This window comes from Aythya ferina (genome assembly GCF_964211825.1).
Source record: "Aythya ferina genome assembly, chromosome: 2".
NCBI lineage: Eukaryota > Metazoa > Chordata > Aves > Anseriformes > Anatidae > Aythya > Aythya ferina.
This window is the reverse complement of record NC_140297.1, coordinates 16,578,738-16,650,472: the sequence shown is the minus strand read 5'-3', so window position 1 is coordinate 16,650,472 and position 71,735 is coordinate 16,578,738. Positions and strand designations below refer to the sequence as shown.

At 45.8% G+C, this 71,735-nt stretch overlaps 3 long non-coding RNA genes across 3 annotated transcripts; 1 reads left to right on the top strand and 2 right to left on the bottom strand.

Annotated features, from left to right (window-relative positions):
• Positions 1-1,342: 1,342 nt before the first annotated feature.
• Positions 1,343-5,241, bottom strand: LOC311431642. Its single transcript, XR_014689558.1, has 3 exons — positions 5,114-5,241; positions 4,868-4,949; positions 1,343-1,613 (listed from the first exon to the last, which is right to left on the bottom strand). It is a non-coding gene; the product is annotated as an uncharacterized lncRNA (long non-coding RNA).
• A 23,680-nt stretch (positions 5,242-28,921) lies between these two features.
• LOC311431482 lies at positions 28,922-34,185 on the top strand. Its single transcript, XR_014689481.1, has 3 exons — positions 28,922-29,018; positions 29,335-29,400; positions 33,887-34,185. It is a non-coding gene; the product is annotated as an uncharacterized lncRNA (long non-coding RNA).
• Positions 34,186-51,246: 17,061 nt separating this feature from the next.
• On the bottom strand, positions 51,247-67,114 carry LOC311432762. The gene is made up of 3 exons (XR_014690298.1): positions 67,000-67,114; positions 53,773-53,927; positions 51,247-52,965 (listed from the first exon to the last, which is right to left on the bottom strand). It is a non-coding gene; the product is annotated as an uncharacterized lncRNA (long non-coding RNA).
• Between the last annotated feature and the right edge of the window lie 4,621 nt (positions 67,115-71,735).

Below are 71,735 nucleotides of genomic sequence, written 5' to 3'. Positions count from 1 at the left end.
ACCCTAATGACTGCCCTCCAGAGCATCCCATTGTAGCCTCTTCCTTCCTCCTGCTCCTGTAGGTGGGCATGACACAGGGGTCACTGGACAGAGGAGGACAGGAGGTCACTGGACAGAGGAAGAGGTCTGATTCAGTGGCCTGTCACTGTACCGAGGTAACAGGGCTCTCATGTCTCTATTCCTTGTCCTTCTTGTGTGGTGAGATTGGAAAACAAGCAACCTGGAGATAAAATTCAGGGGTTCAGTGGGTTTGCTGCAGCATGAGCTTCAATCCAGCCACCTCAATTCTCCCTGCATTGTGCTTCAGGCACCTCGGCACTGTCTCTGAGGACCTCCCCCTGCATTCCTTGCCCAAAGCCTCTCCTTACTGACTTTAAGTCAGTCCTGTGTGTTTTCATGCACTCCTGCCCCAAGATGGTGATAATCTTGCCCATGCATTTGCACATCCCACGGTCTGAGAAGAACTGGTAAATATACACAAGTCAGTTTAGGACTGTGGGATCTCGACTTCCAAAGGAGTTTGCCTGCTGGTAGCCGAGCCCCCGAGATGCTCATTAGGAAGGTATGACGATGACTCAGGCAAACCCAAGTGCTCTGATTACTTGTTGTACCAGCTTATGTTTCTGTGCTGTGGCTTTCCAAGCTGCCTGACTGGACAGGTACGAGCTCACACCAGCTTCTTTTGAAGATTTAATTTGCAGCCTAGAAGTACAGCTACACCCAGGGCCACAACTGGATTTACAAAGCCTGGGAAAAGGCTGTAGAAATGGTACTTTTCTCTCCTCCCACACCCTCCTGCAGGGCTCAGGGCTGCAGTTTAGCACAGGCAAGTGTGAATTTGGTTGGTCTAAAGAGCCTGAGTGATGAAAGCTCTGGTTGGGAAGCTGCAGCTCCAGCTGGGTTAGGGCGTGCTAAGAACAAGAAGGGGGATCTTTAGCACTGACTCTGTCAACAGGCTCATGCATTCAAATAACCATTTCTAATCCTCTTTCCAACCTTTCCTGCCAACCACGGGAGACGTCTCCCTCACTCCCCTTGGCCCACCCCCTCTCCGCAGCTGGCATTCACCATCAGGAGAAGGCAGGAAGGGATGTGGAGCAAAATCTACATGCTTTTATGGCCAGCTGCTGCCGGGACAAGTCTCTTCTTTCTGCCATCTCTGCTGCTCAGAGGAGCAGCGGGATGCCTCTGGTGCAAGACTGACACAATAGGCTCTTCCCCCGTGACAAGCTGTCTTTTTCTGTAATGTGGCCAGCTTTCTGCTGGAGAAATCTGCTTAGGATCTTACAGATTTGGCTGTTAGTCAATGTGATGCAACTGGGAAATGGACATGGAACTATTCTTTAAGTGTTTTCAGTAAGTTTTTATTGCAAACATTAGGATTGTTTCAGTGATGCTAACACAACATTCAGGACTTTTGGAATCTCTTCATTATCTTCAGCATCTTCTGTATTCTTGGCATGGCAACAGCTCAGTGGTGATGCTTTCCCATGATGTCATACTGAAGAGCCAAACTGCAGCTCTTCCAAAACCCACTGCCACATCTTTCTTCTTTTCTGGTGTGGAGCAGCATTTTTGAAACTTGACTCAACACTCACTTACGGCTGATGCTCCTGTAAAGAAATTTTCTAAACCAAAGCCAAGAGCATATTCAGGAAGGCTTCCTTGTAGACAGTTGATTTGAATGAAGTGCTGAAAGCCAAAATCTAGGAACTCATAAAGTAAAATGCAAAATCCCATGGACTGAAATAAATTAAATTGGGACCAAAGAGCCATTACAACCACCTGACAGCCTTCTGCTTACCGTAGCCAGGTTTGCATCAGGCAGCTTTTTAGCTTGCCTTTCTATCTCAACATGCAACACATCTGAAGGACTCATACATTCAACAACACAGTCTTGTGTTTAGATTCAACAAGTGCAGCAATATAAGCCTTGTGATATCACTTGTTTAATGCTTAGCTTTAAACGTTACTTTGAAGGAAGATCTTTTGTCTCTGTTCTTAGGAAGCAGGGATGAAACTGATCATTAACAAAATAGGTTTCGAGACTTCTGTTAGGCAAGAATTTAGGGGGCTGGAACTAGTAAATCTGGTCAGTGAAAAGGCATGATAAATATTGCTCCATGACTACAGAGGAATCTTAAATTTCAGGTGTAGTGTGCAGATAAGGCTCCTTGGCAGGGCTGCAAGATACTCCTTTGCCTTCTGGAAAACAAATGTATTATTAACTGCAGATCTAAAGGAGAAGGAAGAGACGGGAGAGGAGGAGGAGGAGGAAGGGAAGGAAGAGGAAGAGGAGAAGGGAAAAGAGGTGGAGAAGGAAGAAGAGGAGGAAGAGGAGAAAGTGGCTGTGGTGGTGATGGTGAAGAAAGGAACCATCAAAGAGCAAAAGTCTTTAGCCAGCAAGGGAGATGCATTTCCCATGCACTACAGGAGCTGCTATATTCTGGCATCCTCTCCTAATATTGGCCAGAAGAGTTTTGGTAAAGCTGAGAAGGCAGATTTCCAGGTCCCATTGCAGGAGACATGAAACAAATCCCCCAGGCAGATTTCCACTGGCAAGCTAGCAGGATGCAGCACAGAAATAAATAAATAAAGCTCTATGTAAAACATGCTGGGAGGAATATTGTGGCTTGGCATGCAGACACCTCTGGCTAGAGGAGCCAATGCTTGTCAAGAGAAAACACCAGGGAAGGAGAAACTCCTTACCCAGCCTGCTATTAGGAGCCAGTTATCATGATGGGAAGGGTCCAATATGGGTAGAACAGGCCAGATAATCTTCCTAAAAGCTTTAGCAAAAAAAAGCTCAACCAGTTACACAGCTTTTGCACCTGGACCAAGTTCCAGAAAAGTCTTCAATGTTTTGCATCTATCAACAGCGAAGCTTGAAGAGACCAAGATCTGGGCTTGAAATCTCTCCCCCAAAGTCGGGAATAGTTTGATCCAAAATTTTGGAGTTGGCTGTCTCTATTTAAAAGAGAGAAACACCTACCATGTGCTGAAGTACACATCTTGCTGTGATCTCAGTCCCATAGTTAGGCACGTAATATGGAAATGCTTCTCCCTGTGAGATTCTCTCTAGGTGGCACCCTGCTGACTTGTATAGGGCATATATTAAATGTTGTTGTTGTTTCATAAGATAGTAAGGAGAAATACCAACAGGCAGAAAAGACTCAGGGAAGATCTTATTGATGTTTTTAAATACCTGATAGGAGTAGTAAGACTGAACCAGACTTCTCTCAGTGGTGCCCACTGACAGGACAAGAGGTAATGGGTATAAATTGAAATAATGAAAATTCCATTTAATATAAAAAAACATTTTTTGACTATGATGGTGGTCAAACAGTGGCATAGGCTGCCCAGAAAAGTGTAGTCTTCATCCTTGGAGATCTTCAAAACCCAGCTGGACACAGTGCCAGGCAAACCTTCTCTAGCTGACCCTGCTTTGTGCAAGGGTTTGGGCTGGGCAGTCTCCAGAGTTACCTTTCAGCCTCCACCATACTGTGATTCTGTGGTTTTGGCAGAGCTCACCCTGCCTCACCAAGCTCGCCCTGCAGCCCTCTCCTCCTCTCCCTCCCCAGCTGAGCGTGCTGGAGGCAGATCCTGCCCTTGGACCAGGAGAAACCCCAGGCAGCAGTGCCATCTGCTGGGTCTGGGGCAGCAGCGATGATGGGGAGCTCTGGCAGTGCCTTCAGGAGGCAAGCAGGGCATTTCAGCTCGCAGCAGCGTTTCTCCTCTCTTCCCCAGGCAAGGCGGGCATGCTGCTTTGCCGAAGGTTGTGTCAGGCAAAGGCTGGCTGGTTTTACACAACGTTATTGTCACTAGGATGAGTAATAGAAAGGGGATCCCTGCAAGGAAAGCATGCTTTACACATGGAAGCTTGGCTTTGCTGTCTGAACCTCATCTTTACCCCATTGTGCTACAGCCCTGTGGCACTCCAAAAGTCACCACGGGAGCTCTCCTTCTCCCAGCTGGGAGGTGCTAGCTGGGGATGATAGAGCTGGGAGCACCCTACAGTGCCATGCCTGTGAAAGCCCATCCAAACCCCGGTTTTTAGGCTCACAAACAATTTAAATAACTGACACTTTCAGAGCTGTTGTGTTTCAAAAGCAGGATCTTTATAATGCAGGGCCCCTTCTGATGTGGCACCCTCGGGAATATCACATTCCCCTTCTTTCCTCCTCGTCATTGCACCCCAGGGCCACGCACCAGCACGGTGAGGAAAAGGGTGGATCACCAGTGCCACGGCGTGGGGAGGAAACCTTCCAAGGGTGCTGCCCAGAGGCAGGGGAAGCTCACACGTGAAATCTCTGCCAATCACCAGTTATCTGCAAGTTTTGACCAACTTGTGCGCTGCCTGAACTGGCAGATCAGCCCCTTCTGGTTTTAAAACTGCATTATGCAAGGAGTAAGTTGGGATCCAGGGGTGGTATTCAGGATAAGCTTTTGATCCTGAGCCTTGCTGCATCCCCTGCCAGCACACACAGCTCTGCACTTGGAGGCAGATGCATTGCAAACAGCCACCAGAGCAGCAAGGAGCAGGAAGGGTCTGGAGAGGTCCCCGTGACACTCTGTGCAGCCATATGAGACAGTTCCCATTGTAACCAGTGATATTCATGTACCGAGGTCCTGGGCAGCCTTTCTGTCGCTCTGTGAGGCAAGTGACCCTCTGAAGCTCTGGAAATCCCTCAGACCTGGCAACTAAAGACAACATCACAGGAACACGAGACCATATTTTCCAACAGTGTTTCTGATGAGCAAGCTCCTAGAGTACTTCACAGCGTGAGTCATCTCTCCAAGGAGATTTAGGCAGGTTATAGATGGGATTTAGGGGGAAATTTTCTTAATTTCCTTTTGTGAGGCTCACCTCTCTGGAGACTCCATCCAAAGGTAAAGGGTGACCAACTGGCTCTGAGAGGAGTGAAGTTGCGTCAGGATGGAGAGCAGCACTGCTAAGGTGGAGAATCGTGACTATTAAACTTGCAGGTGTCAGATCTCAAGGAAGTATTAAACAGTGATGAAAACTAGACAGTTGTTTAGACCAATCTGTAGTACTTGGTTTGGCAAGCCCACCTCGGACACATGGTTTAATAGCTAACAAAACCTCACTTACTGAGAATGTGGACATGTTGGTCCATTTGGCCCCAGATTTTGCAACTTTCTCCACTCACAGGCTGTGATTTTACTGTCTGCAGTTCTTTGGCAGCAGGTCCAGGCCCCAGACTGCTGGCTGCTCATGTGCTTGAAGACATTTTTTTTTTATTAATAAAAAATAAAAAATAAATAAATAAATAATAAAATAAAATAAAATAAAATAAAATAAAATAAAATAAAATAAAATAAAATAAAATAAAATAAAATAAAATAAAATAAAATAAAATAAAATAAAATAAAATAAAATAAAAAACAACAATGCATTCATCCTGACAAAGAAGGGGTGATCACAAGAAGAATCATGCATCTCCCCAAGGCAGCAGTGCTCACACAGAAAAATCACCAACTGTGTGCAAAGGAGAAGCTAAATTTCCAGATCAATAAATGAGTAATTTCCCAATCATTATATGAATAATAGGACCCATTTAGAAATTATGTTTAACTAGAACATTTCAACAAGGTATTAAAGCAACACAACTTTGGGCAAATGTGGACTAGGAGTAAATAAGCAGTGTCTGGATTAATAGCTAAAATAACAGGAAAGTTCTGCCATATACTACAGAAATGTGTCTATTTAGTGAATATCTTAAGTACTGAACTACCGTGCACACCTTCCTACCATTTTTGGAGCCAAGATTTTTCATCTCTTGACACATCTAATTTTCAACAAAAACGTCCATTCTTCGCTCACTGCTTTTATTATTTTATGGGAACTAGAGCTGTGAAATTACAGTTCCCGTTCTTAATGAAATGCAATAGTCTACTCTCAGATGAACAGTTTGAGCTGGTTTGTGCTGATGTAATCTCGGCCGAATCCTGTGTTTATAGAAGCTTAGTGACATGCCAGTTTGTATCGGACATTGAAATAGGAGCTTCCTCCTGTTCTCAGTTTCAGTACCTTACCTTCGAGTCAATTAGTGGTGGGGGTGGGCACCGGTTTGGAACATACACCAAAAAGACCCTGAGACAGCAAAGCATATGGTTAAGCTTGTGCTCACTTTCCCGAGAGATGAAAATATGTAGGAAGGTGTTTCACCAGACTGGACCCCCAAATAGACAAACTCTTCAAGAGATGAGGTAAAGCACAGACAAATGAGGGAAGGGGAATGGGAATTCTACCCTTCTTTTTAATAGGGTTTACATGATTTGGATATGATCCAAATGGATAGGATCTGGGGGGATGGCAATTAGAGCTGGCATGAGGGCTGGGTGTCACCACCAGCCCACCCTGAGCTAGGGTGCAGCAGCACAAAGCCACGCACTACACCTCTCATTGCAGCCTGCATGCAATGCAGCACTGGATGCACAGCTGCTGAGGCAAGGGAAAGCGAGCTTGAAGGAAGGCACCCAGCACCACAACCCTGTGGCTGGCCTCATTCTGCTCTGCGAGCCAGCAGCTGTCATTTGAGTGCTGCTTCTTCACCTCCCACAGCCCTCTGTGAGAAGAGAATGGGGCTGTGCACGGAGCAGGGACCTCTGCTCCCATCCGAGGGGCTGGCAACGGGAGGTAATGCTCAGCAGAGTTCAACACTTTCACCCCACCTCTATATTCTCACTTGGAATTGTCTTTTTAATTTGTTTGGTTGGCTGTTGTGTCAGTTTGTTGGTCTGTTTGTTTTCCCAAGGGCTATTTTCCCTTTCCAGAAAGCACCTTACTTCGAGGGGAACCCACCCTTCCTTGAACAACAACAACTAAATGCATGTAACCCATAGAATAAACGCCTTGGCCCTGAATAGGCATGTTATTTGCTGAAGAAAGCATTGATGAATTTTGTTTTCCATCTTCCATCCTGCTCTGAAAAATACCCATGTTCATGGCATTACTGGACATTTTTCCCACCTCTCCTCTTAAAGGGCAGAAAGAGATTTTGGGGCAGGAAATCTTCAGAGCCAGGGTTTCTAGGGGAGCTCCACCATTATAGGAAGATGCAATAGGCTTGTATGAAAATGTCTCAGCTCAAAATCCCTGCACTTTCCCACTGTATCACAGAACACCAGCCGATTAGAAGAGCTTCCACATGATGCAGAAAAAACTTCAGGACCTGGCATCCATTCCTGGCCATGGTACAGTGGAAAGAATGTTAATGACAAAAAGGGAACACATAAGCATGAAAATAAATTCCCTATTACAGCCATTTGTGCAATGTGTCCTAAAGAAACACTCCATGCTTAAAAACGTTTAAAGAAGGTAAAAAGGGATTTGGAACAGAGTTAACATCCTTAACAGATTAGTTTAATATGTTGTCAAAAATATAAATAAAAAGCGTTACTTTATAAAGCAGTGGATTTGCTTGCTGGCTTTGCATATGCTGCTAAACACAGTCCCTTTGGTGAGTGTTTCCTGACAGTCATACAACTTCCTGGCAATGCTTTTTGTTGTTGTTTTTCCTTTTAAATAAATCAACAGTCGAGCTACTGTCCCCGTCATGTGGGACAAAGCTGAATGCTCAGAGTCCATCCCTGTGCTGTTTACACAAATGACTTCAGAGGAAATGTTCTCACGTTGGCATCGGTGGGACCACAAAGGTTCATTGAGATCAGCCTGAAAAGGGGACACGGTGGAGCCTCCTCCAGCTGTCCCCCTGGCACCATTAGGAAGAGAGCTTCCGAGCTGCCTGCAAAGACCTAGAAGATGGATTTAAGGCAGACCTGAGTTTTCCTAATCTGTCCCCACATGCTGTGTTAATGCAATACCTGAAAAGTCCCCCTGGGAAGCCCCGGTGACTGAAATCTTTAAACCAGACTGCCCAGCCCAGATGGTATTTGTGCACTTTGGCTGCGTTACTTCTGCCACACAAATTGGTTTCAGGAAGGCAACTGGGAACAAGTGGGAAGCTTGCTGGAATGGGCTGGAGCACAGACCATGTGCTGACTTCAAACACAAAGCTAAACAAGGCAAGTACTGGGCTCAGCACGTAGTATTTCTAAGTAGCTCTGGCTTTACCCCACCTTGTATGTACTGAACCTGCTGTTCCCACACATATCCAGATGTTTAACCTTATTACGCAAGTCATCCCTATGGAAAAGCATAGCCCTGTTGAGTCCTAACACCAATATGCAATGCATTAAGCTGCAAAAGGTATAAATCAGGGATGAATTAACCCCCTTCTTCCTCTCCTCTTCTCAGGGTCTCATGAATATACTAAATTTAATCTTCTTTTCCCCACTCAGACTTCAAGCCAGAGACCATGACTGCAGATACGACTGCTGCAGGTAACAGCAACTGATCTACCTCGGTGTTGCTCTCTGAGAAAGCCATAGCATTTACTTCATGGCACTGAAGGTAGCCAGGGTGCTGCTTTTTCTATTCCATCATGACTTTGTGCCTCTTGGGTCCTGAGCCTGTGCAAGGAACCATCTCCAGGGTCTAGCTACCATCACTGTGGCCGTGGAGACACCTTAACCTTTTCTTCATATCATTTATGTCCTCTGCGTAGCACTGTGATGCTGATCAGTAGCTGTGAAAGCTTTGTGCTCCTGGAAAGATGGAGTATGTTATGACCAAGTTAGCTGACACGGCCACAAGGACTGTGCACTTGGAATTTCTTTGCCTTTCTTTTTTAAGTTTCCATGATCAAACTGCTTTGTTTTCTCCCAATGCACCTCCACTGTTTTCAGATTCAGACTGTTTGACACAACTCCAGGTTAGAGAAGCTACCTGCATCTGAATGCAGGTTCTTTTAAACTCGTGTGTGCAGCACAGAGAGCCTGTGCCACCAACTTCCTTGGAGTATACCCTAAGGAGAAGTGACAGCTGCAAGTGTGTGGCTACAGCAGAAGAGACTTGCTCATGAGCCCAAACGTTCCTGATCCTTGGAAGCTGCAATGTGTCTGGAAATACTGCTGATGCTATTTTAACCTTGCAGAGTTCATTGCAGTGCCAGGACCTGGAAGGAGGTTAACATCACTTTCCTCACTCAACCTCTGGGATCCGTGAACAAACCGCAGAAGGTGGCCCAGCGCGTGCACTTTGAGAGTGTACAGGCTTGAGGTTCAAAGGTTTCCTTTGAACTTCCAGCCATTACACTAAAGGACAACAGGCTGGAACAACCACACAGCCAGAGAGATGGATTTTCATTCAGTCTCAAACGCTGTGGCACAGCACACCAAGGTGAGCTCATCAGTCATGCTCATCTCGCCAAAATGCAGCTTCCCAATAAAGCAGATTTTTTTCTTGAAGTACCCGAACTACTCAGATTTTCCTTTGAAGAATCAAGTTTGGGAGCTAGGAGTCAGGCTGGCCCAGTGCCTGCACAAGTCACAGTGCTCCTACTACGCTCTGCAGGTGGCTCTGGGGTAGTAGTGAGGTTTTGCAAAGCCAAGACCCCGCTCAGCTTACATTATACCTCCCACAGTATCTCCCCATACTGCAGTTGAAATTCCCATCCTTAAGAAGAGCTAATTGATTTGGCAGAGGATTAGAACATGAGGCAGGATACCTACATCTTGTGTTTCCTATGAGACTTACTATCATGGTCAGCAGAGAATAAGCAGGTTGACATGGCAGCCAGTGAAGAGACTCCCTTCAGCATTCAACATCTTTTTGATGTTCTGATTTAATATCATCCTTCAAACAAGCATATTTTGCAGAATCTACAGCTCATAAATCACCGTTATGAGAATTGTTATTTAGTAGACCTTCTAGAGAGCCAAATGCCCAGGAAGATGCCTGGTACGTGCTCATTTGCAGGCAATTGTGAACAATTTTGTCTTCTACAGAGCTGAAACACCCCAAATGCTGCAGGCTGGCAGCAAGTCATAGATGGCTGAGAAATTCAATTTCAATAACACAGATGTCAGACCTGAACTTCTGCTGCCTTATACTTTCAGTGATATTTTCACTCAGGAAAAAAATAGAGGCCAGCTCTACCATCTGGAAAACCCTACGTGTCCTGACAGGAATAATGCAGATGAGAAAATAGTTGGTTACCACAAGAAATTGGGGAGTAACACCAGTGAGTCCAGCATGTTTCTTAAGAGACCTGGTCTCTTACTGATGAGCTCGGTAGCATATTGAAGAGTGGCTTAAATGGAAACATGGAAGAACCAGTGACCTCCTGCACGGGTACACGTGAAGAAGTGACAATGTGGGTTGCTGCCACATGTTGGTCCATCTTGGCTTGTGATATGGGGTGCATCAGTAGCATTTTATTTTGTTTTTGTTGCAGCACCTAGGTGAAGAGAAAGCAAATAAACTGGCAGACATCTCATTTTAAGATCAGAAATTAAAAGGGCTCCCTGGTCTTCAGAATAGAGAACTCTGGTGTATTTACTTGTAAGATTTTTTTTTTTTCTTTTTCCTTTTTTTTTTTTTTTTTTCCAGATGAAACGGTGAATGAGACTTTCTTTGACAAAGTGCTTATGAAACAAATTTGTGTTCTGCACTTCTTTTCATAGAACTCATTTTAGTGGAAGGTCATGTTTTTCCTTCCTCTCTCTCTATCTTAGAAAGAAATTCCAAGGTTGGTTGTTTTATTTCCTGGGTAAAGTGGTGTTGCAGGGGAGAGATTAGAGAAAATCACAACAATCTTGGAAGAAGTCTTTCTGTGTATCTGGTGCCTATACATGGAGTGAACCAGATGCTGTCAGACTTTCCCAATTAGGACTGTGACATGGGTGAAATAAGCAATTCTTCTTTCTCACAGATAGCTGTAGCCCCAGTTCATTAATCAGCCATCACTCAGACAGACTCCAGCAAGGAATGCTGATAGCATCGCAGCCGGAGCAAGCAGGCTGCAGCAGGGAGAGCGATGCTGACAACACCCCGTGCCGCAGCTCCCACCACGGGGGCTACCAGCATCAAACCCTGCCATGTCTCAGCACTTTTCCATATCCTAAAGGTGAACTGCAGGCAATCTCAGATCTGGCTCTGAGCTTTTAAACAAAGAGACCTTTAATGTCTCAACAGGACAGAGCCAGGAGCCCCTCCAACCTATATGAAAGGCTGTCATAATTAAAACCAAACAGAAACTGTCTGAATTCCTTATTAAGGACACTTGCTAGAACAACTTTAACCCCTGAGTAGCCTCGAAACCTTGTAATATTTATAGATGTTGATAGGAGAATATATCCAAAGAATCTTCTGGTTAGTTCCAAGAAGCTGCATTCACAGGTGGTGTAAACTGAGGGTGTAAAGCTTTTCAGTAAAGCATGTTAGTGATGCTGACTAGATCACATCCTTGACAGTTTTGCAAAAAAAATGAGCTTGAATTCACACGTGAGTCTTTTCATGTGTAAGCCTGGTCCAACAGCAGTGTATCTCCATGTGTTTCAGTGGCTCTGTGCTCAGCATTGAGGAGGACAACAAGGCTCATATAAGGACAGGAGCTAAAAGGGCTGGGACTGTAAGCAGGAGGCTCACCAATGCTTGTAAAGAAAGCTGCAAGCAGAAATCACTAGAAATAGGTGAAAGACTGGCCTGTCCAGCTCAACCACCCCCAGGCAGACCTGGCTGATGTCTGATAAAACACCCCCACAGAAAGTCAGAGTTCGAGTTCACTGTCACAAAACTGCACCCACATCGGGGAACCTGGGGGGATTAGAAATCTCTTCACAGCCATAGATCAGGGCACGACAGATGGGGAAAAAAAAATAAAAATAAAAATCATCAGAATTGGACAAAATCCAGAAATATTTATTTTCATCTCTGTATTGGGAAAAAAAAATAATGTATGAAAATATTCTACCACCTCTCATGTGGTATTATCAGATTTGATGCAGTTAACTCATGTGGTATTCATGGATAAGCATGGATAAACATTCAGTCTCTACAATTACTAAATTCCCTTACAAATAGGAACAAAAATTACATCAAACATCATTTTCTGTGTTGCCAAACCACAAACAAATTCAAATACCCTTCTAAACTAATAGCATTTCCAGTATCCTCTTGAGTGTGAAATTTAGGCATCACGAATAATCACAACAAAGAACATTCGGTATATTTCTTAGGCAGGCATGAAGATTGTTAAAGAAACTACAAAACTGGGTCTGTGACTGTTCAAGAAATACATGATCTGTTAATCAAGTAAGAACATTAGGGTGTCATTACTTCAAGACAATTTATATCATAACTCTTTTTTTTTTTCTCTGCATTTTCAATATTAGGAATAGTATACTTGGAAAATAAAGAAGAACCATGTCTGTGTGTGTACATGCATGTCTGTGTATGTGTGTGTATATATATATATATGCAGATATTCCCAGCTTGCTATGTTAAGCTTTTTAGCTGCACAACTTTCATCAACTCTAATATGAATTGACCAGCTATAACCAGCTGTGTATGGAGAAAACACCCTTCAGATATAAAAGAAAAATGTCTTCTTTACCTCACCCCAACAAAAATTGCATGAGTCCAGACAAACCATAGTGCTTCTATCAAAATAATAATAACAATAACAACGACAATAACAATAAATTAATGTTGTTCTTAAGAGGTGCAGTGGATGGAATATACCTCTGTGACTGGAAGAAAGTCTGACACAGCACTTACAGAAACTAAAGTTCAAGGCAAAGCCAAGGCATGGTTGTCAACATAAATCATTTCCCACTAGCACGGTTCGGTGCCATTGACATTATTAGTGATTGAAACCCAAATGCCACCCAAAAATATTTGTAGTGCAGGAAGGAGACTTATTGCTAGCTAGGCCCAGGAGGACTTTCCTCTCGCTGAGGGGAGCTGCCATGACAGCCTCATGGCCGCCAGTGCTGGCCCTCCCACTGCCCCACAGCCACTGTGCAGGTGTCTGGGAGCCCCTGTCCAGGACGAGCCGGACTCAGTCCCAACAGAAATCATCCATCACTCTTTCATCAATAATCCCAATTATTCTGCTTGTTTAATACTCCCAGCTAGAGAGCCCTTGGGGCTCACGTTCCTGCTCCTTGTGACACCATGCTCAGAGATGCTGGTACCAGGAGATTAAAGTAGCGAGAAGTGAGAGGAAGAACAGGCTTATGTGAGAAGAGACTTGGATCATAACATCTGACACCTGGAAGTGAGCTTTCACCTCCAGGTTTTCTTCGGAGAACATAACCAGAGTCCTCAGGACCTCTGTGTCTGACCCATTCCTCTGTCTGGAGACAGAGACAGGGCAGTGCACCGAAACTCTGCAACTTCCGAAAAACTGTAGGGCCAAGATGTCTCCAGCAAGCTGAGGTGGCCCTTGAGGACACGGACAGCCCGCTCCTGCTCCCTTCCAGCCGGCCATCCTCTGGTGGGAAGTCTTTGCGCCGATTGCGGTCCTTGTTCACATCCAAGGGTCTCAGGGAGACAGACACGACGGCTCCCGTCGATACCCCGAGGGACAAGGTCTGCTCCACAGGGCCTGCACACAGCCACTGTTGAGCAGAATGGGAAAAATATTCCCATAGCGTGTGGAGGACTGCTCGGAGGGGCCACGGAGATACATTTCATCATAATACATAAATTAAGGGAAGAGTTTAGAGTTCATAAATAGTCTAATTAACCTAAATCCTTTATTTTGCTTCAGCTGTAAGGAGCTCTGGATTCTTAGCTAGTTTTTCTTGCCAAACAAAATCTCTCTTGCTGCTTCATTACTGACCCAGCAAAGTTAAGTGGTGTCGTTTTTATTGAAAAAACATGGTAAAGTGTGTCACAAACCGAGAAGCACAAATGTAATTTGCTACTGCTCTGCTTCAAGCACTATGAGGGAACACAAACAAGTTTAGCTAAAAAACGAAGACCGCCAAAAGCTATGTTTCTGTTCTGTATTGGCTGGGTTCTGGACATGAAAGAGGGGCAATACGGTATTTTGAAAAAAAGCTTTTGAATTTAAATGAAAATCTGCGCGCTGTGCAGCATTTAGTTAGTACTTTCCTGAGTCTGTTGTTGTTGTGCCGGCTCTATCGTGGGGCCGATCTTTTCTTTTTGTTTATATTTTCCTAATGCAAATTGCGACTTCTACCCTGGGAACATGACAAAGTCTTTCTTCACAAATGCAAAGAAGACAGGAAGCTCATGGTTCCCACAAAGCCCCTTTGACTGTTACTAGATGTGATAATTTTGTTAGCAGGATCCCAGACATCGGAGCATGGATCAGTGAGTGAGACTAACAAGCCGCAGGGGTTCTTGTCCAGCCATGGAAAGAGTCTCATCTGAGCAGGGTCCAGTCTGCTCCCCATCATCCCAGGTCAAGCTCTGCAGCTTTCCCTCTGTCAGTGTGCACTTCACAGAAGCAGATCCCAGATCCCAGCCTGTGCCTTTGTTTCACCACTGGCAGCTCCAAAACAGGGCTCCTGAACATTTCTCTTAGGCTGGTCCCAGGAGAAGCACCAGCTTGTGCAGCCAGCTCTCAGTCCCACTGATCCATGCTGTGCCTGCCGTGTGGTGCAGACACCCTGAGCTGGACCGCAGCCAGCCTGGAGGCCGGCAGGAAGCTTGCCAGCAGCAGCAACCTCTGCAGAGCAAACCATGGGAGTATTTGGCCAGCTTCTTGGGCGGGTTTTGCATCTGTCAGGGTTTTGTGCCCTCATATCCACTCTTCTCATATGCCCTGAGCTGCCTGGTATTGAGCACACAGGTGTTTACCTACTCTGCACAGCAATCGTGGTAGCCACCGCAGTTTGACAAAACCTTCCCAAAGAGCATGTTTCTCTGTGATGCTATCACAGTCCATTTCCTGGTATCTCTAAGACATGAACCACTCTCTTAAATAAGGCCTTCAGTCCCAAGATTTGTGTAACTGTATGCCCTCAGCATATTAACTCGCGGCTCCCCATGTCTTGTTACTGCTATGTCAAGCTGTACTACAGAACAGCAAGTCAAAGCTGTGCTACGGCTCACCACCTGGTGCTGGAAGAAAGCACGTTCAGATAAGATATGCCCTGCTGTAATGAAGCATTGCTGAGATTTATGGTTAGTATGTGGGGGCCTGAGCCCTTGTATACCAAGGGAAGAAAAACAGATCCAAGGCAAAGTAGTCAGGGCTGGATGTAACTGTGATATGGGGGCTGCCCAATGGCTCGGCTTTTCTTCTGGCACATAACTGTGTGTTTGCACAAAAACAGCCAGAATGACCTTCTCCATGGCCACCTTCTGAGAGAGAAGCCTATGCATTCACAGGCAGCAGTTTTACCAAGTTGGTCAAAAAAAGTACAAGTTGGTCAAAAGGTCAGACATTTTCTTTAGGAAAAATTCTCCTCAGTCGATGCAGATTGGGCCAAAATATATGTAAAGTTTCATTTACAGTTTGCAGTAAGTTAATGGGCTCATCATTTGCCTGTACTCTTTTTTGACAGTTAGAGGACCTCAGATTTCAGTGTTTGCCTTTGCTTCATGCCTTGGTGTCACCACAGGTGGACATGCGTTAAGTTGCTCCAGCAACACATTAAAACCATGGAGGGTTTTTTAAAAGCCTAATCATTAGCCACAGGAAATAGAAAGGTTGGTGGAATGGGACCTAATTAATTATGTCTATCATACATGGAAGAAGTAAAATGAAAATGTGAATTGCAGAAATGAACAATAAAGTCAACGTTTGTTCAGGATTAGAAATAGGCAGTTGGGACCTAATTATACAATGCAATTTCTGAGTAAGCAGATCCTGCAGGAATAAATGCTGTACAAAAATAAATCTGCTGCATAGAAAGTAATATATTAGTTAGAACAAGGATTTGGACTCCTAACAAAAAGGTATTTCCAGACTAATACCAGTGTTGGCTGTCATTCAAAGCCTACCCCTTGAAAAGAAAATAATAATAGATTAATAACGTGAAGCGTTATTGAACAGATGATGCTTATAGGACTGGGAACAAGGAAATGTCAAATGTCTCCTCTCCTGCAGGAGGGCTCCTGTGCATGGAATGGGACACCAGAAAGCAGATTCCCCGTTAGGCTCAGGACCTGCTGTCCCCTCCTTGTCCCCATCTGTGCTGCAAGGAGTGAGGGTGCCACACTTGTGGCAGAGGAGCATTGGCACCTCCCTCTGTACAGCAACTGTACCCGGACTTTGGAGGCTGAGGTTGGAGGTGCCCAAACCTCTCAGTGCTCCCCAGCACTCAGCCTGAGTCCAGCACAGAGCACCACAGTCCCCATCCAGCTGGGGCTTCCTCCTGCCCCTGGAAACCCTCCGTGCATGGGAGACACTTCCACAATGGCATTTTGTGAACTGAGCTTCCAGCATGTTTTCTGCATGGAGAAAACACACGGAGGACACCCCAGTTGCCTTTTACGAGTTTAAATCCAGTCTTTCTGTACTTCCATGCCTGCAGATGAAGAAAGAAAGAGGGATATCTTTTGTCAGTTCATTCCCAGGCTCTTAAGTCATGGGGTTAAGGCTGCAGTACTAGGCAGCCGTCATTTCTGCAGCAGCAAAGATGAAAGTCAGACAAAATAATCCAAAGAAGTGCTTAACTGTGACTATTAAGTCCCAAAGGATTTATCAGAGTTTACTTTCCTCTGACTTCTAGGAGAGACTTCGGCTGAAGTCCATTAAGCAAATTAAAAAGCAGAAAGAAAATAAACAGAGATTAATGGAGATAGGAATTTTATGAAGGAAAGGAAACAGACAGTCCTTGTGACAAAGCTCCTGGGCTGCTATTCAGGTTTTAAGGCCCCCAGACCTTATAAATGGAGGAGATTATTCTCTTCACGTTACCCTGCTGGTAGTCGTAAAAGAGAGTTAATAGAATTTTTTTTCCCCCACTGAGAAGTCCTGTAGAAGCTGGAGCAATAATATAATCCATAATGTTTCAGTTCGGTGCGTGACATGCAGCTATTTGTTCCTTTGTTTCCAAGCAAGGAATCAGGCTGTAAATCTTGTAGCGACACAGATACTGTACTGGTTCCGTGGCATTTTATCTCCTGCTGAAACTGAAACCCACCCGAGCAGCTTCCCACACAATTAGGGACTTGCATGTCAGAACAACCAGGCAGGATTTCTGTATTTACTACTTCGGCATTGTGATTAATATTTAATCCGGAGAAGATATCGCAGGCATGTTTGAAACCTCATTTTGTTTGTTAAAAAGTACTTTGAAAACCAAGAAGATGAGAAAATTATGCCATTACGGAGCCCTGTTATTTATTATCTTTAGATAGTTTAAATTACAACAAATGCTCCCATAAGGGGGAGATTCCTTCTGCTGCTTGTCTTCTGAGTGGCTTTCTACTTTTCATTGGGTCTTCTGGTGTACGTGGCCGAAAACAAAGAGATGCCAGAAGGGTAAGACAAGGGCAAACAAACCCCACAGCCAGGTCCTGGATCAGCCCTGGTCCGGGGGCACAGTTAGTGCTCACTGACCTAGCTGCAGACACCGACACCCCAGGAGCAAGCACTGACCCCTTTGGGGTGTAAGAAATACCTCTTTGGGGTCCTTGCCTCAAATCTGAGAGAAATGGTTGTGCTAGTACTTCTTTTAACTGCCTTAACTAGAAAACCCTCTCACTGCTTTTCTTTACAGCACCTCACATGGTACAAATACGTAATTTGTTGCTTGCCACTGCTCATTGCTCGATTTCTGTGACAATTCTTGGTCTGCCACTTAATCATGGCTTGATAATTCCTGGTTTGCCACTTAATTCCCTGTAAAAGTGAAAATCATTCTGAACGCAGTTTTACTTGAATTTTTTTCAAGGGATCACACCCTTGCCCAGCTTGGAGGCATTAGAAACAGTTCTGCTATTATTCTCAGCGAGGAGGTGATATTCCTCTGTCTGTACAAATATCCTGCAATGTGAGCTTAAAATATTAAAAAATACTCCTGCCTGCAGACTCACTTGCATGAACTTCCACATGAAACAGATAATGGGCCCCAAAGGGCTAGCCCTGGAAAGCAGAGCCATGGCTGCAGCGCTCCCTGGCTGTGCTGGCAGCACCTCCAGGGCTCTCTGTCTGAGTCCCCACGTCCCCAGATCCCCAGGTCCCCTGGCATGAGGCAGGGACCATAGGGCTTTGTCCCTGGGTGATGGTTCGTGGGCACAGGGCTGTGGGGCTCTGGAAGGAGAAGCAATCGCAGAGGGACACCCTGCTGAGATGCCCGTCCTAGGCCTGGTGCTGAGCCCCCCTGCTGATCTCTCTAGATACACATGGGCTGTTTATTTATTGATTTTATTACCAAGCAGCCCCACTACTTTTCTTGCCTCAATAAGACGGTTGTGTGTGCTAGAAAGACTCTGCCTTCAGACTGCTGTAGGAAAAAGACGGTATGCAGGGAGGAGGAAAGGAAGGATGAGAGAGAAATAACCCCACGGAAAGGATTTTAGTTCTGTTTGTTAAAGACCAGTTTTGAAACCTTTCCTCGGGCAACCTCCCTGGACATGTAGGATGTGAGTCAGTGTACGTGCTGGTGACAATGTAAAAGGCTGATGTGCAACCTGGGGTAAGGGTTACTGGGTTTGGCCACGGCTTCCTAACAGAAACGAGGCTTCTGCTCAGAGGCTGAGGGGTAAGAGGCTGGGATGTCTGAGCAGCTAAAGCACGCGACCCTTCCCTTGGTGGCTCTCACTTCTCAGCTGTCCAGTTCCCACACAACACCTGACCCTTCAACACTAAAACAAAAATCTGCAGCGTGGTGGTGCCTAAAGCTCTGTGTTTTCCATGTCTGCACCAATAAAACCTGCTTGTGGCCCGGGCTGTCCAGCGGTGCTGCTGCCTACGTGCACACCTCGGCAGCGCTGGGAGCAGCCTGGGGTCACCAGAGGCAGCCCGGGATGTCTAGCTGTGCTTTGCTGCATGCTTAGGTCTTGCTTTTACCTTTCCCCTGGGGCCCCCAGCACAGTGGGGGCAGCAGCCCTGCAGGAATGGGGCAGAGCACCTTCCCCCCTAGCTGTGGAATAAATATTTGGGGAAGCAATTGCATGAAACTCTGTAAGTGCCAGGCAGATCCAGGCCTGGGCTGAGGGTCTGCAGCCAGTGGGAAGCTCCCAGGCAGATCTCCAAAGGGTTTTGCTGTGTCTGAACGGGAGATAATCCTTCCATGTGAGAAAACCCAAGGACAATCCCCATGGAAGGCCTAGGAGGCTTGGGCTGGACCTCCTGTTCCTGTTTAGACCAAAAAAAATCCTCTTCCAGATAGGCAGAAAAGCTTCTTAGCAACACTTTTCCCCTCTAGAACAGGTGGGAAGGGATCAAAATCCTTTTAGTTGGATCTGCTCCCATTTCTTCCCCATCCTTCCGTCTTTTTGTGCAGCTTCACTCTCTGCAAAGCATCTTACAGGAGGGGCTGCAGAGAGAGGAGCAGGGGGAAAATTATTAGGAAAGAACCTCAGGTGAAAAACAAATGGTGCGTGCTGCTTTCAAATGTGCTTCAGGGACCTCCTCCCCTCACTTTTTGGCATCTCTTATTGCCAGGTGCTAAAGCTGGAAGTGTTATATCCTGGTGAACCTAGGTGACTGTCCTTGCCTAGTGCAGCCCTGAGCCATCCACGGGACTCTGGGGTGCTGTAACACAGGATGTCTGTGGGGGCAGAGCAACAAGCAGGCTGAGGAAGCAGGAGTGGGGGTAGAAGACAATTCCAACAACCATATAAATATGCGGTCGTCTGAAGTCCCGAGGCATTTTGTGCAAAAATAGCGGTGTTAACCACGGGATCCTGTGTGCCTTCCAACTTGAGGGACAAGATTCTGCCTTCAAGCCCCCCCCCCCTGCCATTTCAGCCAGGCTCATTAGCCTTTTTTTTGCTTCCTGTGGCGGGCTGCTGCTATGCCCGGCTCACCACAAGAGCAGCAGCATTTCAGAGCAGAGGTGAGGTCAGGAATTCGTGCAGCACCCGCAGCGCACAGGCTCGGGGTCCCACGCAGTGAGCGTTGCTGTTGTTCTCTCTGCCGCCCACTCAACACCCTTGTGATGTTCCAGTGGAAACGGGGACAGAAAGTGGCAGGTCCTTGGTGGCATGAGGGGACAGTGATGGCTCCACTCCTAGATGGGAGACACCCAGCCAGGGCTGTGGGTCCTCTCCCAGGGCTGGCAGCTGGGAAGGACCCTACAGAAAACAGAGATCGCTGGCGTTGGATATGGATGATAGCAGTGAAGTGCCTAGAGTCTCCTTCATTTTCCTGTCTTCACAGAGGGCTGGCATTGCGAGGGAAGAGGCCTGAGTGGGAGGAAGGATGTGAGCTGTAAGAAAGTCCCTCTGCTGCGGCAGACTGGGGCTGCCTCTCCTCTCCTGAAGCTCCCTCCTTGCTGCCGGGCACTTCTCAGTCAGTATTTACAAGCTCAGTGCATTCCACAAAGCATAAAATAGCTTTAGCAAATACAGAGTGGTCTTTAAAACAAGCAAACAAACAAACTTGGCTTAACATTTCCACATATGATTTGGGATCCAGCCTCAAAATATTTGCCCCAGGCATTTTAGTGCGTGCTTGGGTGAAACTGCAACTGGAAAGGGAATGGGGCAGGAGGTGAGGGTAGACAGCACTACCCTTGGCACAGCTGATTTCTCTGGAGTTTTCAAAGGAGGCAGAAATGGAAGGCCTCATACAAGGATGCAAACATGCAAGCTTTCAAGCAGACAGCACCTCTTATTTATATTTCTGCTAACAGTGCATCAAAACACAGTCCGGAATCTTACCAGATAAGACTTTTATTAGCTTAAAATGCTGCACATCTTCCACAGTGCTCACACACATCCAGGCTGCAAAGTGAAGGAGTGTAAGAAAAGCACCAAGCTCATCCTCAAGCCACTACAAAGAAAAAGGAAGTCAACTTTAACCTAAAGCACAGGCAGCTTCAGCTCCCTCTCAAATGTTTTGAAACCCTTGGCTGCTCATGGCTGTGGGGGTGAAAGAAGGGACAAGCAAGCTCTGGCTGTTGTTTTCTTTGAACACTTGGGAAAGTACAGAAATACAATGGAGTATGTTTTTATTATTTTGTGGCTGCTGTTCTTGTGTTTAAAAGGAGAGAAGAGGAAAAAACAGAGCAACCTATTTGTTGTAAGTAGTGGGGTTGGAATCAAAATCCCTAGAGGTATTTGAAAGACATGTAGAAGTGGTGCTCAGGGACATGGTTTAGTGGTAGAGTTGGCACTGCTAGGTTAACAGGTGGACTTGATGCTCAGAGAGGTCTTTTCCAACCTAAACAATTCTATAATTCTGTAACTCTAAGTTCTAGCACTGCCAAGCTCTGAAATCCAAGCCTTGGTATAGAGATGTAAGCCAGAGGCAGACACTCTGAACGTGTGATGCTCACCACTTCACCAAAAAACTTTCATTCAAATCAAAAGGCTGGAGCCTGACAGAAATACACTTTGGTATTTGAGAGATCCTAATCATTCCTGTTCTAAGGAGAATCTGGGGCAATCTGTACAGTATCAGCGGTTAAGGCCAACATTTTAATTTCTGACTTAGCTTCACCTTCTCTTTGTGTTCCAGCGGTGGCAGCTATCTCAGATATCTGAATGTTAGTGCAGGAGTCCAGGAGCAGATGCAGAAACGCAGGGCAACTGTGGTCACTTCTTGGTGCAATCAGTCACAGCTCTGTCAAACCACATGTCACGAAAACTCTGGTATCTTCCTCGGCAAGATACGTGGGTGACTCATTGCAGGACCTTGAGCACTCAGAGCAGCTGCCTTGCATAAGACGTGATTGATAGCCTGCCTCTCTCCTACTTAAGGCAAAAATTTAGGTGTCCAACTTCACTTTTCCTTGGAAACAGAGTAAGAAACTTTCTTTCAACCATATCCATTTGAAATCCCAAGAAAGGCAGAGTATATTTTCCTTGTTTTCTCAGTGAAAGCAAATTTTCCATTTATTACTGGGAGGCAGTGCTTGCAGGGGAAATTTGGTAATCTTTATGAAGAACCAGCATCCACCAAACTGCAGCCCCCTGGTGACACGAGGGCTGCAGGTAATCTGGCACACGGTCACGTCTGAGCACGTAACTGCTTAGGGGCCTTGCCAGCACACATGGACAGCAGGGATCATGAGATCATCTGCAGGCATATTTTAGAGGAACGAGAAAACTCCTTCCAAGACAGAACCAAATTCATTAAAGGGCCTGATCCTGCTTCCCCATGAATTTAAAGGAAATTTTACCACTCATTTTAATAGTGACAGGATTGACCTTGTAGAGTGTGTCATCAAGCAGCTCCAGATTGCTCTAGAGCATTTCAACACTTCCATTATACACCCCATCTCTCAGACTTGGACTTAAATAGTCACTTGGCAGAACTCTCAGCCTTCAAGTAAATTAAGGGATTTGTTTTTAACACTTTTTTCCCCCACTCACAATGAAAAAGAGAGTGAGGGAGAGAGAAGTAAAGAGCTTCTCAGTGTTTTTAAGTTGCTGGTGCTATGTAAAAATGTGTGCTGTCTTCACGCTAGCCTACCTTAAAAAAATCACTTCATTTGTTCTAAAGAAAATTTAAAAAGCAAAATAAATGAATTAATTGCTATTGCAATCACAATTTTCAGCTGCAAAGGGAGGTAAATGATATCAGGGGATCAGCCAGCAGTCAGGGAGCCACTGCTAGAACAAGGACAGTCACTTGGCCAACGTGTGGCTTCAGGGACATCAGGACACAGCTCACAGCCCCAGGCTCTCTGCAGCCAGAGCTGCTGGGTGATCCACGTGCATGCTTGGGGATGGAGCAAAGCGACTGGGGATTTTGGGGCAAACGTCACAGACCACCCCAAAATGCAGCTCTGTGTCCAGCCAGCCATCCCTACGGCTTTGCTGTTATCTTCTGGAAAGTTATCTGAGACTGAGCTATCTGTGTAGCTACTACAGGGACACGTAGGTGTTTAGTGTGAGGTTCAGGAGGTCAGCTCTGCAATCCCCAGCCCCATAAAGTCAGATGAACAAAGCCCAGGGTGCCAGATTGGGATGCAGTCTGAATGTAGGAGACACCCCAGAGCACCACTGTATCCATGCCAAAGGTACCACTGCAAACCAACTTTCTGTTTACTTTGCTGCTGGCCAAATACCACTGCCTTCTTCCAACCTGAGTACACGGCCAGATTCTTGGATCCTATAGTTATTCAGAGAAGAAACTGAAGATGAACTTAGCTATTTCCTCAATGGACCCCCCTTTCTTTGCAGAACTATACAGCGTGTACCAGGCACAGGATGACTTACGCAAGCAGGGACAATTATTTGCTCCCAATTCAGAAGGAAATTTCCTCTGGTGCCCTCTCAAAGCACTCCTCCTGTCACTGCCACTCTGTGTGGTCTGGCTCACTGGCTGCTGGCCTGTGTCTCCTCCAAATCTGCTCCTGGGCTTCCTGAGCCCCTCTTACACACACAACATGCACACAAAGTCCCGAAACCCAGTGCTGCTGGTCCCCTGCAAGTGCAGGACGGGTGGCAGGTACATGCTGTCAGCCGCAGGACGGTGCCTGGCCAGGCCGTGCTCCCTGCCCGCCGCCTGGCTGGTGTCCTGCTGTTTGAGCTACTGATCCCAGGGCTTACATAAAGAAACACAATTGTTTTTACACAGATCCTGAGGGAGAGGCTGGCAGTTTCAGCGTAATTTAATCTAAACCAGGATAATACAGTAAATATTGCTGTGTTTGCATAAGAAAGATGTAGTGTGAGTAAAGTAGCAGCTTCTGAGGGAAGAAGCACTTGTGTAACTCACGGGGATGGAAAATATTGGAAAGGTACAAAGTTTTGTAGTTTGGCCACCTTCACAGGAAGAAAAAAAAAATATCACAGAGACGGGGGAATCTGTTTAATCCTTTCTAACAGTTTAATCCCCAAAGCCTTACCCATATCCCTGGCCTGTGCTCCTGTGTGAGTGATGTTAAACAGGAGAACCTGGCCCTGTGCTCTCAGCTAAGCGTGGAGTCAGCGCAGTATAAAATCAGTAGCAGATCATCACCGCTATCTCCAGGAGATATCTCTGGGACTGAGGAGCTCAGTCTGGTGGCCTGATCAAAAAGATCAAGGAATGATGTGATTACAAAGCATAAGTACCTCCATGGGCAGAAATCCTGGGCACGGCTGAGCTCTTTAATCTAGGGGAGAAAAGCATAACAAGAACCGATGGCTGGGACTTAACTCCAGGCAACTTCAACTGAGAAACGAGTTATGAACTTTTAATCAGTGAAAGGAGATTAACGACCAGAATTAAAGAGCAGGAGAAATGGTGGCTTCTCTGGCTCTTGATATCTCCTGACAGAGACCAGATGCCTTTCAGGGTCTGCGATGGTGGCAGGCAGCTCCCAGGGCTCTGCCAGGGGGGAAATCCTACAGATGGGTGTCAGCAAGGGCAACTTCCTCACACTCTGGCTGGACCAGGCTCAGGTTTTACCCTGCTCCAGATTGGTTTGCCATCCCTCTCTGGATGAGACAGCTTGCTGCCACCAGTGCTGGTCCACAGCTTGCTGCTGCAGCCCCAATACCCTGCCCTCCATGGGGCAGGGTCTAGTGCCACCCCACAGGGACCTGCCACCTTGCCCCTTGCTGCTCTCCATATCCCCTCTACCCAACATCCATATGGAGAGGGAGAGCCAGACAATTTTGCTAACGTTAATGGGGTCCCAAGGTCTCCTCAGGGGAGCAGGGCAGAGGCCATCCTGGACCTTTAACAGCTTGAAGGGGGGAGTGGTAATGGCCCCAAGGTTCAGAATTTTTGTCTAACTTGCATGGCGGGGGGAAGTATCCTTCATGCTTTAGATCTCAGACATTGTAATTGAATTTCCAAGGTTATTAGATAATGGGTTGAGTGTGTTTTTACTACAACAGCCTTGAAATTGAACCTGCTCTTTTTTTTTTTTCTTTTTTTTTTCCTGAGTATCAGTGCCTTGTTGAAAATTTAGACTACAAATGCTAAGGGGTGTGCCACCGTGTGGCTCTCAAAGGATATTATTTGAAATTCACATTTAGCCCTCAGTGATAAAAGATGATCCAAAGGACTCTTCTGCCCTGCCTGATGTCTGGGAATCCTTTAACAGTTTCTGAGGCACCCTGTGTGTTTGCTTATGCCCCTCCTGCAGCAGCAGTAGGCAGGGGCTGCTGTTCCTTGAGGGACATCCCCGTCTGCTTGGCACCTGCCCCATTCTCCTGCCACAGGTCCTGGTTCCTGCTCGGTTGCACCAAGTCCTGGCTCCCTCCAGCCAAGATCTTCTAGGCCAGTGCAACCGGGGCTGCAGCAAACAATCTCAGGGAAATTACTTCAGATTTATGCCAGATTCATTTCTCCCTCAAGGTTGCAGGACACTTTCTGTCCTGAAATCTTTCTTTCCACTCACTGATCTTTTTTTTTTTTTTTTTTTTTTTAACAGTTCTGGGCTGATCTCATCCCTGTTGGTCTCTGCTAGAGGAGTAATCTTCATGGAAACTTTGAACAAAATCCCTTCAGCCTCTTTTGAATTGTGGGGGAGTGCTAAAATACTTTTGTAATTGTTAAAAGGATAATCAGTTATTTTGGCAATGCCGTGAGAAAATAGATGATGTTGAAGGGTTAGAAGTAAGATAATCCTTTTGGGGGTCTTGTACTTTGCATGGCTGAAGGAATTAAAATATAACTATATGAGCTCTACCATGGTCTGGGATCTGCTTGAAGTTTTAGTTAAAAAAATAAAATAATTAAACTCATAGGCAACCCTGCTGGATAGTTTTAATGGTTTTTACATAAGACAGAAGCCCTGCAGTGGCTATTTGGATCATTTTCATGAAGGAGTTGGTAAAAGGAATAACAATTAAACAAATTTCTCCTTTAAAAAAATCCAAATCAGCAAAATACTCTAAAACCCAAGTCTCCGTCTTACTCCCTTTGTTGCTTAACATTAGACTACGAGAAAATCCATGTGGAAAAAAATAAAAAGATTTTATGTGTGAGGTTGTCAGCAAGACTGTCTGATTTTCTGCACTGATCTGTATAGTCTGTACTGGTACTGAAAGTTAATCAGGCCCCTTTGAAAACATTCTGCCCTTGTGCTAGCCAAATAATAGTCCCAAGGAAGATAAACCCAGTCCCGTTCACCCACAGACGATTTTGCTCTTTAGAACTGCAAAAGTGTAGCGTAGGCAAACAGGAAAAGAATCAGAATGTTTGCACCATGATTGAACTCCGCACTTAAAATAACAAAGAAAGCAAAGTGCAAAATGTGATGCTGTTGCAGCATATGTCATAGCAAGAGAGTTCATGGCAGCCCCAGTTTTATTGGTGAAATGCATCATGGCTAATTGTTTGTTGGAAGCTCTATTATCTAGAGCTTAAAATGTGCTGGTGATGCCTTCATGTCAGCATTTTCTGGCTATTAGCAATTTCGTTGTGCTGTTTAAAGTTGGCAATATTTTGTATTTAAGTTCCACTACTATGAGTTTTGCTTGTGTTTTACCAAAGAGCATTATAACACAGACCCTCAGGGGAAATTCCATTCCCCTTATTAAAAAATTGTGGCTATTTTATTTTCCTTATCTCTGCCATCCATTTCCTTTTGTTTCTCAATGCATTGCTGCAAATCACAAAGACATTTCCTTGTCTGCTTTACTTTGGACCCCTTTAATGAAAGCTCCTACATAATCAAAGTCACAGTATTCATTTGATGAAGTGAACTGGTTTTGCTGAAGGGTCACAGTTGGAGATTTAGTATTTCAGAAAAGCAAAAGATCTAAAGGCAGGAGAAATGGACAGTTTTTACAAGATATCAGATAAACATGCAGTAACAGAATGAAATTCAGCTCTTACAAAGCAGAACAGCTCAGTGTGATCTGTCTTAACTACAACCAGGTGATCGGAGCCAGCCTCCCTGCAGAAAAGTGAGCCTTGCTTCCTTTGCCTCATTAGTCTGTTTTCTGTGGCATGATGTCATGGCCAGGAGGTACTTTGTACTCACCGACACGGGGCTACAAGAAGCACTGTAACATAAGAGAGAGGAAAACATGAGAGCAAAAACTTTTCCCTAGTCACTTGCTTGTAGATACCACTCGGGCAGTAGAAGATCAGACTTTCTGACCCTGAGAAATCATGGTCATTGCCCTTTTGCTCTCATCAGAAATGAAAAGATTGAATAGCCAAAGTTCCTCAAGAAACATAATGTTCTGGTAAATGTCTCTGTAAAATACATGTATATATACATATATATATAGATATATTTGACATTGCAATACAAAATATTTTGACATTCTTCAGCTGCAAATCTGTGTTTGGATGTGTCCCCTTGCATCCTTGCTGCTGCTGCTGGGACCATCCATTCAGGTTCCTCATGTCCCCAGCTCCTGTCTGAGGGCCAGGCTCCTTGCCAGAGCACATGTCCCCCTGTGAGCCGTGACCAAGTGGCTGCTAGAACGCACCAGTGTCCCCTCAGAGGAGCTGCTTGTGCCTTGGAAAAGAGCTTCCAGGAAGGGGCCTCAAAACACACATCTCATTGCAGGTTCATCAAGATGAAAAGTCTTACCATGATCAAGCTAGATATGAAATGTTTCATTTTATTTCCCATGTAAAATCAACAGAAAAGGACTTTCCAGAACCACCTTTTTGGTTCTAGGATCTAGGCTGTTGTAAGGGGGCACAGCCTAGGGCACCTGGTCTCAAGAGAAGGGAGTTCAGGGAGTAGGAAATAAGCAGTGCAGCTGCTGGTGTCAGGCTTAGACATTTTCATGAAGACTGTGGTGAATTAATTAGGCAGAATTAAGGATTCACAGTAGGATTCAGCTCACCTTAAAGTAGATACTTCTTGCCTGCTGAACTGAAAAATACACAGAGCTCCTTGAACTCAATTTAGTGTTTGAACACTGACACCTAGACCCATTAGAGGTAACGAGAGTTTCTCCATGTAGCCTCCAGCTGTAGCTCTGGGACCATGCAGATCTTCATAGGTCCGTCGTGATACATCCCAGTTAGATACCTCCCCAATGTCCCAGAGCATCTCCTATGGCACTAGCTGGTCTTTCTTAAACAATTGACTCAAACTCTGTTGGACACATTGACTGGGATTCTGTTAACTATAATTAGAGTTGAAATACCTGGTGTTCAGATGCACACTTACAATTTAATGCCTGCATGAGAGTGACTTAAGCCTATACTGAATGCCAGGATGACTGTATCAGGAAAAATGTCTATATCATCAGTGATCCCAACCACTGCAAGAGTGCACAGAAACAGAGGCTTCCTGGATGACTTGAACCCAACACTGCCATACTACCTAAAGCAAAGAACAGCTTGCAGATTTTTGCTTATTTTTTGTCCTACAAACTACATCTGATTCTACTGTTCTTTTCTCACAAATTAACCATACAAGGGTTGTAGTTACGGTTTGAACCACGTGGAATTCCTGCTGGCTTAATCAGTCCCCTGTTCACCATGCCACATCCTTCAAAATGCACATACAGGTTTGTGAGAGAGATACATCTAACATGAAATGAATTAAAAGCAGAAGCCAAGTTCTCAAAAAATAGGTGGTTCCTTTGAAACATACCTTTATGTCTTCATCATTCTTGCCATAATTTCCAAAGTTTGAACTTCTCAAAATTTGCCATGACTAACTTATATTTACAGTAATCAGTGTATAAGTCACGAAACTGCAATTTTCTCCTCCAAGACAGATGTAAGCAGTGAATGAGCTGCTAACATCTCATTACACGCAACGATGTCATTATGTGGAAAATAACACAACGGGGATGCCCGAAGCAAGATTTTTAGCCACTGAGATCTGAGAACTTGGTCATAAAATACTGACTCAAATTGAAGTAGTCAGGATGAAATTCAGCGCCTTAATACCAGCAGTTCATACCCTACTATGTTGTATGGGCTTGTCATTCTCCTTGTTTCTTTAACATAGTTAAATTATGTTGAGGTAATGGGAGTGGCATGTTTGGGAGCTTCAGACCTATTTTAATTCAATTGTAACATTGGCAAACTCTTACATTTTTACAGATCCTCCAGTAACAGGCTACAATACCCCATAGGAGTGTGCTAAACCTTGAAGCACCTGATGGAGATGAAAATATATTCAGAGAGGTATGTATTGAAAGGGCTTGGTCTTTTCTGGAACGGCTCCAGCTTTGGCACACACTGAGGTTCTTCCTTGATAAACCTATGATACTGGAAATTTTGCTAATCTTAGGCAGAAATATGAGCAAAATTAGATACACTTCATCAGCTGGAGTGTCCTTCTGCTTTTTAGATGAAGAAATGAAAAGTAACAATGTTAGATGTACCCAAGGCTATCTATTATGTAACAATGCAAGGATGTGAGCCCAGGTTTCCATGGAAAAGCACTCCAGTTGCGGGAACATCTGTCTTCTCTCTATTATTTTATCTGTGCTATCCATAGGCTTCATGTGAGGCAGAAGATGTGGATGTCTGTGGTGCCTGAGGGGGCAGCTGAGGAGCAGCTTGGGTGAGTAAAATCCACAACCCAATTAAAATCCCATGGGGTATAACACAAACCTCTCATCTCTAAGCTGCTCCTTATTCTTAGGCTGTCTGGCTTTCTCCAGGAAGAGCTACTGTAGTCCTCGGACTGAGGCCAGCACTAGAGTTGTTCCAGCAGCCACTGCTGAAACAAAATAAAGCACAGCACCAAGGGAACAAGGGCGCCAGACTTGCTGCAATACAACCCCTGGGGTGGGTAGGGCTTGGGACACTGCTCCGTGCTGTGTGGTAGCAGAGGTCTGTGTAGCTGTGGGGAAGGATGTCTTCTGCTTTCTGGGGAAGCCTCTCTGAGCAGGCACTGCTGCTCCTGAAGGGTGGCTGTTCCCTGTCCCAACAGTGAGGACCGCCACAGCAGCCTGCAGCCCTCCTGGGACTTCTGCCAGTGAGCAGAAGAGGAATATTTACCGCTCCTCGTTATGAAGGGTTCAGGCAGGGGATGAGTGGAGAATATATGGCCCCTTCAAGCTTATTCCCACTGCTGTTTGGGCAGAAAGACACTGGACAGGCTGGGAGCTTCCCTTCCCTCATGGCCTGGCAGGACTGGGGTTCAGGGGCACATGGCCGGCCTTCAGAAAGGTCCCACCACCTTGCCCAAGGTGTTGGCCTGCAGCCATGGAGGCCACCACACAGCCCTGGCTCTGCATGGCTTGCTGCCCTCATCCCACCACAAGGGTGCAAAGGCCCACAGACGGCTAAAGTGCAGCCCCATTTTCCACCAGTTTTGAGGGCAGGAGACAGGCAGGCCTGCAGCCCCCTCCCCACACACCGCTCCCTCACGCCTCCACAAAAATCATTGCTGCTGAGGGAGAGAAATCACCGAGATCTCTCGCCACTGAGGAAAGCGCACGTACGAAAAGAAGCCTAAATTCACAGAGTAATCAGAATTACTTTTCAAAACAGTATCCGGTTACCAGCTAAAACAAACAGCATGGCCGCCGCCCAGGGAGCTGCCAGGCGGCGCAGAGGGGCAGATCGCAGAAGATTAAATAGTCGGCTGAAGGAAAAAAAAAAAAAAAAAAAAAAAAAGAGAGAGAGAGAAGGAAAAGGGCTCTTTCTACAAAAGGCTGCCTCAGCTGGAAATTAAAGGTAGCAAAGCGAGAAAAGGAGGATTATCCCTCTCCCTTGTCCCCCCGTGTGGCAATTAATCTCGGGGGGAGAAGGGGAAGAAGCGCTGGCCGGGGCTGCGTGAGATGCAGCCGCCATCCCGGCTGGCCTGCACTTTTGAACTGTGCCATTGAGTCAGGCCCTGCGGACCCACGGGGAGATGGAAACAGGATGACTGGACCTTTGAAGTTGCCAGGGTGTAATAGCGCGAGGAGACGAGAGAGCCTGGGCTCACAGTAACCCACTGTCTCTCATCAGCAGCAGCACATTAATTTGCCGTGTGAGGATCATGCGAAAGAAGCGACGGGGCGGCTTGTCAGGGAAAAAAAAGCACCAGGGAGGAGGCCCCAGAGAGGAAGGGGAGGGTGGGAAGGGGAGTTTGGAGAAAATTGCTCAAAATTACAGTATTCAGCTTTTGCTGACAGTATATCAAAGCCCAACTTCTGTCTTTATGATATTTAAATCCCTGCCGCTTCCCCAGCAAAACAGCGTTGGTACAATAGAAACATTATGTGCTGGCGTGGGGCGGGGGGGTGCTGCTGAAACAGGACTGGTTTCGGGTCAGGGTTGTGATGTGGACTTCGAGGGCCTGATGGCTCCACCACAGAGATGAACAAAGTGCCTGTTTGCAGCGACAATGTCCCGAGGAGGCACTTTGAATTTGTCTCATGTTACACAGCTTGAAACACACACTCACCACTGCCCCCAAGGATGTGGCTCAGTTGTTGCACAGGCGAGGAGCGCTGAGGATGCAACAGTAGTAAAATTAAACTGGAAGATAAATCATAACTGACAGCGCAGTAAGAGGATTAAAGATCCTGCCAAGGATTTATGCCTTCTTCCAGTTACAGTGCTCTGGTCTCCCTTGTGGGATCTGCAGCTTCTTTATTGATGGTGCCAAGTGCACCTTTAACATTGCCACCTTCTTTGTGAACAGGAGGGGACACCAACCTGTCTCAGGGTAGAGCCCTGGGAGATGACATCAGGGAGTCAGGATGCCAGAAGTACATGAGGTGCAGGACATGGGAACACCTGGGAGAGGGCAGTTCTCTTGAAAGGTTTGCATCCCATGGGAGACCCCATCTGACAGCCCAAAGCAGGTTTCACATGCAGCTGTGTATGGAAGAGGCAGTATTGGCGCTCCTTGCTGGCTGTGTAATAGCCAAGTCCCACGAAAACCCCAAGTCAAGCAACTTGTCAGAGATATGCCTACAAATGGCAGAGCCGATGGGCTGAAGGAAAGGCAGTTCCTCCTGACATGGTCTTGATCAGGTTAAAGCCACCTGCATGAAGCTCAGTCCAACAGGAAGGAACGAGTTAGCAAACATTAGCTGGTCAAAAAAGTTACCTTCAAAGAAGCATGCAAACATCAATGCAGCTTTGCAAGACCCTGCATTGCAGACCTCTCCCCTCTCTCCGGATGAGTAGAAGAGAAGCAGCGCTCTCTGGGCTGCCCTCAGGAGAGCAGAAGTGAGTCCCTGTTGGAGAATAGCTTGCACGGCATCAGCTGCCACCCCCCAGCAAAGGGTTGAGCCCATGAAACCATCTATTACCTTTAAGGGACCATTTGCTGAGTAGCAACATCAAAGGCCATTGTGTTCATAAACCCAGCCTGGTTCTGTATTAGAGGAAAAACAGATCTGGCATCTGAGCTTTGTGTAGACTGACTTGCTTTTCCACCTCCAGGCTGCTCCTTCCTGTCCCTGCTCTCCTAGGTCGGTGACACCTTTCTTTCCCAGGATGTGGGTAACGGAGTAGGGAATGATGAGGAATTAGGCTGGAAGCCAAAAGCACTGCCCAGTCAGAAATGTAGAAGACTCCTGGAGGAAATTAAAAGTTGCTTTCAATAGGAAAGCCAGTGGGGTTACACTGGGGTTGCAAATGGTGATCTGAGGAACCATAAGGAAATATAAAAATATCCCAGCAAGACCACAGAAGGAGACCTTGCCCTCTCACCAACTTTCATCATCCCCTATATCTTCGAGGGAGCTGTATTTCCATGAATGTCTTCCTTGGAAGAATAATCTTTTGCTTCTGAATCATCTCTGGAACCAGCAGAAGGCAGAAAAATGAGCTCCATTTTCTGTCACAACGGAGTGTGGGGAGTGCTCTTCAAGACTACCGAAAAGGAGCAAGGTATTTCCAGGAGCCTTTCATTACAACCCAGCCAACAGCTCATAGCTGGAGTATTGTCTAGTGAGGCTAACAGCCCAGGGAGGTATCAGCTCGGGGCCTCACTTGGGATAGCTTTTGGAAAAACTATGGCTTTGTCTGGGGAAGCTCAGTAATGAGACACTAAGCCACTTGGAGCAAATCTCGAAGTCTTTACTAGAGGAAGGAAGATTTTCATCCAACAACGTTGCTTTCTCTGTTCAAACCAGGAAAAATCAACACAGAGATAAGGGCAAATCTAATCCTCATGCAGGAGGAGCAGAAAAGGGGCTTTTGTTTTGCATGGGTACAGGGCAGCAGCCCATCTTTGGCAGTGAGACCTCCTGCTTGTACTCCTCTAGTACCCTGTGCTCCTGCAGCACATATGTGGACACCAAGGGAGAGAGGTAGGTACAGACCCAGCAAGCACTGACACAGGCTCTGAGTGCTCCCCTGGCATTCAGTAATTCATAACACAGGCACCTCTGAGTATGATATGGTGTTCTTTTATTATTAGCAGCAGTAGTAGCCATTGCTAGGTTTTTCTTCTCTAAATTTGCCTTTTTAACCCCTTGCAATCTTTCAGCACACAGAGCTTCTCATGGCAAGGGGACTCTCAGTTTTCATTACGCTTTTTGGTTTGTCTGAGAAGATAAGACTGGTGCACAAATGGTAACATGTCCTAAGATGAGAAACGTCAAGTCTATTTTGCCATCGCTACAAGCTCTGCAGAACCTAGGATTCACACCTCACAATGGATCCTCTGCCTTCCACACTTGGTTTCCCTATGGCAAGATTTTAAAATTTATTTAGGGGATTTTGTAAACCAAATTACTTCACAGGAAAAGGACAGAAGGTGGACGAGATGCTAAATTTTGCACTTGCATGTGGGCATGTACAATGGATTTGAGACAGCTTTTACCTTTGCAGTTTTCCTGCGCCCCAAGGATAGAACAGTAGGGATTGGGCTGCATATTTATACACCCTAAAGCCAGCTGGAAAAGAGGGTGTGCAGAAAAGGGGGGTGGGAGTGTCAAATATTTACTCCTCGGTTTCTTTCTGTACAGAGGGAGGAGAGGAGATCTTCCACAAAGCTGTTGTGCAGCTCAGAGTGCATGTAAGTACACACTGAGCTTGTTGGCTGGGAATTGCCCTAGAAGATCTAAGTATTGTTATGTGGTTTCTTCCCTTTCCAGGCATCTTTGTTCCCCAATTTCTGGCCAGGAACAGAACCTGGAGTGCCCAAGCACTGCGGTGAAGCCAGCTGTCATGACATTTCCAACCCAACCAGAAGTGCAGGAAATCTCCCAAGAAAGCTTGTTTTTATAGGCTCCCAGAAGGCTTGCATATGTCAGATATGCTTATCCAGACCAAACCCAGCCTTCCTGAAATTCATTCCTCACTAACATTAATGCTTTTTTCCATGTCAATTTGAGTGGTGTGAGATTTTTGGCAATAAGGGAGTAGTAAAGATTTGTTTACAGCTGTTTTGGAATGGATGCTGGTTTGTTTATTGTAATCGATGCCAAAGAAATATTTCATAACAAGTAATATATTCCAACTTACTCATTTTTTTTCAGTGATTTTAATTTACTGTAGGGCTTTCATCTCAACAATGTGTTGCTTAGCTGTGTCCAGCCACATAAAGCAAATGGAAGAGAGAAAAAAAAGAAGACATTTCATAAGATGCTACCCCATTCTTCAGAATTTCAGAGGTAAAATCTCAGGCTGATGCCTATCCGTTCAAAAACAAGGGAGGAGTGTTAAACTGTCATATTTCTTCTTATTTTTTCTTTTTTTCTTCATTTATCACAGTTGTGTAGTGGTGAATCAATCACCTTTAAATGGTGATTCAATCTAAACTTTCTGTCAATTCTATCATGTCCTTAAATTAACATTTTTTTTTTCATGTCCCCAGTGCATATATAAACTACAAGAAACCTGAAGTGAGTTTTCGATGACCATTTACGTATAGTCAGGTTCAAATATTTTCTCTATTAAATTCAAGCAAGCAAACTTTGATTATCCAAATGTGGAAAGAAAAAAAAAAAAAAAAGAAAAAAAAAGAAAAAAGAAAGAAATTTAAAAGGCTTTCAATGCCTGACATTAATTTTCTTTAATATGTAAATATTAGCCAAGTATTTTTTGTAGGACTGTCTGGTGTAGGAGGTTAAATAAGTATTTAGCCCCCAGGTAAGATTCCTTGTGTAATGAAAAATAAAGCCACATGGTGCCCACTGCTAAAAAAAAGGCACAATTTCTCCTTGAAAATAAGTCTGTTGTGCATTCCTTTTTATGTGAAGATTTCTAGCATCAGCAAAGTTTATGTTCTCAGTTAAATACGAATAATTAGAAGCTCTGCTGAGAGCTGCAGAACTCATCTCAGAAATGCAACTTTCTAGGCCCCACTGTCATTATCTGATCTAGAATGCAAGATATGTCCTGCATCAGAAGATACAATCTACATTTCCCAGTGTGTTAATAACTTGACCCCCTCCAAAGGTCCTGCTGTGTGTATTGAAGCTGCCTATTAATTCCCCTGTGGACTGCTGGTTTTGGCATTTAATCTCCAGGAGGAATTTAAGAAGGTCAAAGTCCCCTTCTTAGAGGAATGCCATACAAGTAATAAAACAAAGTACGTTTGCCCCCTCAAAGAGCTAGAAGTCTGGGAGCTGTGTTGACAAGAGACCTTTGGACTATTTATACCACTAATAGGAAGGGGGGAAAGCAGAGACATTGTTACTGTAGTTTGATAAGTATGGGAAGATAGTTAATATGCATGGAATTTCACACACACACACACACACGTGACATTTGAGTCATATTAAATATAGTGTAGAGTCCAAGGTCTCTTTTCACACCACTGTAATAATCCTATTGACTGTTTTGGTCTCTGCATGGTGGCTAGAATTCACACTATGGCAGTTCTCTTGGAGTAAATAAGGTTAGGAAGTAATAAACACTCGGCAAACTTCTCATAGATGGGTCTGCTCATGGTTGTAGGACATCAGCATGAAATGTCACCAAACACAAAGACCAAATAGAAAAATCCCTTAAAGTTGTACTTGGCAACACGTGCACAGTCCTGAATCCCAGCATCAAGCAGACCTTCCTCTGTTTTCAGAGAGCTTCCAAGACAGCAGAATTAGAGCCTCTCCACTGCTCGGAGAAAATAAAATAAAATATAAAATAAAATAAAACATAATAAAACATAATAAAACAAAACAAAACAAAACAAAACAAAACAAAACAAAACAAAACAAAACAAAATAAAATAAAATAAAATAAAATAAAATAAAATAAAATAAAATAAAATAAAATAAAAATGTAATTTACTTAGTTTCTAATACAGAGGCTCCTTGTTTTGACCCCCACCAGGCACTGTGTGCTGTTATGTCACAACAGCCATGGATTTATGGCCCAAACTTCATCAGTCATTTCAAAGCATGCATCTGCTCTGGTGACTATGGGCACAGCTGAGGTTACTCGGTGTGCAGACAGGTTCTTCTTGCTTGTAGAGCACCCACCAACCATTCTTTGCGGAACAGGGCCTACGATGGCTTGCCTAAGTTACGTGGTGTTACCTCAGGTGTCTCATTATGTTACTGGACTTCCTAGCTCAGATTTCCAAGAAAAAAAGAGTAAATATGATAGGGGTGTTTGTTTATTTTTTTGTCTACTCATGTGTCTCTTCAAGCCTGCTGGCCAATTTCGATTAATCTTTGCCACTAGAAGATTCAAGAGAACACGTTCTTGCACACTGATTTAAAATGCACGAGGTACAGAGAGCCTAGAAATCTCTCCTCAGAGTAAAATCTGCTACATAACCTCAACTCTATTCAACTCCAGGAAATATAAGGAAAGGCAATACCAAAAATGAAATTTCAGTTGGTTCTGCAGCTTGTGAAGCTAATTCTATAAACACTGGAGGCTGGAGAGAGATGTAATGAGCAGTCTGGTGAAAGTCTGCAAACCCTTCTCAAAAAAACGTTCATGGCATTTCCCCATTATCCTGGAAAGAAAACACCTTTTCATCCCAATATTCATGGGAAACTGGTTGTCAGGCTGTGAATACCACAAATACAAATAATCTGCTGTACATACAAAACCCCCATGCATGGTCACGAGTGGATGCGGCGGTCTGAGCTGGACTGTGCTCCCAGGGGTCATGGGTGATGTCCCCAAACCTGGTGGGATACAGCTTTTTCACCCTGAAATCTCCAAGCAGCAGCGGACACGCCTGGGCTCTGTCTCTGCTCAGCGCCCTTCACAGTCCAGGTGTGGGCAGATAATGGCTTGGACTTCCCTTTTACTGCTGCTTTTATTTTATCTGTGCTGAGATACCATCAGCGACAAGGCAAGTGTTGGGAGATTTCTTTGACAGTCCTCTCAGACATCTGATTACAAAGGCCCTAACTTATCCAACGCCTCTCTTAGCTGATTACTTCAAAGGCACTGACTCTCCCTTCTCTTCTGCTGCCTGAACAGTCTCTTTCCAGGGCTCTGTTTCTGGCCTTTTTTTTCCCCCCACAAAGTGTATCAGTGCCATTGCCTGCCCAGGGCTGGATTTGAAGAGGAATCTGAGCTTCTGGACTGATAACCCTAAACTTGGGGACAAGCCGATGGAATTTGAGGTTTTATGAACCTTTTGAATGATTTTTGTGTGTTCACAGGGTTCAAAAATTAGCTCGAGTTCATGAACCTTTCCCCTCCACCTCCTCCTGTCATTTGAAACTAGGGTTTTTTTTCCAAGAGCGATTCGTTCCATTAAAAGAGTATTTTCCTAACTAAATGGGAGTTCTGTGCTACTGCTTGTCCAGACAGGAGATGTTATGAATCATGAGATGGAAGAACAACTTTGGAAGGAAGAGCCCATCGCCATGATTAGAAACCATGGATAAAATCCTGGCCCAATGGAGCCAGCAGAGTAATATTACTGACCTCTATGAGAAAAGGCTTTCACTTCTTTTTTTTTTCCATTGGAGTTTTTCTTCTCTCCTCCTCATCACGGGATCTGTGTTTGTTTTCCTCCAGCCCACTCAAGGGCTTTTTTTTTTTTCTTTTCTTTTTTTCTTCTGTCTTTTTAACAGCCCTTAGATTTATTTTATCCACAACTGTTTCTTAGACTGCTTCCCTTCAGTACAAATCTGGCTCCTGAAGCATCAGAGTTGAACTTTAAGCCGGCTGAGAATGAGACAAAATAAATTTGCCCCTGGAAACTTCATTCTTTCCACAGTTTTCTGTGGCTTTCACCACCATGCCAGCAGAAAAATAGATGCCTTACATATATTTTTAAAGGAGCTCAATTTGCAGGGTAAGTTTCTCACAGCCAGAACAAGCCGGCACAGCTACAAAGTGCAGTGCACGAGGAGGACAGGAGGGCAGCATTAAGGATATACATATATATATTTCATATTGAGCCAGCTCTGTATGTCAGTGAGAAACAGATCAGCACAAACCATGGGGGAAATTGCCCAGGGCCAGCAGGGGCCCTGAGGTTGGCACCGTGGGCATTGTCCCCAGTGCCTGAAGCTCTGCTAATGTCAGAGTTGTGATGTGGATCTAACCAAGTGCAGGATTTCTCTCTTCTCTCTCTCAGTTGAGAGTCGAACCTCTTTATCTTTCAGCAGAGCTGAGAAACCCTGGCCTCAGTGCTTAGCTACACCACCAAAGCACATGAAGGCACAGTCCATGTCCCTGAGAGTTTAACAGCTCAGTTTGTCTCTAACAGCCTAATTTACAGCTTGATATTAACTTTGCCATGCTAGCACTGCCCACACAGAGCATTTATTTGGGATCTCAGCGACATCCCCTGTGCTGGGGGTGTCTCTCCAGAAGCTTGCTGTGAAGGTGTTGCAGAGAGGACTGATTTTGTACCCCAGCACTTCGCTTCCAAAAAGCGCTCCGATGTAAATGGCTGCTGCCTGTCATCCCTTGGGCATGCTAAAACTTTGGAAAGCCATCCGCTTTTTAGCCTGGAAAGCTGCTGGGCTGTTAGGAAAGCAATCCCAGCAATTCCCCAATGCAAAGGGCACCTCCAGCTCCGGGCAGCCCTTGGAGGTGCGCAGCGCAGCCTCCAGGTCCTGCACACCGGGTGCTACCGTACAGAGGGGTGATCGGGGCGGTGGAGCCCCGCCAGCAGGGCTCCTCGGTGATGGATGTGGTGTGCTCCAAAGCCCCTCTTCGCTTGGGCCTGTTTCAAGGCCCCGGGTTATCAGAGCACTGCCATGCGAAATGTAAACTGCAAATGGAAGATCAAACAACAGCCCCGTCCTGCACAGCGTCACTGCCACGGCGCGGCCGGGGAGGAGCTGCCTGATCATTCCCAGCTCCCAAACTGCCAGGGAAGGGCTGGGGAGTGACCAGGAGAAAGAGCAGCTTTGAGAGCAGCCCTACACCCCTTCTTCTGGAGGGCTAAGGTTACATTTTCCTCCTACGCTCAGCTTTGTTGTATTAAGTATAATTCTCCCTACTTTTATGAAAACAGGTTAAGAAGAAGAATTGGAGATATTTGGATTAATGTACAAGAACAGGGGGATTAAGAGGCCCTGTCAATTAAGGTGATCCCTTTAAGGCTCTGCCCTTTCACCCTCGGAGCTTGGCTTTAATTCCTGCTCAGACTGATGTGACTAAACTCCTTCTAAGCTGACAGCTGATACAGGTCAAAAGTTAAATGTGTCCAGGCAGAAGACAGCCTTCTCATGGTCCCCGTCCCCCGGGCTGTGGAGCGGGAGTCACGCTGACCCAGCAGCCCCAGGCACCCCACAACTGTGCCATAACAGCTGAAACACAAAGGGGACTCGGCTGTGACAGGCTTTTTTCAGCACTTTCTGGTTCTGGCTCCTCATGGGGATTCTTGAAAATCTAATCCTTCGTGGTTTGATTCTCACCACCCTATTTGATGCTCCCATCCCATCAGAGTACTGCAGGCATGTAGAGCCTTGTTCATCCTGGTGCCTGGGGAGGTATTTCAGCATTTTCCATGTGCAGAGTGTCCTGTGCCACCTGTAAGCAGTGACCCTGGCATCCCGAGGCTGGTGAGAGGGATCTGCCTCTCACCACTGAGGCTTGCAAAGCTTTCCAAACCAAACCAGAACACGGTGTTACTTCAAAGTGAATGCCATATCCAAGTGAGGCTGCTGAAGATGGTTTATGAGTTGTGAGATCTTCCAGCTTTTATAGCAAACTTCTATCCAAATCCATACCCTGGAGGTACTGAGGTTGGTGCTGGCTGGTCAGGAATGAATGGCCTACCTAAAATGAATAAACTTCTCAGCAGTGTTAATGAAAGCAAACTGGTTTTCCAAAGCTGTTTTCTTCCCTGCAGACAATGCCACTGGGCTCGGAGCCTTGCTGGGATCATTCTTCTCTGTATCATCTTGCACCTGCTCTGGTTCAGAAGAAGACTTTGAAGCCCAGAAAGACTGGGCAAGCAGCTCTCAAAGACCACACGACAGATATAATTCAGAGTACTTATGCTGAGAAAGCAGAACAGCTTTGCCCCATCTCAGATAACGAGAAGGTATTTCTGGATCAAAGCCATCTAAAGGCTTCTTTCTGTTTCTTCTGGCTGGGCACAGCAGCAGTGGGGACGAGGAGAGCAGGGAGCTGTAAGGACACAAATGAGGGGGGATGGAGCCCAGCATCACAGGGTGACAGCCCAAACCCCTCCTCCTCCTGCCCCACATCCCCATGAAGTCCTCTCCCATTGATCTACTCCTGCTTTTCTACCTATGACTTCTTTTTCTTTTCCTCCTCCTTCTGTTTTTGGTGAAGCAGCCAAGACATTGTTTGATCCAATTAATTTCCTGTCACCAAAGGGCTTAATTCCAGGCACACAGAAAAAAAACGAGCAGCCATCATTCACGACACCAGTGCTTTACCAAGGTTCAGTCTCCCAGAAGCTGTTCTTCATTTTCCGTGTTTAACTGAGATGATGCTTTCTATGAAATCACTTTTTTGAGCCAGATTATTCAGTGTGCACTCCCTTCCACATACATCCTGAGCTCCTACCACTGCTTTCAAGGCATCACTGATCATTTACCTCCTATTATGCTCTCTTACAGCTTGAAAGAAGGAGGTTTGAGGACTCCAGTTTCCTGGGGCCTGAAAACCTTTGCAGTCATCAGCCAGAGACGTGTCCCTTCATCTCCAGAGCCACAGCACTGCCACGTGCCTTAAGCAAGCAGACTGCAGAGGCTCCTCCTGCTGCAGCTTTGGGGTCTAAAGCTCCTCTTGCAGACCTGCCTGGCTGGGATAATTCCTGCATTGCCTCAAGATGTTTTTCCTGAGCATCCTCTGCAAAAGCTGGGGGACCCTGTGTGCCTGACCTGGCTCGCGGGCAGAATTCACCTTCCCCAACAGCTCCCCAAATGCTGCAGCTCCAGAGAGCTCTCCAGAGCTGGCCTTGGGCACCCCCAGGGTGCCCAACCACAAGTAAGAAACTTGGCTCAGAACCTCGTTATTTTAAGGCCAAGGAAAGGAAGAAGACGCCGTTTCCAAGAGATCCAGATGTGGGGAGGGCAGGCGCTGCAGTCAGGGCGGGTTTGCCATCCTCTACCTCCATGCTCAGCAGCTCGTCCCAGCACATGGTCTAGATTAAGCCCCATTCTCTTTTTTTTAAGACATTAAAACCACGATGAGCTCTCCAGTCCCCCAGTGGGCTCATCTTGGAAAATCTCGCAATAGCTCCGATTTCTGCCAAATCATTCTGATCTGAGCTTTCAACTTGTCTGCCACCCCGGGGGCTTGGCTTCCCTGCTGGTGGAAGGATAAAGGGCTCACACAAAGGCCTCGGGAGAGGTGTGCGTGGGCTCCCTGATGCTGATTTGAAGCAGAGGCAAGAGCCCGCGTGTGGGGGTGTGTGCACGTAAAACTAAGCACACCAGTTCACCTCAGGGGCCACCCACAGCCTCCAAAATGAATTATTTGCTCATATATCTTCCCCACAATACGGAACCTGGCTGCTGCAAGACGACAGAGGGAAAGAGAAAAATTGCTAATGTGCTAAGAGGTAGAAACCCCCTTATAAATGTGTTTTCTTGAGGAGTTGTGGAGTTCACTGGTGGGGAGGTGGGGCGATGTGGAGACTTTGGGGTGTTGAAGGCTTTGCTGTGTCTGACAGATGTTCGGTTCGTACTACATCTGGTCCAAACCCATGTCTGAATGCTCACACAGAGCTGAGCTGATGCTCTGGAAATGACCTGATGTCTTAGCTCATCTGTGCCGTATGGAGAAACCGGTGTTCTCAGGAGGAAGGCACCAGTTCCCGACTCTGCCATTGGTTTTATTTTGTTGAATGAAGACAGCCCTTGTACCGTGGTAGCCCTCCAGCCACCCCAGTGCCTCCCCCACCAGGAGTGCACCGTGGGGCTGTGGCCACCTCGCCAAGGCACGTGCGACGTGCCCAGGGGCTGGCAGCCACCTTGGCAGCCACCCCGTGAGCACAGGCCAGCACTGGGCTTGGTTATGGCACGTTCACACCAATTTGGCGACAATTTGGGCACACCAGAAGTGTTCGGGGAGCTAAGACAGGCAAATGAAAGCGTTAGTCACAAGGCTGGGATGGGAGCTCTGTGCAAGGGGCAGCCCCCCTTGCGCCTTTTCTCATGGCTATCCATCAGTCCTGCACCCTAACTGCAAGGTTTATTTTAGTGCCACAAAAATGTCCTTAAATTCATTAGCAGATGTGCTGTGCTTTACAAATGGCTCCTTTAAAAGACTGCCTTTATGTTCTCTCAGTCCGTGGGCACAGCCTTCCGAGTCCATGGTCAACAAACAGCTGCTGAGTGAGACAGGGGGGAGTCAGAAATTAATAAAACCTTTCCCAGGCTAAATGGTGAAACGCTGCGTAGCGGGTATGTAATCTAATAAATACACCTGCTGAATGAAGGGGTAAGCAAAGAGAAGGAAGAAAAATGTTGCCTGAGGCCACCCCAGGCTGGCTGCCAGCAGATGTTGGAGCAGCGCACACAGGCGCAGAGGGTGTTGGTGTGGCAGTGATGGGATGTGGCCAAAGGGATGCATAACAGCAAGGGTGCTTGTGGCACTTGAGGGTGCCCAGCACTAGCCCAGGTCCTGCTGTGAGAGCCCAAACTCTTAAAGTCACCCAAGCAGACCGAGCACAGGCACACTCGGGGGCTTTGCAGCCCAAGTCCCGCAGTGGCAGGGATTAAATCAGTAAGTGAAATCACTGTGGTTTTGTTTTTTTTTTTTTTTTTTTTTTTGTTTTTGTTTGTTTTCTTTTTTTTTTTTTTTTAGAGCAAACACGAGGCAAACTAAGCTTCATGACCTAGCTCTTTACATGCAAGGAATAGCCGGCTTCCTTCGGATGCCTGCTGGGGCCACGTGCTCCTGATGGGTCTCTGCAGCCAGGGAGACACCAGGCAAACAGCTCTGCCAGCCGCAGGTTCGTGAATATGTCCAAAGCAAAGTGTCCCTCACACGCACAGCGCCTCCATCGCAGCCTGTCCCAGCAAAAAACAGAGGAATGCATGAAGCATGTTGTGGAAAGAGGGGAAAAAACACTCCTGGATGCTTCGGGTTCCTGATGTTTTTAGGGTCTGTAAGATATTCATCATGGAGCTGTTTCTCCAGAGAAACTTGCCATCACATGCGTGCCTCATCTGGTCCTTTTTCCTCCTGGTAGCTCATGCCTCCCCATGGCAATGTCCCCACGTCTGAGTCCCTCACGCTGGGACACATGCTGGGAACAGAGGGCGTCTGGACCCAGCTGGTGATATGCCACAGCATAAAGGAGGTTAAACCACGTGCCTTCCCCCTGATCATTTCCCCATAAAGGAATACTCCTAAAGTGCTCTGAGATCCCTGGATGAAAGGATCTGTTAGTAATAACACTTTATTACTGCAAAGCTACTGCTACAGGTCCGTCAGCTTTTCCTTTGTGCTTATATACAGTGGGGTTTACCGCAGAGTTACAGAACACCTCCCCGGGCTGATACTTGGCAAGCCATGACCCAGTCCTGAGCCATTTAATTTTTTATTCATCTTCTGAAAGCTTGTGTTGGCTGATTTTGAGCCTGCAAAGTGAAGAAACAGAAGAAAAACAATAATACCTGAACTGTAAAATCGGCACCCTAGTGATTTACAATGAAATAACTGTTCGGATTAGGGTGACTATTGTTCTAGCAGCACTCCACATCATCACCAAATGGGACAAAAAAATAAAAGGGGAGAAGAGAGATTTTCATGTATATGAAGACATGGAAAATCACGGTAGCTTAACATCTCTGAACACCTACAGCTTCCCCCCTCCCCAAAGCAAGCACAGATCTTGTGGACAGGAGCACAAATACATCCTCGTGTTGGCACACTGGTGTCTGCACTGTCCTCATCCAGTTGGTCTTTGCCAGCCAGCCGGGGTGCGGAAACGTGGCAGCAGTTCAGCGAGGTGAGGAAGGATCACTTTTTAACTGTAAAAGTTAACTTGTGAAAATGGTTTTAAAGCAAAAAACAGGTCATTTGGTCCTTGGCAAAACAACACGCTCTGCACCTACACCATGATGGAGATGCTGCCTGCATGCATTCGGTGGCACTGCTCTTCTATGGCCTGGGGCATCAGCGTGACTAAATCCCTTGGTCACACACCTTTTCCTAAGCAACTTGGCTTGGCAGTTTCTGCAGGGGTAGGATGAGGAGAAGGTCTCTCACCCACCTGCAGCTCAGGCAGTGACCACTGCTATTCATCACTGTGCTCTGCCTCGATTCAGACACCACCTCCCTGTCCTGACTTTGGAGCAGCACCAGGATGGGGTTGGAAGATGTTCCTCCTGGGCTCTGTGGCTACTAAAAGCAATTCAACAGGATTAAACTGAAGCCAAACAGGAATCGGAGAATTGTTTCTGTTTTGTTTTGTTTTGGTTTGGTTTTTTTCTTTTTTTTTTATTATTTTTTCCAGCACGGGAGTGGAGTCTGCCCATAATTGCGTCCTCTTTACTGACCTGACCCAGACAAAGATGAGCAGGCCCTTTCCCCAAGCCTGAAGAGCTCACACTAGCCAGGACAAAATCTCATGTAAGAGTTTTTCAAACAGCAATATGAAAATGGAACCTCTGTTAGCCAGAAAAGGCAGCGAGCACATCAGCCAGACTGTGAACTACAGCCAAAGGCAGTGCCCTCGGGGGTATGCTGCATTTTTTTTCTATATGGAAAAAAAAAAAAAAAAAAAAGCATTGCTGAAGTCCCAGCACAGAATTTTAATATAACACAAGCTACTCTGCATTCATGTTTAAAATAAGTCAATTACAATAATCCTTGATGGCACTGTGATGACACTACCTTCCAGGTTGCTTGTCTAGATTCAGTCACTGAAATCAAATTATTTAAGCTACTGTAAGGTTCCACACGCTGCAAAATTATTGGCTCCATTCAGGGTGAGTGGAGGGCACAATTACTAAAGCAGAAAGCGCATGAAACAGAATTACCACCTCAACAGCCGCCATTCAGGATATATCAAAATGAAGATGAGGGAAAATCTAGTTTCATTGAAATGTATTGTACTGCATGACATTTTTTCATACTAAGCTTTTACTACATTTCTTCAAGACAGGCTGCTCTTGGACTGTAATGTTGGAAGAGTGTCAGGAAAGGTATAACTATTTCTTTTAAAAATCAATGATTCTTTAAGTTGTTTGGCATGTTTGGAATAACACAACAGAAAATGCAGCAAGTGATGAAAATAACAAAGTTAATGACTACAGGAGCTGAATAAAGCAAAGAAGCAAAAAAAAAAAAAAGGGAGAAAACTGAACATTCTGTCTTTGGGAAAGGTGTCCAAGGACGTGCATGGTCAACATCAAAGCACAGGGCTTGCAAACATCTGCTGAAGCCAGGAGTTTAAAATCACTCTGCCCATAAACTGCAGCCTGCAGCAGGGATGCTGCCAGAACAAAAACCTCTGGCATAACAGGTAAAGCACCTTCTTTCTGTGAAGAATGGAAACAATCCAAACAAACGGAGACTGGTTCTATCTATAAAATTATAATGAAATTTAAAGACACATTCCCATCCTACTAGATTGTGGGCAGCTGGGATGCTGCACTGGTTCTCGGAGCGCAGGGATTTCTGCCAGAACATGGACCACAAATCCCAGCACTTCACCTGAAAAAAATGATGTCTTTAAAGGCATTGGACTTACACCAACAATGATAAAATGTCAATAAAAATTCCTCGGTATAAAGAGGTGAGCATGCATGGTGCTTGATTAAAAATGGCACTTTGAAATATCAAATGGATTATCTGTTTTTCATGAATCCTCTCTAGGAATGATGAGAAACAACTAGGAAAAAAAAAATCTAACAAAAATAGGGTGACACACGTCCTGTCTTACATACACATCCAGGCTATATTCTTCAGCAAAAAGTAAGGTCATATTTCATCTAGCTAAACCGAGGATGTAATTGGAAAAGTTTCAGTCAGAAATTGAAAATAGTAATGTTTTATACATACATAAAATCAAAGTTGGACATGTTTTGCTTTGAAAAAACTGATGAGAATTTGGAACTACTTGAGGCTCATGAAATCTCCCAAGAAAAGAAGAGTGATCTGGACCTAGAAACGCTCCAGAAAAGATTAAGCTAATTCTTGGTTCATTTAGCAGATGAGCCACATTTCAGTTAGAAAGAAAACATATTAAACGACTGGGAATGTCATAAAAATGTTATGCTTCAGCTGTATTAACTGGCAAAAGTTGTGCTTGCAGTTCCAGTAATCTATGTGAGTGTTGAAAGAACATTTTCAGGACTCCAGTTTATCCCTTCACCACCGAGGTCCAATATTTCAGAGCAAATATCAGAAAATGTTGCTTCAGTTTTCTCAGACAGATTATTCAGGAGAAGCAAGGTTGTTTGACAACAGCACTGCAGTAGTGTATATTCTGCAAGATTTCAGTGCAAGAATGAGCAATCAAAAAAGATTCAATTTCAAGCAGCAATGTCCTGGTTTCAGTTAGAACAGAATTAATTTTCTTCCTAGTAGCTGGTGGAATGCTGTGTTTTGGCTTAGGATGAGAAGAGTGCTGATAACACCCCGATGTTTTAATTGTTGCAGAGCAGTGCTTATACCAAGCCAAGGACATCTCAGCCTTTTGCTCTGTCCTGCCAACAGGCAGGCTGGGGGTGCAGTAAGAGCTGGGAGGGGACAGACCCAGGACAGGTGACCCAAACTAGCCAAAGGGGTATTCCATACCATCTGACGTCATGCTAAACAATATATAGGGGTGGCTAGCCGGGGGGAGGGGGCCGGACTGCTCGGGGTTAGGCTGGGCATCGGTCAGCGGGTGGTGAGCAATTGCATTGTGCATCACTTGTTTGTACATATTATTATTACTTTCCTATTATCACCATTGTAACATTATTGTTATTATTGTTATTATTATTTTGTTATTATTATTTTCCTGTCTTATTAAACTGTCTTTATCTCAACTCACGGGCTTCACTTTCCATTTCTCTCCCCCGTCCCAGAGAGGGAGGGGGGAGGGTGAGCGAACGGCTGCGTGGTGTTTAGCTGCCAGCCGGGTTAAACCAAGACAAGCAACTTTTTCTTTATACTTCTATTAAGATTACACCAACATAATGGACTAATCAAATCCTATTGTTTTGTTTTGTTTTATTTTTCATATCATGAACAAAAGCAAAAAGAAAACCAAAGGCAAGACAGAGTAGAAGAAAGGCTTGAGTGGCTCCTGGATGTAAGCCCCATGAGGCTCCCCAAATGCTGCATCACCCACCTGTGCACAGCCTGGCTGCAGCTCTGCCCACCTGGGTGGTACGAGCAGAGCAGGATGGCTGCAGGTCACGATGCAGCTTTGCACCTGCTCACAATTAATACAGAGTTGCTTGAGAGTTTTCTCTCACACCCTCCATCTGGAAAAATAATCTCCATGATTCATTTCTGCTATTATTTTACTGATCAGCAAAATTATATTACACCAGAAAGCATTTGCGAAAGGCATAATGAACTGATAAGGACTTTTTTTTAACTGGATACTACTTCTCAGTAATTAATTTCTGGTCTGTGTTTCACTATTGTTCCTCTGTACATAGGTTGGAACCTGAAAGCATGTTGGTATCAAAGTGCATGCGGTCCTTAGCACACAGACCCCACTAAGCTCATTTCCTACCCGAACGCAGAGCTCATTTTAAAAGTTAATTCCTCCCCTGCAGAGGTTATGGGTTACAGCTATATTCCTTCCTTTAATGAGGGGGAATACTGCTGTGCTGGGAATATTTCCATGGCCAAATTAAACTCCTGAAGTAAGCCCAGCATAGCCAAGAGAAAGCTCTGCAACCTTTCCTTACCTCTCCTTACGGTCTGACCTCACCACAGCAGACTTGAGCCCGTAGCTGGGAACAAAGCACGGGGCCCAATTCTGCCCTCAGGTACACAGGGGCAAGTCTGCCTTCTCCGGGAGGATGTTCAGGTACTACTGAAGGCACTGCTGGACCACAGTCTTTGTAGTCTACCAGACTGGAAGCCATGTATACTGAGGGAGTCTTTTAGCTTAGTATGTCTGGTGTTTTCCTTTCCTTTTCTTTCTTTTTATTTTCTTTCTTTTTTTTTCTTTTTTTTTTCTTGTGTTTTACCAAGCCCTCAAGAAGGCCTTTGAACTGACACACACAAAAAATGAAAAAAAAAAAAAAAAGAGAAAAGAAAAAAGAAGAAAAGGAAGAAAGAGAAAAGGAAAAAGAAAAAAGAAAAAATGAAAAAGGAAAAAGGAAAAGGAGAAAAAAAAAAAAAGAAAAAGAAAAAAGGAAAGAAGAAAAAAAGGAAAAAAAAAAGAAAGAAAAAATAAAAAAGAAAAAAAAGAAAAAAGAAACAAAAAAGAAGTAAGAAAAAAGAGAAAAAAAAAAACAAGAAAGAAAAAAGAAAAAAAAAGAAAAAGGAAAAAGGAAAAAAGAAAAAAGAAAAAAGAAAAAAGAAAGGAAAAAAAAAGAAGAAAGAAAAAAGAAAAAAAAAGAAAAAAGGAAAAAGGAAAAAGAAAAAAGAGAGAGAGAGGACAGATACTCTTGTTCAGTTTGAAGAAATTTGGCTATCCTTTAATGCTCAAAATAAAGTACTAAAAACTGATGATGGAAGAAATTAAGGCTTTCTTAGCTGAAAGAGTGAGAGTATATTTAGGAGAAGCAAGGAAGTTCTATAAATAGATTAAACGATGCACACTTTGTTTGAGGGAGCTTTCAACACAGTACACAAATTAAACATTTCCAGAAATTCTGTTAGGCCTACGTAACAGGGTGCTATTGTGGGCTCTCAAAATGATCTTTCATATTTAAAAAAGATGTATTTGTATATATAATGGAAAATCTGCCTTGATAAACATAAGGTACTTTGTTGACTGTGGTTGAAAATGGCCTGTTGAAGTAATCTAGCACACGGACACAAAATGAACGCTTGTTTTATTTATTTATTTTATTTTACTTCTTTTGCAAGGTCATGGGTTTACAGACATTGTATGGAGAGAATGGAAACTTGTACCTCATCAAACTAGTAAGTGGAATCCAATACAGCTCTCTGGCACACTCGCTGGCCAGCTCAGTCAAAGTTTTCACCAATTCATCTGCAGAGAAGTGTTCTCATCTCAGACTTTGGACGTAACACTGCAGTGTTGCTGGACCCACCTTGGTGCGTCTGCAGAGAGGAGGCAGCCCACCCTGCCCTCACCTCTCTCAGCCCTTGGGCAGCCCAGCCCACGAGCATGCTGCCTTCAAAACTTCTGACATTCCTTCTACACACATGAAATAAATGTGTTTGCTCGTTTCTTTGCGTCCCAACTTCTTCTTACGTGGTACAGGCATAGGAAGCTTTACATGATCTCACCTGGGCACTTCAGTGAGCTGACCTGGCCCTTCGCCATTTGGCAGGGTAACAACTCAGCAAACCAGTAAATAAGAGCAGTTTGCCTCTCTGTGTTTCCATATCCCCATCTTTGTATGAAGACCTTCATAAAACACATTGCGGGTAAGGGAAGGAGAATTACTGTTCACTTTTCTGCAGTTTGGGGAGCAGCAAGGTGCTGTCTGAACTGGGCTTAAGTTCCTGTCTTCTCTGAGATCAGAGCTAGTTTCCCTCTGTGGCAATAACAATGTCTACTTACCAGGATCCACCACCCAACTCACTACTTTGTTATTAAATTACAGCCCTAGAAATGCTCGAAATAAAACTGATTAGATCAAACACTACTTGCTTAGCACGTCACCATGGAAACTCCCCTTTCTCCATCTGTTTATTTACAATGATAATGGGCTCTGCAATAAACTTTGAAATAGATACACAGATAGAAACAAGTCAAAACAAATGACAGAAAATGGATCTCTTAGCTGGCAGCGAGTAAGCCAATCGCCCTCTGCCCCAGGATACCACTGCTGCCTAGGCTCAAGTTGAAAAAAATTGTGGTGACCAAAGCTAGCACGTAAGCAGATGTAGTATGCAAAACCCCCGGTCACTTGCTGTGTTAACCATAGATATTTTGGGATATTTTTGCTTTTAAATTCTCCAGACACCCAGTTTTCCCACAGTCTGGAGGTTCTCAGTATGGTCTGCCTGGGCAGCACGTTGGTGGTGATAGTATATAAGCACACCCCAGAAGGATCTCTGCTTGGAAAATACCACTAAAAGCTAAATCATTTCAGCTCGCCACAGTCCTTCACCTTATCTCTCCTTCGCTCCATGAATCACTCCTACTGACAGTGAAGATACCTCATTATCACGTGAAACTAGGCAGGCTCCTGGCAGCCAACCCCTCAAAGGTGCTCACAGTCTTCTGTGGATGGACTTCTGTGAGCTGCAAGAGCACTGACACCAGCAAGTCTAGGAAAATGCCAGTGTCTGTGGTTGAGCCTCAAGCCCTGGGGTCCACTGAGGGAATTGGCACCATCAGAGGTGATCCATCACCCCTCTGAGATGCCCTCCGAAGCACAGAGGGAATCAGCAGCAGGAGATGGAGTCCATCCAGGGACACAGGTGCCCAATGAGCCACCCAAACAGAGAGCCCTCTGACTAGAAGGGACGTGCACGTGCATAAAGCTAGGAGGCAAACCAAAGCCTTGAATGTGAGAACCAGTAGGGTTGTTCAGCACTGCAAGGCAAAGCAGAGCTGCTAGATCCCATCCAAAACACGTACGTGGTAGGTTCAATGCCCTGAAACATGGCTCCAGCTCGCTGTTCTCCTTTATATTCACAGATCTTTCCCCAAAGGCCAAATTTCTCTGTGTTTACACGGATGCACACAGTTCCGGGCAAGGCTGCTCTTGGGACGTATGCCCACGTAGGCAGGCAAACAGGATCTTCACAATCAAAGAGATGCATTCACAATTCGCCCGTCTTTATTTTACTGTTTATAAATACCCAGTTAGGAATTAAGGAAAAAACCACTGTGTGGTTTAAGTAGCCAGTCTTATACCACAAAAGATGAATAGTGAATAGCTGAAGTGAATGATTCCCAGAAAACTCATAGTCTGAAAACTGTTTGTCTGTGTTATTCTGCAAATGCTTGATGAATAATGAACAAGCAAACAGAAGTCAGAACATGACCAGAGGATGGATCAAACTGATCAGAGGCTTTATTCACAATTAAATATATTCATGGGGGGGTGGGGGTATTTATATACATCATGCTCTTATACAAGTATAAACAAGCCAGAGCACTGACAGCAGCATATCATTATCAGATGGTAACGAGCAACACACTAATGAGAGAGCAGGAAATGGCTGTTGCTGGGTGCTGTAGTGCAACACCCATACACGAACCATGCTTTACCTTCTCTTTTTGGGTAGGGTATGGGTATAGGTTACAAGCACAATCAGTACGCACGCTGAAAGCTTAACAGCTATGCATCAGCAGGTGTTTTTAACACCTGGGTGTTAAAAAAGGGCAAGACCTGACAAACTTCTTCATAATGCTCCTTGTTGGGATTGTACTGAACCTGAGCCAAGAGCTGAGATGGAGAATCCTTCTATGAACGCTGCCACCAAAATTTCCTGGCCAAGAGATTGTGGGAAATGTTACCTGCAAGGAATCCAGCCTCCTGCCTCACAGAAATTCTCCTCGTGCTGCAGTGATTCATCAGCCCTTGAAAGTACTCTGGAAGGGATGGTCACCTGCATGATGCTCTCTTCAGGAGTGCCACACATACAGCAAGACCCCTGCTTGCAAAACCCTTCATGACAGTCCAGAGTCAGAAGGTGTTATAGGGTCAACCACAAATTATCCATAAATATTTCTCCTATTAAGATGTGCTCACTAGGTCACCAAGCCCTGTCAAATTCCCCAGTAGAACTGGGTGAATAATGGATTTTTTTTCAGCTCCCAACTGGAAAGAAGTATTTGGGATTGATTTGAACTTTTCATTTTTAAATATAGTCTGATTTCAAAATGAAAATATCATTTTTTAAACAAAACGTCAAGATGCTTTCCAGGTTTCTCCCTGCTTTTTGTCAAAATGATTTATCAGACTTGACCCAAATTGATTCAATTGCTCTAAAACTGCCACAAATGTATATATTAACTGAAAATATTTTCTGCTCAGCTCCATCCAAAACATGTATAACACTTATAAGAATTAGTGGGGGAAACTGTGACGGGGATGCAGAAATATTTAAACATCCAATGCAAATAAAGTACAAATGTAATGGCCTCACTACTACAGAAATGTCTTGGCGTGTTTCCACCTGGAGCCAGCTAGATGATTAACTGGCCACGTGCACTAATTATTTGAGGTTGATGTTTACATCAGCACTGTGCAAACTGGGTGCAGTCCTGCTCAGAAAATAAAAACATTCAACCAAAGACTGGAGACCGGATCTTCTGTGCTTGGGAGAAGTTGAAATAAGGTACAGGGAAATGAACCCCTGAGATTTCAAAGCAGAGGCTTGGGCAGACCTGAAGAAGCCAACATCCTGGCCAGGGATCCTTTGCTTGTGCCAGCTGCAACAGCACCCACAAGGTTTTCCCAGAGTAGGCATCACTTGCACAGGAACTGCCACCAGCTCTGTCCCTCAAGTGATGTCTACTACAACCTCCTTCTCTGACTGAGATAAGGAAACATGGATCTGAATGAACATTACCTATAGAATCAGTGCAATGCTGGATCCAGCCAAATGCCCTTTTCTGACTGCATCCTCTCTTGTTCCACCACTGGTTCTTTCAGAATTGATTTACACCTTAGGTTACTTACAGTGGATGAGACGTCCTCTCATTTGGCAAAAACTGGAAACAATTCTCCACAAATCAACATAAACATGGCATAAGCCAGGTGATCTGGGAGCATACAAATGAAAAAAAGGCACTTAGTTGCTGAGTAATGGTAAACATACAGCTATAACACAAATGCAAGTGTTTTGCAGAAAAAAAGTCTGCACAGAAACAAAGGACAGGCTTCTCCCAAACCTCCTTGAAATCCAGACGCCAGACCCTGCTTCAGCTCTGAGTGAGGAAGGTACAAGTCTACTAAAGCAAGTAAAACTTCAGCAGCATATGCTTGGGGTTAGAGCCCCGTTGGTCAGATTCCTGATCTGTGAGGAGTGCCACTCGGCAAGCAAGAACCCCGTGCTCTCCTACATATTTCCTCCCACATATGCCTTCAGACAGCACCTAAATTTGCATCCTTCTCTTGGATGGAAACAAACAGGCTTGGTCTTCATCCACATTTGGAGCAGGCAGAGCTTTTGCTGAAAGGTACCTGTCAGCCTGGCTCTCCGTGTACTGACAGCTTAAAAGCTACATTAAAGCTCAGCTTGGAGGTTGTTTGATTTGAACACAAGCTACAAACCCAGCTCCGGGAGTGCTCAGGGGCTGCAGGCAGCCTTGCTGTTCACTGCCTCCTTTTATATATTGCGGTGGCTGAGTCTTATCTGTTCTCTGTTTACTATTTGTGCTTTTTAAACCAAGGGGAGAAACAACTGCCAAGAAAATTCTGGCACGTTTTGTGTGTGTGACAGACACGCTATAAATAATAGAAAATTAATGCTTTCTTTTTTCATATCTGCTTGCAGATGGCTTGTCCGGTGCATTTCAGGCAGCAAAATTAGATCAGTAGCAGCTTTGTCAAACATATTTTTTTCTTACCAAATGTTCAGTTTCTGTCAGAGCCTGTCCAGTCAAGTTCTCGTGAAGGGCTGATGATAAACTGAGATCTTCTGGTGCTCTTCAGCAGCCCCATGCCTCCAGGGTTGGGCCAGACAGCTTGTTCATACATCAGTGCATCTTTTCATGAAACAGCGCTGGTAAGGAAAGAATGGACAAAAGAGGAGAGGTCAAGTGCAAGCTTTTATAACCGTTTGTTTAAACCTGCTGTAATGAGAAAACATTTTGCTAACATGAAGTGTGTGGGAAGGCTACTTCTGGGGCCTCTCTGCCCACTAGATGGTGCTAGAAAATAATGTAACTGCCCTTTCTCATCATGCACCACTGCTGAAGCAGCAATGCTTCAGTGATGCACGGGTCTGCAGTGTGCAAAGTGTGTAGCTTAACAGCAGTTGGAAGCCAGTATAGTTTCTTCTCTGATCTGAGCTAAACTTGATCAGCTTGGTGTATAGATGTGCCCTAAAAGAGAGGGGTTAGTTCAGGTGCACTTCGGTGCCTCCAGTTCTTTTCAAACCAAGTGCCCTCACGAGCAGTAGATGCTGGGCAGGCTGGTGCAGTGCATGGCGTAGATGCAGGCTCAGGATCCTCACCTGTAGCTGCACTGCTCCAAGAATTCAACCCCCCTGTCCATCGCCCGGGTGAGCTGGGCACTGGCTAACACGCTCCCAGCCATGGCCAGCGTGGCCTTCAGCAGAAGGTCAGCATCCAGAGGAACAGAAAAGCCTTTCATCCCAGCCGGCCAAGTTCTCAAACGCCTCCTGAAGGAAAAAGCGCTGCCAGGACCGGGCACAGAACGGAGGTGTGTGCTCACAGGCAGGAGCATCCCCACGGGATCTGCAGCTGCAGACATGGGCTTTGCACCGTTCCTCTCTGTTTCGTGGTCCAAGAAAGTCAGTCAGGAGACTGATTTATGAAGGATGTGGGTGACGTGTCATTTCTGCAGCGGCCTCAGGGCTGGATAACCGGCACTGAGATGGGTGGTGGCCAGCAGAAAATTCCTTTGGTGAACAGTGGTCAGTGATGTATGGAAGCCCCAGACCCCGAGTGGGAAGGAGAGGACATCTTACTACTGGGTAGGGCCACCGAGTGGGATCTGTGGGGAAGGGGACCCAGCAGATCGAGGACATCAAGCACTGCAGCACATCCTCTCGTGTATTAGGAAAACCATTACAGTTCATTTGACAAGTTTGTTCTTTTTTGAAAGAATGCTTACAACACAAAACAACAATTACTCATGGTTAGTTAATACGGGGCACAGCTTTCCCACGGATGCACATGCAGGTACCTCAGAAACTCCTGTTTCTCAATGTTTCTTACCAAATTACAGCTTTTATTTTTTTTTCCTGCACCATTTTCAACCACCTGCAGGAATTAATCACACTCGCTAATGGACGGAACAAGCTGGATTAAGACCTTAATTCAGAATTACTCTGATGACAGACGGCTTCTCTGATTTTATGAGTGACAGTGAAATCAGTTTCTGGTCCATTCACCACTGTTTCTCATGTTGTTCACAGAATCTTCAAAACCAGAATAGAATGCTCTCAAAGTCACAGGAAAATGATAGGTACAACGTATATGATAGTATAAGTGATAAATCTGCCCCTTAAAGCTACTGCCTTGTATAGGCTGGAAAAGCTTTCTGGGTAAAAAGCAGAGCTACAAGTCAGAGCAATTCCTACAGCGGTCACACAAAGGCCAGCTGAGGTCAGGTCATATGCCATAAGCAGATATTTCCATGCCGGAGCACTAGGTAATGCGGTCCTGGCACATCTCTGTTCCAAACACATGTCCAATATTCGGTGTTACAAATCATTTATTAAAGCTCAGCCAATCATAATAGCAAATTTGTACGCATGTGAAGATCTCTATATTTTGCCAAAAGTAGCTCATGCATAAAAAATATTACATAAACTTTCTGAACGTATATCAAAATAAATATTACAAATTACAGGAAATATGCTAAAATGACTCCCATTAAAATTTCAGGATTTGTTTAGGATTACTCCGATGGTTATAAAAGTGTCTCCTCTCATATCCTTCAGTTGGAGGAACAGCTTTGCCTTGGTCATTTTCTCCCCTTACAAACATGCCAGATTATTTTTACATCCACCAGAACCGCTACAGGCACAGTGCAAAGTCTAGACACCTGCACTTGTCCAGACCCAGCGCACTGCTGAGCTGGGTGCCCCCAGGTCAGAAGCATCTTCTGGGCCAATTTTCCAGTGCTAATTGATGCTGCCCCTCCATGTGAGCCTCCCACCCACCATCTGCAGTGGTCACCGTGTGCCTGCAGGCTGTGCCAGCATGTGGAAGGCAGGTATCAACACCCTTTACAGAGCACGACAGCAGGATTTGAACTTCCACCGCGTGTTGCAAAGAGGGATGAAATCACTTATTTGCTTCCCCCGATGGCTGTCAGCCTGCCTGTGCTCCAGCTCTGGCTATACTCACTTCACGGTACTACAGTGACCGCAGCATTATGGTATTAAAGCACATTTTGGGACAGAAACCAAGCTGCGAGCCACGTATGCAGGAGGGATTTGCAAACAAACACAAGATCCTACAAAACTTAGATCCACGGCTCCAAACTAGCTGCCCCTGCTCTCTCCCCATTACATATCCTCTAGCCCAGTCAATTCAAAAGTATTTCAAACTGTTGGGTAAATCCTTAAGGCTGCCAAGAATTTGATCAGCCCTGGTCAGCTGGTGTCAAGAAATGATGTGGAGGTAGTGGGAGCTAGAAGGCAGGACCTGAAAATGATTACAAAGGTAGAAAAAGAGCAATGAGAAACACTGGAACTGTATAATTCAATGAAACTGAAAAGCAACACTTGTAGGAATAATTTTAAGTTGAACAAAAGGATTGTTATATCACGTTATCTCTGGCGCTTACAGCCTCGTGATTTCATTTGAGCCATGCCCATATCAGGTTTCTGAGAGGACTTAGGCACGGATAAACGAGATCCATATGAAGACATACATCATTAGGATTTAAAAAAAAAAAAAAAAAAAAAAAGGAAGTTTTGTTAGTCTGACTGCTCCATTGCTGTGTGTTACAGGAATTTCTGTACTTTCCACAGTGCACCAAGCGCTTGGCACTGCAACACTTTCATCCTGCCCCGCGGCCACTTCCTCGAAGGAAGGGAAAGGAGTGATGAAACCTGCCCCTGAGGGATGCAGGGCTGAGTTTCTGGGGCCGTCCCCACCAGTTTGTGGGGCAAAACCCGGCAGGATCGTGCCCGGGGGGCTCCCCCCTGAGTGTCCCCAGCCCCCTTAGCCCCCTGTGGGCCCGCTGGTGGCTGCCATGGCCGCCTCCTCCCCCCGGCCCCCCGAGGGCGGGAGGAAAATGGCCGCCATGGCCTCTGGGCTGAGGGGGTCGGGCTGCCCTCTGCCGGCCTCAGGGGGAAAAGGGGAGCGGGGAGGTGGGCACAAAGTCAGCCTGGGCAGCGCTGGGGGGCTTCGGAGTCAGGCCTGCCCCCTCCCAGAGCCCTAAAAGATTTTAGAGAGCACAGGGCTTTCATTCTGCCATCCAAAGGGGGAGGTGGAGGGGTTACCCCAGCCTCTGAGGTTCTGCAGCCCGCCAGCTTCACTGCAGCATCCATACCCTGCAACCATCAGGACACGACTGTTTGTAATGAGGAAGAAAATTTTCATAAATATCTGCCTACTCCAACAGTACGGGAGTCAAAAAAAAAGCTTATTGCAGAATTTGGGGTAATTTGCAAGCTTTGTCATTGCTGCAACATAAATAGGGAAGTGCTCTTTGTGTTGGGGAAGGGAAATTGTACAAAGCATTTTAGGGGAGGATGTAGTGTCTTTAAATATAATTAATTTCCCGGTCTGAAGACTTTCACCCTACAGTCACACAGTTTTTTTTTGCTGGTGTATATTATTTCAGCAGGCACTTTGTTTTATTTTAGCTCTAAAATAAATGAATTTGAATGAGAGATTTGCAAGGGTTTTTAATGAAAGCACTAGTAGTGTTTAGTTTTGTAAATGCTTGTGTATAGAAGTGACACACAAACATACTTGCAAAACCAATTCCCAAACACAGACTGCCCAGATGGTGAGCTCACCTACACATAAAACGTCAGGATGCTGTTCTCACACGATCCAGCATGCAAAACCGCTGGAGACGCTTCCATCTTCCCACTGCCAACTCATCCCCACCTCAATCCCAAACAGTCTGAATGGGAAACATATGATTTTCATTTGGTCCTAAATAGAAATAATCCATTATTGCTCAAATTATGGAAAAAAAAAATAAAAAAAATAAATTCTAAATGTCACTCAGAAAAAGGCAAAGTCTGTAAAAACTTACACCAATTTAAGAGCTGCTTCTAAAATCAACTGCTAAAGACAGGTGCTGAGGTGTAGTGACCCTTAAACCAACACGGTTACAAAAAATCTTACTAGTGAAAAGATTTGGAAGACTTCAAATGACTGAGGACTCGTTTCATCAGAAACCACTGCAAGTAAAAGCGTTTGCTAACATGCCAGTGGCAAAGAAGTGGTTTGTGTATGACTTTTATTGAGATCTAAGTTCCAGGCTTGTAGAAGACAGGACCGGTGGTTTATACTTCAAGGAAATGACATTGTATACTGAAGATTATTTTTATAGGTCTTGTTGTTTCCATTGAAACATGAAAGCGCTTATCTTTATGTAGCTTCCTTTATCACTATCAACTATTTGTAAACTCTATTTGATTTTCCAGATCCTTTTTAGTCAAATGTTATTTAATAAGCACTGCACTGTATACAAAGCAGAGCAGCCAAAGGGCAGTTTTAATTTGCAGGCTGAAGGAAGCGGCATTATAGCCAGGCAGGGAGGAACTTCCTGGCCATTTTTTATAAACTAATAAACTTTTTGAGAGAAGGCGGCTCCTCACTGCATGATTTCTCTTCACCTGGAACAGGAACCCCTTGCCAACAAAAGCAAAGCTGTTTGCTTTTGTTGCAAAAGAAAACCAAAACACAGAAAACCGCCCTGCTCAGCCTTCACAGTCCTGCCTGCAGATGAAGGAGGGAGATACCGGCATGCACTCCATATATATTTAAGTCCTTGCACAGTTGTCAAAGAAGTGGCATGAGCTTCTGGGAAACCCATAGTTCCTGTTTAATATGTCAGTCAGTCACAGTGTTGTGTGGCCCGTACAAGCAAGTGGACTGTGTGGCTGTACAAGCAAGGGAATGTTTATATGGTCAGATGGTGATAAAAACCACTAGGCTGGGGTGAGTTTTGATTCATGCCAGGTGTATTATCTTCCCATCTGAGCAGCACACATAGATATTGACTTCATTTGTCCTTACTGGCATGTGCTCATCACATAACACCAATGCATTCAGCAAATTGCACTTATAGCAGTATGTAGGTCTTCATGCTAGCTCAAAACCAAGTGCATGCTACTTTTCCCTCAAAACTCTGAGAACAAGTGCTGTGTTTGAAATCTTCCCACACCATATGCTGGACAAGCCTTCCAAAACTCAAAAATCCCGAATGATGCAAGGCTTGCCTCCTGTGCTCTGTTGGCACAGAACCACTGGGCTGCAGTGGGGTTTTGGAGGGTGCCTGTAGGGAGCTCCTGGTGCTGCTCACCCTCCTGGACCTGAGCTGGAGCGATGGCCCATGCTTGGGTAGTGGTCCACACTGCAGTGGTGAACCATGCTGCACATCACTGCCTGGTTTCAGGATGGGTGCAGGGCAGTGACCATGGTGCGCATGGTCACAGACCACCAGTTGGCTTCCTATGCTGGTTTCAGTCCTTTTCCTCCTTTCCTACAGCACATACTCTAAAAAACACTTATATCACAGCGTAAGTATTACCTCCACTAAAGCACTGTGATGCTTTGAGAAGCCTACACAGCTCAGGCTTCTGAATGCAGGAGGAATAGTTGGAGTATTTCCTGTGCAAGGAGAGGAAGAAGCAGGTTCAGCCCCATTGTCTTCCTACAAAGAGCCAAATCAGTGCTCAAGAAGGATTCAGAAAATTATTTTTCTGACCAAAAAATCACCAGTGAATCGGCAGAGGTGGGTTGTAGTTTCATTTGTTAGGGTTATTTTCCCAATGTTGGAGGAGTCCTGAGTACATGTTGGTCTGTAGGCTGCTTTCTTGTGTATTTCAGAATGAATGGACAGTGTCCAAACTTTTGATCTCTTCAGGCTAAACAGAGGTAGTCAACGTGTTTGTTTTGAAAGACCTCAAAAAGAGATTTCACTGGTAAATGGCTTGTGGTTTTTGAGTATGAAGCTAACGTTTTACAACTATTCAGTGCTACTGGTTTGAAATCCACTGGAAATCCCCTGCACCTATCGGACAGTTTCTGGCAGTGAGTTCATTTTCTAAAATACTACATAAAAAGGATGACACAAGCTAAAGGAGGTCCAAGAGCTCTTGTTTTAAAATTCTGACCAAGATTACAACATCAATAAATGAAACCAGTCCAGCTCTGGTAACAGTGAATAAACCTTTTTTTTTTTTTTTTTTTTCAATTCAATTTCTCTTTGCATCTCTCCTTGTTTTCAAGGGTTACTGGTGACTTCCCTCAGCTTATTTATTTTTATCCCAGCTTTTGTGTTTTTGTTCCCTCCCTTCCACCACGAGTGACCTCACTGGAAAGTCCAAGAAAGCCTCACCACAAAGTTTGTGAATTCTCCCAAGGCAAAAAAAAAAAAAAAAAAAAAAAAAAGGATCATGATCATTACTTCCCATTTGGTTGTAAAATGTGGTTCCATAAATGTTCTTTTCAAAGCTGATACAATTACAAAGGAACAACAGCTCCAGTTCTGGGGTGGAGTGCCAGCAAAAACCTTCCAAGACTCAGCCGTTAAACAAAACATTAGCTGTATCTTATGTTTTTATATTGATCGTATTTGTATTTTTCACAGATTGTGAGGCAGCTGGGTGTTGGGGAAACAGCCGGGGTGAAATCACCAAGTCCTCAGGTGGCAGCAGAAGGCTGCTCACAGCACACGTGCAAGCAGGCTGGGCGAAACCTGGGGAGCTGAAAAATGGGCAAAAGCAGGCCAAAAGGGCAGCGCAGACCTTCTCAGACTGATCACCCCTGTGCAGTAATTATGGCCCCAACACCAGAGCAGAGCTGATCTCAGCATGCCATGGCAAATATCTGCTTCCTCCAGCACTGCATGGAAAGGGAACCAGGGGCTGACTCACGCCCAGTGAAGTTTTGGGTGTTGGTAGTGAATGGCAAAAGCCGTTTGGGTGAAAGTGAGACCAAGAACGAAAGGGAGAAGTAGAAAAGCTGTGTATCAGCAGTGGCACAGAGAGAAGAAAGTGCTGATGGCGTTTGCACAACAGCACGGTGAATCAGCTGTGGGGATGTGCCCAATGGAGACCTCTCGGTACCAGCTGGCCAGCAGCACGAGCGAGAGCACACAGCTGTACTCAGGTGCCCTGTGGTGACGCAGAGGAAGGAAGATACTAGAACGAAAGAAAAAGTTCCAGGAAAATGAAATTGGATTTTAAAACCAAGAGGAAAGCAAAAGATAAGCTACATTTGTCAGGGTGCCTTTCCACAAAACTTTGAGACGGTAGGTTTGGGATTGGAGGCTCTGCAGCAATGCAGCTGAAACATCCCAGCTCCCCATCCCTGCCTGCTCGCTCCCAGATTCATTCAGTTTCATTGTGAGATCCTTTTTCAGTCAGATCCATTTCCAGGTAAGAGTGAGAGGGAGATGTGGTCTGCATGTGGATGGGGACAAGTGCCTGGAGAAGGGCAAAGGATCTCTTGTCCCAGCTTTGCAGCAGAGACACACTCGTGTGACACCTCGTGAAGAGGCAGCCTGTGACTGCCACAATTCTGCATCTAAGGACAGAGCCAACAAACCAGTGATGGTGTTATTTAACCTTTTTACATCTATATATATATGTATTGATCTTGTGACTGTGGATCCTCCTGCTCCTGCTGCACAAATACCTCAGGGCATCTCTTACAGTTTTCCATTTAAGAAAATTCGGCTGCAGTGAATGAATCTGCATCACTGGAGGACTGGTAGACAAATGCTCATCATTTTCTATGGATCAGTTTAGTGAGTTCATTTTTACAAAGAGAACCTTTAACTGCCCTGTGGTTTATGCTTCTCCTCTGCATCACATCTTGTATTTGATGACTTTATAAAGGTTTGTCCTGGATGTTAATTGGTGGCTGGTGGCTGCCCACTGAGCAAAGAATTACCGAGTGGCCTCAGCATCCATGGGGCATTGCTCCCACCAGTAGCACCCTGTGCCATCCTGGCCATCTACACAGCCTCAGCCACATTTCGGAAAGATGACATCCCCAGAGGCTAGCAGGGACCTGGCACACCGCAAACCTAAAGGCGACAGCAGTTGCAGTAGCCCTGCTCTCAGTCAGTCTTCATTCATTCATTCGTTTGTTCCCTGTCCCGTTCTGGGCTCTAGTGGATGGAACTGGCTGGTGCCAGCCGTGAAGTTCCCGAAAATGTTCCTCTACCAAAAACATCACTAGATGGCGATAGAAGCTTTCAAACGGAGCTGGAGTCTGAGGCTTTGCACAGGGTTTAGGGGCTCAGGCTGTCCCAAAAGGAATGGGGCTGACCTGGACCTCAGCTGATCTGCAAAAATGTCAGTCAGAGAAAGCAAAGACCTTAAATAATACTGTAGCACTGCCCTGTACAGTGCCAGCATAGCAGGCTAACTTCTCTTGCCTGTGCATATGCCCAGGGGGAAGAGACTGAAGCTTGGGGCTGTAGCTGGGACTCTGTAGCTCTGGCCATCACTCCTGTTCCCTCTGTGAGAGGCAGTAAGCTGCAGTATATCAATATTTGTTTTGAGGCATGGATCTGGCATGCTGGGGCAGGGATATAGAGGCAGCTGGAGGACCTCTGCTTGCCAGTGGGGCAAATAATCTTGGCTAAGTAACCAGAGCTTGGCCAGCTGGCCAGAACAACATCACAGTGCCCAGAGCATCCTTTGGCATGTTGTGCAGCAATAAAAGCTCACTCCAGGGCACAGCATACTGCCTTCCCACCCGTGAGTCCTCACCCCAGCACATCTCCACCTCTGGGGGACACTCCTGCTTGCAAGATTGAAGAAACCAAGAAAAATTAAATTTAGTATTATATACAGTAACAAATTTCTGCAAGGATGACACCATTCTGGGTGTTAAGGTACTGCCTAGGGAAGCTGTGGGAGGTGTATCTCCTCATTATATGCTGTAAACACGATTAACTTGTTTTTCTGTGTAAATGACCTCTATGATTCATTGTTGTCAGGCAACATGCACAGAGTTTCAGTTCCAGATGAATTTTAGAAAGGGTTTGAGTAAATTTCTTTTCTTTTTTTTTTTTTTTATTTTTTTTTTCTGGCCCATCACACGCAACTGTGAAATCACACTTGGGTTGGTTACCTAAGCTGCTTTGGCATACTAGTGAAGTTTCCAAGGCCAAGGATGCTTGTTTCCTACATGTTCCTGCTTGCCCTCTGCTCTGCTGCTTGCTGTGCCATGGTAGGGGAGCAGAGGTGGCATCCCAAAAGCTCTGATATCCCTCTGCCTCCCAGCAGGGACAGCAGATCCTGCTGGGGTGGTGAAACCTGTCCTCTGCTCCTCCAGTCCCCAGAGCCATCATCTTCAGCATCACCTCCATGGGCTTGCAGGGATGTATTTCATGGACTTCACATGTGCCTGTGCCCCAGATCTCCCCGTGACTCAGGAGATGTCACACCTCGTAAGGGCAGGTCACCTCCTCCCTCGAGTCCAGGATGCATGCAGGCACAGGCAGGATCTGTGGCCTCTCTGCAGCATAGAAGTGAGTCCTCACGGTCCTCACAGCTTCATTTCCCTGTATCCCCCTCTAAACAGCATGTTGTCTTCATACACCCCACAGCCCCATGTCATCCAGTGAGCGTCTGGATGAAATCGTGCCCCGTGAGACAGAAAGAAGAGGCTGTGGTCTAGATGACAGTGTTTTGGTTTCAAATGGAGCTGAAGGAAATGGACACCTCAGATGGTTCACTGCCCCCTGCAACCCCTTGCAAGGCTCAGTGAGCAGGACATTGCCCTGCAACACCATGGGGAAATGCGTCGGCATTGTCCACAGCATGATAGCAACAGGGCTTCGGGTAAGGCCGCAGAGGCTTTGCTGAGGAAAGGTTGGGATTGCATCACCCACTTCTCCTACCAGTGGAAGTGCTCACAGGCTCTGACAGGGCTGAGGATCTCCTCCTGAGCTAGAAAGAAGTCTTCTGCCAAAACAAGGGGCTTGGGCTCAAATGCCTCCCTCTCCCAGCCCAGGCAAGGTGCTGGCGGGGACCCTGAAGGACGTGTTAAAACTGCTGATATTAATTGTGTCCTGACAACATACCGGGAATAAAAAAGGACAAAGGAGAGTCCCACAAGCTGCAAAGCTGAGTGTTGGCCATTCGGAGTCTATGTCAGCAATTTAATATTTGATCTCTGCATCTGGATGGGCAGCCTCCAGGCAGCCTGGAGGCAGATGACCTGGCCCTTGCCCTGCTGATAATACCTGCAGTTGCACCAGCTGCTTTCTTCAGGCTCCACCGAAAGCTCAGAACAGTCTGGGAAGTTTTAACCTTTTTTCTTTTTCTTTTTTTCTTTTTCTTTTTTCTTTTTAAATTGGTATTCAGAAAAATAAATGTAATTCTCTTTCTCCTGTCACCGCTATTTTCATTTTCATGTGTTCTTGAGCTTCTGATTTCCAGTTACAACTGAAAGCAGAAGTGAGAGGCAGCAAGAAAGGCAGTTCTCAGGGTATTTTAGGTTCAGACAGAGTCAGGAGGTTTTGGAAACAAATTATGAGATAATTTGGTTTGTGCTTAGCTAAAGGAAAAGCAAAATTTGACGCTTACTTATCCCTGTGAACAAGCCACATACTTTCTCCTCCCTCTGAAATACCCACTTGGTGTCAGCATCCACAAGTCTGTTCCAGTTTTGCCAGGCAGAAAATGTTTCTGAGTAATAGTGTTTGTCTCTTCAGTAGGAATTCCTGTCTGAGGATCTGAAAATATCTGATAACCCTCATTCTGACAAAGGAAGAGCAGACAAACACCAGATTTTCTGAACACAAGGCTTTCCCTAACCTGCCCAAGCTCACGTTCTGCTGCTGGGATAGAGCCCAGATACACTCTGTCCTTAAGTAAGCAGTATTTATGCATATTTTCCTTCAGCAAGTAGGCCAATTTGGATTAAAAAATATATATAATTGTCTCCTTTTCAAAGTCAGTTTTGTACGGATTTGGTGTTAGCCACTCAGAGGCAGAGTCTCCGGCCAGGATGGGGGGATGAGATGCAGATCTGTTTATACACCATACACTTCTTGCAGGAGAGATAACAGGTTTTGCTACAGAGCAAATATTTGCCAACAGCAATGATATGAAGTGTGGACTTGAAACAGAAAATATATTTGGGAGTAGTGAAAGCCTGTGGGTTTTTCTTTATGTTACACCAAATGACCCTGAGCGAATCACACTAGAACAGGTCGGCACAGGGCAGGGTATGGAAGATACTAAAAGTGAGGGAAATTCAGGTGGAGTCCAGTGGAGTTTTCAGGCCACAGGCAAGGAGTTCAAAGTCCTAGACGCACAGTGAAAACAAGCAGATGTTTTCAGATGTTGTGCTCTAGGGACAGCGTGGAGATGTAAGACCTTAGGGAGGCATTCCCAGCATGAAATCCACCTAGGTGAAAGACTTACCTTTGGGGGCTGGATCCAGCCCAGCTGATCCTACAGGGTACTTCAAGTTAAAAACAAACAAACAAACAAAATGATTTTGAAATTTAGATCTGGGCAGAGAATTGTTCTTGCAGCTTATAGCCTATTATCAGGACAACTTCCCATTCAACTCCAAGTTTCAACTGTTGAAAAAAAAAAAAAAGTTTGTGTTTGCTCTGTCTAATCTTACGAGACAGGAAGAGGAAAATAAGATAGAGTGGGAGATATAGGAAGAATGTGTATCAAGGAGAAAGGAAGTAGTCATGCTGATAAGGTTAGTTAATAAGGAAACATTACAGTAAATGAGAGAACTGTGCCTGTTTCCACAAAGAAATATGTTGATGTCAGACAAAAAGAAAGAACACACACAAAAGAAAACAAGAAAGAAAGAAAGAAAGAAAGAAAGAAAGAAAGAAAGAAAGAAAGAAAGAAAGAAAGAAGGAAAGAAAGAAAGAAGGAAAGAAAGAAAAAGAATAGAAAGAATAGAAATTAAGGGGCATTGTACGTAAATGTAATCAGTTCAGCTAATAAAGTGGAGGAGGACCTTGATCTTCCGGTGAAAGACACGTAATCCACCGGTAAGGAGATAACAGTAGGGAAAAATGCTCTTGGGATTGTAGGGTTGAGAGAGGTCAGGAAAGAGAGTGGTACTGGAGAATTGTGATCTGTGTAAAAATCGGGTTTTTTGAACTGGTCATTAAGTGCTAGCAGGGCAGTTTTAGAAATCTGTCATAATCTTCCAGGTCAGTTTTGCATTGTGATAGCAATCTCCGAGTTTTGTCAGAGCAGGGGTAATAATGGCAGTTTTGGAGAGGAACTTTGACTCCTGAATTACTGAATAGGAACACAAACAAACAAACAAACAAACAAAAAAGGGCAGCAATGGCCTGGAGGTGGTAGCCAGGAGGTTTTTCTCCTCCTGGACTTGATGAACCACAATGCAAAGCCAGCAGGGATGTCCTCTGCTGCAGAACTAGAAGTGCCCACATATTCCCACATATTCCACGTATGCTCATGCATGTTCCAGGTGTCTGGATGGTTAGCTAGGGAATGCCAAAGAGGTCTCTGTTTAACTGCATGCATGGACACAAGTCACGTAGGAGAGAAACACCACAGAGCCCTTGGTAGCCAGAGCAGCAGGGAATGGACTGTGGGCTGGCAGGGCCATCCCCTTTCCAGGTGTAAGAGGCAAACTTATTGACCATATTCTTTGTGATCCACCAAGTAGTAAATGCAGAAGCTGCTTGGGAAAAATGCCCTTCACGAGAAAGAGGAAGACTGGAAAGGCTGCAACCCTGACGGGATGAGTTAATGTCCTTTCAGGTGCAAGCAGGAACCTGCAGAGACTCTGAAAAGGGACTGAGCAGTTGGGGTCATGCCTTGGATGTCTCACAGTGCGAGAGAGAGGCAAGTGAAAACTGCCATGAGGCAACCACACCAACCAAAAGACATCAAAACAAACAGGAAAGCATGGGTTAAATGAAGTGGAGAAAGAACTCACCACAGGAACCCTTCCTCTTTTGTGCAAGGTCTGCTGCGTGATGTAGCAGTGTCGGGGGTGTTGCACAAACCGGCAGGGCTCTGCAGACATTTTCCCTGACAGTGTTTTTGCTACATCCTCTTAGTTTCTCATTAGTTCAAGTTTTCCTCCAGTTTCTAGGGAAGTTTGTGTGTAAAGGAAAAAAAAAAAAAAAAAAAAAAAAAGAGGCTTTAAATATGATGGAGGCCTGGCATCATCTGATCAGATGCCAGACTTCAGTTTCAAAGTCCTTTTTAGGATCTGGCTCCAGACACTTTCTTCCTTCAAGCTCTCAGGAAATCCCCCAAGCTGGAAGGGTTTAAAATAAAACCAGCTTAGACTTCCCAGAGTAGAGAAAAGCACCTGAAAATGTGACAGAGAGAGAGATTTTCTCTGCATTCAGGTGAAGTCTGAAAGTGTTTTTTAAAGTAAATTTTCCACTCTGCCAGCTCATTTCTGCACTGCTCTTGTACATAGGAAACGTCACCCTGAGACAGGCTTTTCCAAGAAAGTTGTCGAGGGGGGCACAAAATGGAGGCACCCCCTTGCTGGGGTCACCAGCCTGCCCCTGCCTTCATGCCCAAAGTCCCTCTGCTCCAGGTACTGCAGCCCTGGGGTGCTCAGAGGCATCCCCATTGCCTGGCCCACCCAGCATCCAGGCTTACTCCTCTGCTGTCCCCTCAGTGCCTCCAAGGGCTTGAGGAGGACCTAGAGGAGACCTCCACACGGCTGAGGTCTGCAAGGCCTCCGTCTGCAGCTGGTGTCACACAGCCCTGGCATTCAGGCTCTCTCCTGTCCCTGAAGTGTTTCCTCCACTGTTCTTCATCCCCACCTGCTCCGGGGAGCAAGGGAGGGAAGAGGACTGGGGGGACTTTCTGCGAGAGGACCTTTATCTTGTGTAATACACAAAGTTAGACAAGATGATAACCAGCCCTCCTAGCTTTAAGGCCTCTGAACCACTTCCTCTCTATCTTGTACATTCACTCTGTTCGTTTTGACCTGCGCTGGAGCTTTCCCCTCCACCTGCAGCCGTGGAGATGAGCTGGCCTGTGGTGAGGTCTGGCACCCGGGGCATCTCCTCCGTCCCCACAGGGACTCCACAAAACCTCACTGTGGAAAGCCCCTCTAGGGCTGGGGAACCACAGCAAAGGAGGGCTCGAGACAGAGAGCCTGCTGCTACTGAAACATCCTTCCCATCTCCTCCAGGTTCGACGCTGCTCTCGAGCACCAGCCTTTCCCTCCCCATCCTGTGAAAGGTGAGACAAGCTTCGGGCACAAATAAACAAAAAACCATGCTGCACTCAGCTCTCGACAGCAAGGAAGTAAGCTGAAGCCTCCAGCGCACGTGGCTGAGAAGCCCCTTACAAACTGGGACAAATGCAGGAAGATATCTTGTCCCTGGCACCATGCCCACACAGTTGGCAGCGTGATGCTGGGAAGCAGCTGGAGTGAGCCTGGGGGGGCTGCGGGGGCTGTGGAGGAGCCGACGTGCACCTCCCTGTGATGGGAAGCTATGTGAAGCTCGTTGCCAGTGGGAACATAGCTCCCTAAATATATGTGGCTATCTGTTGTCCCAGCAGATGTGGAGCAGACATGCCCCGTGTGGAGTTTTTGAAGTGCCTGCCTGGGTCTGTGCCACTGGCTGCCGAGGAGGAGGTGGGGATAATTATAAGGATCCTGCCACAGGGGAATAGCTGAGATCTCGAGTGTCTGAGTGGCCAGAGGCAGCTTAGCTGCCAGGGCTGGGTCTTGGGAAGGAGCAGGCTCAATGAATGCATGCGGCTTTCCTCTTTTGCTAGCTATGTAACACCACAGAGACTTCACAAGGCTTGGGTGAAAAGCATAAAAACATCAGCCTAGCAGGGAGCAAGCTGCTAGCTAGTGATCTGTGTGAAGGAGTGTGCAGGATGGAGGCCCAGGGGGGATTTGTTTCAAGGAAAAGAGAAACCTGTGTTCATATTATGGATAAGTACACTAGACAGACTGATATAGCTGGACTACATCCTGTGTCTTTCTCCACTTCTGCCTCCCCGGTGCCCTTTTGGAAGATGCATCACCCTATGGCTTTGACTCACAAGCTGGCGGTGGAACGACTTTGGATTTACTGCCTCATGTCCTGAAAGAAGAGGTGGAGGCACTGACAGTGCTGGGAAAGTGGAAATAAACAATCTGTCACCCTTCTGCTCTGCATGCCAGCAGCACACCAGTGCTCCTGCCAGGGCCACTCAGCTCTGGTTTGTGGGGAGTACAGGACCTGATCCCATGGCTTTCAGCTTCCCTGGCATCCTGCATTGGAGCCAGCCTCACAGGCCTCCTCTGATCTTCAGCACGTCCTGGGGACAACACGGTTGTGCCAAGTCTCACCCTGTGCTTAAGGCTTGGATTCTTCCAGGCAATGGGGTGCAGCGTGGCTCAGCCTTCTCTTGATGTGTGCAGCCCCCAAAGAAACAGGCCTGCAGGGCCTGAGATGTCTTGAGTCCAACAAGAGATGTCTTGAGTCCAACCCCTGCTCCATGCAGGGCTGACTGCAAAGTCGGAGCTGGTTGTTCAGGGCCTTGCCCATTAACACTTTGAAAACACATCCCGTATCTGTAAAAAAAAATACCAATTTATAAGCTTGAGGTGACTGGCCTTATAGATGAGACTGGCAAATGTGCGTGCAATCTTATGTGCCCAGTTGGTTGCTCACGTCTTCAGAAGCCAGGCCTGAAGCTGTTATGTCACTGTGAGCGTGTGACTTCAGAGCCACAGTCACAGCCTCGCGGGCTGGCGCTGGTGAGAGGAGCACTTGGGAGGGATACTGCCAGGGTGAGTCAGCCCCAGCAGGCTGGGATCCAGTCCCTGGCGTGTTTCCCTGGTGCCTAACCTCTGCCTCATTTCATAATCTTTCAGGGGCAGAGGTGATGTTGTCTGAGATGGTGTTGGCAAATAGGGCACCGCGTTATCATTGCTGAGAAGATGAGATGTCTGTAGGGATTCTGGTACCGGTTGCTCTTGTGAGCACCTTGGCTCTGCCTTGATGGCTTTTCACATAGCATCACTACCCAGTTCACTGAAACCACTACCTAAATACAAATAAGACCTTTCCTGGTCAAAAAGGCGCAATGAAGTACGAGAATCATCAGTGTTGTGAGACCTAGAGGAATAGCACCAGCTGAAATACTGAGCACTGCAAAAAGTTGAAGTCTATGAGAAGGCAAATTCCAGTTTACAACTGAAGTTTGTGAGGAATGTCACAGCTCCTTGCCTAAATGCAGAATTTTTCTCCTGCACACTGGGGCATGAAGGGCCTGTGTTGCCCACCATCTCCAGCAGGCCTTCTGACCGTGCTGGTTCATCCTCCTGGCAAGTGGGCTTTGTGAGCATGTCGGGTCATCTGCCAGATGACCTCCAGAGGTCCCATCCAACCTCAACCATTCTGTGGTTGTCAAACACATGGAGAAAACAGCTTTCCCTTGCCCGTGCAGCCTGGAGGTCTGCATGGGAAGGGACTCTTGCTTGTGGCCTGCCCACTGAGGGACCTGCTGACAGGCACATGGGCCGGGCACGCACCAAAGTCTGGCTGCCGGTGGCTGAATGTGAAGCACTGCCCAAACACCTGCCTGAGAAATGCGAGCTGGAAGTTACCCCGCGCTTGTCATGGAGGCAGGAATGCTTCTGGCCCCGTGCACAGCTTTAATGGGTGCAGGAGGAAATACCACGCCTCTCCATAAGATGTGCACGCACCTCGAGGCCTCCTCCTTCCACCTCACTTCTGACTTCTTATCAAACATGTGCTTCTTCGTGCATGTTACAGGGAAGGTGAAGAGATGGCTCCACAGTTAATGCTGGAGTCTTGCTGCAAAGCTGGAAAATAAACCCTAGCTGTGGTAGCAGTTGCATAAATGTACAGAAAGGGAGCCAGCACTTCCTGAGCATTTTTATCATTATTTGGGTCGTTCCCCTTCCCTGAAATGTTGCTCTTTCAGCAAGATGAGTTATTGATGTGGTGCAGCCAAGGATGTTTTCATATTTCTGTGGGGGAGCCAACTTGACTTCAAGGGGTAACCTTGCTTGCATGAAAAGATCTTTCCTTACACGGAAAATGATTCAGGTTTCCCTGAAAATAACCCAATGTATACATGAAAACGGTTTTTGGCTTAGTGCATGAACCAGTGAAGCCTGGTTTTCTGTGCACTCTAAACCACCTCCACTGAGAACCACGGGGATGCAGCACACGTGCCCTTGCCGCAGCAGGTCTGCGGGCGAGCAAGGAGCCACTCCGACCAGCCATAGCTGCACAGGGCTGGGGACAATTTCTCAGACATGTCCCTTAGCAGGAGCCTTTGCCAGCATCCCTGGAGTGGATCCCTGGGGGGCTGTGCCGCTGCTGCTGCATGATGCACGCACAGCCCTTTTCCCTTGCACAGCTCCCTTTGGGGCACTCCTCCCTCCTCTCCCACCGGTCCTGCTCCAGACAAGCCCACCTTCTGCCCTGTGCCACGGTGCAGCTCAGGTGGCAGGCACTGCTGCCTGCTGTGGGAGGCGTGGGGCAGCCGCTCGTCTCCTCCCTGGTGAGTCACGATGCCCCAGCATCAGCCAGCAGGGCTATGCCAGTGGCCAGCCTGAAACAGCGTGCGTGCAGCCCGGGACCGTAACGAGCCACTCCCAAGGTCTGTCTGGAGTTTTTGGGCGTTGCTGAGTTTTGCTGGTATGCAGAGTTTATAAAGAACTTGTTT